At 43.4% G+C, this 72089-nt stretch overlaps 3 protein-coding genes and 2 long non-coding RNA genes across 5 annotated transcripts; all 5 read left to right on the top strand.

Annotated features, from left to right (window-relative positions):
* The first annotated feature begins 12039 nt into the window (after positions 1-12039).
* Positions 12040-14502, top strand: LOC110509869. Its single transcript, XR_002471505.2, has 3 exons — positions 12040-12439; positions 13753-13843; positions 14377-14502. It is a non-coding gene; the product is annotated as an uncharacterized LOC110509869 (long non-coding RNA).
* A 3338-nt stretch (positions 14503-17840) lies between these two features.
* On the top strand, positions 17841-22223 carry LOC110509853 (carcinoembryonic antigen-related cell adhesion molecule 1; the record flags this gene model as incomplete). Its single annotated transcript, XM_021591025.2, has 4 exons — positions 17841-18583; positions 19681-19951; positions 20757-21011; positions 22051-22223. Coding segments are annotated over exons 1-4 (735 nt in total), but the record flags the coding sequence as incomplete, so codon positions are not given.
* Positions 22224-22234: 11 nt separating this feature from the next.
* LOC118944488 lies at positions 22235-23339 on the top strand. The gene is made up of 3 exons (XR_005039829.1): positions 22235-22385; positions 22728-22760; positions 22913-23339. It is a non-coding gene; the product is annotated as an uncharacterized LOC118944488 (long non-coding RNA).
* Positions 23340-30333: 6994 nt separating this feature from the next.
* LOC118944453 (carcinoembryonic antigen-related cell adhesion molecule 1-like) lies at positions 30334-40268 on the top strand. The gene is made up of 5 exons (XM_036963875.1): positions 30334-30341; positions 30773-30963; positions 32750-33025; positions 33259-33471; positions 40114-40268. Exons 1-5 carry the CDS (start codon positions 30334-30336, stop codon positions 40266-40268), a joined length of 843 nt encoding a protein of 280 aa, XP_036819770.1.
* A 3349-nt stretch (positions 40269-43617) lies between these two features.
* Positions 43618-48957, top strand: LOC110505108 (carcinoembryonic antigen-related cell adhesion molecule 6). The gene is made up of 11 exons (XM_021584088.2): positions 43618-43741; positions 44339-44659; positions 45223-45498; positions 46323-46577; positions 46718-46829; positions 47033-47061; positions 47219-47395; positions 47514-47584; positions 47746-47781; positions 47991-48022; positions 48154-48957. Coding segments are annotated over exons 1-11 (1356 nt in total). The 5' UTR covers positions 43618-43695; the 3' UTR covers positions 48155-48957.
* Positions 48958-72089: the final 23132 nt, after the last annotated feature.

Below are 72089 nucleotides of genomic sequence, written 5' to 3'. Positions count from 1 at the left end.
GTAATCTAGTTCCCCTGCTGTGCCCAGTAGCCCGGGGATGAGGTTACCGTCGATGTAATCTAGTTCCCCTGCTGTGCCCAGTAGCCCGGGGATGAGGTTACCGTCGATGTAATCTAGTTCCCCTGCTGTGCCCAGTAGCCCGGGGATGAGGTTACCGTCACTGTAATCTAGTTCCCCTGCTGTGCCCAGTAGCCCGGGGACGAGGTTACTGTCACTGTAATCTAGTTCCCCTGCTGTGCCCAGTAGCCCGGGGATGAGGTTACTGTCACTGTAATCTAGTTCCCCTGCTGTGCCCAGTAGCTCGGGGACGAGGTTACCGTCACTGTAATCTAGTTCCCCTGCTGTGCCCAGTAGCCCGGGGACGAGGTTACCGTCACTGTAATCTAGTTCCCCTGCTGTGCCCAGTAGCCCGGGGACGAGGTTACCGTCAATGTAATCTAGTTCCCCTGCTGTGCCCAGTAGTTCGGGGATGAGGTTACCGTCACTGTGATCTAGTTCCCCTGCTGTGCCCAGTAGCCCGGGGATGAGGTTACTGTCGATGTAATCTAGTTCCCCTGCTGTGCCCAGTAGCCCGGGGATGAGGTTACCGTCACTGTAATCTAGTTCCCCTGCTGTGCCCAGTAGCCCGGGGACGAGGTTACCGTCAATGTAATCTAGTTCCCCTGCTGTGCCCAGTAGGCCGGGGACGAGGTTACCGTCACTGTAATCTAGTTCCCCTGCTGTGCCCAGTAGCCCGGGGACGAGGTTACCGTCACTGTAATCTAGTTCCCCTGCTGTGCCCAGTAGCCCGGGGACGAGGTTACCGTCACTGTAATCTAGTTCCCCTGCCGTGCCCAGTAGCCCGGGGATGAGGTTACCGTCACTGTAATCTAGTTCCCCTGCTGTGCCCAGTAGCCCGGGGATGAGGTTATCGTCAATGTAATCTAGTTCCCCTGCTGTGCCCAGTAGCCCGGGGATGAGGTTACCGTCGATGTAATCTAGTTCCCCTGCTTTGCCCAGTAGCTCGGGGATGAGGTTACCGTCACTGTAATCTAGTTCCCCTGCTGTGCCCAGTAGCCCGGGGACGAGGTTACCGTCAATGTAATCTAGTTCCCCTGCTGTGCCCAGTAGCCTGGGGACGAGGTTACCGTCACTGTAATCTAGTTCCCCTGCTGTGCCCAGTAGCCCGGGGACGATGTTACCGTCACTGTAATCTAGTTCCCCTGCCGTGCCCAGTAGCCCGGGGATGAGGTTACCGTCACTGTAATCTAGTTCCCCTGCTGTGCCCAGTAGCCCGGGGATGAGGTTATCGTCAATGTAATCTAGTTCCCCTGCTGTGCCCAGTAGCCCGGGGATGAGGTTACCGTCGATGTAATCTAGTTCCCCTGCTTTGCCCAGTAGCTCGGTGACGAGGTTACCGTCACTGTAATCTAGTTCCCCTGCTGTGCCCAGTAGCCCGGGGATGAGGTTACCGTCAATGTAATCTAGTTCCCCTGCTGTGCCCAGTAGCCCGGGGATGAGGTTACCGTCACTGTAATCTAGTTCCCCTGCTGTGCCCAGTAGCCCGGGGATGAGGTTACCGTCACTGTAATCTAGTTCCCCTGCTGTGCCCAGTAGCTCGGGGACGAGGTTACCGTCAATGTAATCTAGTTCCCCTGCTGTGCCCAGTAGCCCGGGGACGAGGTTACCGTCAATGTAATCTAGTTCCCCTGCTTTGCCCAGTAGCTCGGGGACGAGGTTACTGTCACTGTAATCTAGTTCCCCTGCTGTGCCCAGTAGCCCGGGGACGAGGTTACCGTCACTGTAATCTAGTTCCCCTGCTGTGCCCAGTAGCCGGGGGACGAGGTTACTGTCACTGTGATCTAGTTCCCCTGCTGTGTGCAGTAGCCCGGGGATGAGGTTACCGTCACTGTAATCTAGTTCCCCTGCTGTGCCCAGTAGCCCGGGGACGAGGTTACCGTCACTGTAATCTAGTTCCCCTGCTGTGCCCAGTAGCCCGGGGACGAGGTTACCGTCACTGTAATCTAGTTCCCCTGCTGTGCCCAGTAGCCGGGGGACGAGGTTACCGTCACTGTGATCTAGTTCCCCTGCTGTGCCCAGTAGCCCGGGGATGAGGTTACCGTCACTGTAATCTAGTTCCCCTGCTGTGCCCAGTAGCCCGGGGATGAGGTTACCGTCGATGTAATCTAGTTCCCCTGCTGTGCCCAGTAGCCCGGGGATGAGGTTACCGTCACTGTAATCTAGTTCCCCTGCTGTGCCCAGTAGCCCGGGGACGAGGTTACTGTCACTGTAATCTAGTTCCCCTGCTGTGCCCAGTAGCCCGGGGATGAGGTTACTGTCACTGTAATCTAGTTCCCCTGCTGTGCCCAGTAGCTCGGGGACGAGGTTACCGTCACTGTAATCTAGTTCCCCTGCTGTGCCCAGTAGCCCGGGGACGAGGTTACCGTCACTGTAATCTAGTTCCCCTGCTGTGCCCAGTAGCCCGGGGACGAGGTTACCGTCAATGTAATCTAGTTCCCCTGCTGTGCCCAGTAGTTCGGGGATGAGGTTACCGTCACTGTGATCTAGTTCCCCTGCTGTGCCCAGTAGCCCGGGGATGAGGTTACTGTCGATGTAATCTAGTTCCCCTGCTGTGCCCAGTAGCCCGGGGATGAGGTTACCGTCACTGTAATCTAGTTCCCCTGCTGTGCCCAGTAGCCCGGGGACGAGGTTACCGTCAATGTAATCTAGTTCCCCTGCTGTGCCCAGTAGCCCGGGGACGAGGTTACCGTCACTGTAATCTAGTTCCCCTGCTGTGCCCAGTAGCCCGGGGACGAGGTTACCGTCACTGTAATCTAGTTCCCCTGCCGTGCCCAGTAGCCCGGGGATGAGGTTACCGTCACTGTAATCTAGTTCCCCTGCTGTGCCCAGTAGCCCGGGGATGAGGTTATCGTCAATGTAATCTAGTTCCCCTGCTGTGCCCAGTAGCCCGGGGATGAGGTTACCGTCGATGTAATCTAGTTCCCCTGCTTTGCCCAGTAGCTCGGGGATGAGGTTACCGTCACTGTAATCTAGTTCCCCTGCTGTGCCCAGTAGCCCGGGGACGAGGTTACCGTCAATGTAATCTAGTTCCCCTGCTGTGCCCAGTAGCCTGGGGACGAGGTTACCGTCACTGTAATCTAGTTCCCCTGCTGTGCCCAGTAGCCCGGGGACGAGGTTACCGTCACTGTAATCTAGTTCCCCTGCCGTGCCCAGTAGCCCGGGGATGAGGTTACCGTCACTGTAATCTAGTTCCCCTGCTGTGCCCAGTAGCCCGGGGATGAGGTTATCGTCAATGTAATCTAGTTCCCCTGCTGTGCCCAGTAGCCCGGGGATGAGGTTACCGTCGATGTAATCTAGTTCCCCTGCTTTGCCCAGTAGCTCGGTGACGAGGTTACCGTCACTGTAATCTAGTTCCCCTGCTGTGCCCAGTAGCCCGGGGATGAGGTTACCGTCAATGTAATCTAGTTCCCCTGCTGTGCCCAGTAGCCCGGGGACGAGGTTACCGTCACTGTAATCTAGTTCCCCTGCTGTGCCCAGTAGCCGGGGGACGAGGTTACTGTCACTGTGATCTAGTTCCCCTGCTGTGTGCAGTAGCCCGGGGATGAGGTTACCGTCACTGTAATCTAGTTCCCCTGCTGTGCCCAGTAGCCCGGGGACGAGGTTACCGTCACTGTAATCTAGTTCCCCTGCTGTGTGCAGTAGCCCGGGGATGAGGTTACCGTCACTGTAATCTAGTTCCCCTGCTGTGCCCAGTAGCCCGGGGACGAGGTTACCGTCACTGTAATCTAGTTCCCCTGCTGTGCCCAGTAGCCCGGGGACGAGGTTACCGTCACTGTAATCTAGTTCCCCTGCTGTGCCCAGTAGCCGGGGGACGAGGTTACCGTCACTGTGATCTAGTTCCCCTGCTGTGCCCAGTAGCCCGGGGATGAGGTTACCGTCACTGTAATCTAGTTCCCCTGCTGTGCCCAGTAGCCCGGGGATGAGGTTACCGTCACTGTAATCTAGTTCCCCTGCTGTGCCCAGTAGCCGGGGGACGAGGTTACCGTCACTGTGATCTAGTTCCCCTGCTGTGCCCAGTAGCCCGGGGACGAGGTTACCGTCACTGTAATCTAGTTCCCCTGCTGTGCCCAGTAGCCCGGGGATGAGGTTACCGTCACTGTAATCTAGTTCCCCTGCTGTGTGCAGTAGCCCGTGGACGAGGTTACCGTCACTGTGATCTAGTTCCCCTGCTGTGCCCAGTAGCCCGGGGACGAGGTTACCGTCACTGTGATCTAGTTCCCCTGCTGTGTGCAGTAGCCCGGGGATGAGGTTACCGTCACTGTAATCTAGTTCCCATGCTGTGCCCAGTAGCCCGGGGATGAGGTTACCGTCACTGTAATCTAGTTCCCATGCTGTGCCCAGTAGCCCGGGGATGAGGTTACCGTCACTGTAATCTAGTTCCCCTGCTGTGCCCAGTAGCCCGGGGACGAGGTTACCGTCACTGTAATCTAGTTCCCATGCTGTGCCCAGTAGCCCGGGGATGAGGTTACCGTCACTGTAATCTAGTTCCCCTGCTGTGCCCAGTAGCCCGGGGACGAGGTTACCGTCACTGTAATCTAGTTCCCCTGCTGTGCTCAGTAGCCCGGGGACGAGGTTACCGTCACTGTAATCTAGTTCCCCTGCTGTGTGCAGTAGCATGGGGACGAGGTTACCGTCACTGTAATCTAGTTCCCCTGCTGTGTGCAGTAGCATGGGGATGAGGTTACTGTCAATGTAAAGTTGTGTAAGGTGTGTCTGAGCTGATGTGTTTGCGGGTGGTGTTACCAGGAGCCACCAGGGGGTGATCAGGCCTCAGTTTGTTATAAGACCTACTGTTTCACCTGACCACGGACTGCACCAATGATTTTCTATTAAATTGCCAAAATGTCACGTGTGTCCACTTTTATCAGTGCAGTCTTAACAACCTAACCATTACAAAACTTCTATTCGGTATTGTACGACTCTTTCTGTGGCCACCTAAAATATGTGGACACCTTTATAGTTGCATTAGTACAGGGGGTGTTATATTGACATACTGTAACGTCCTGGATTTCAACATCTGACTCACAAAGTTAGATTTATTCATACATTCTTGATTCTTTAGACAGGGCTCTAACTCCCCTAGCTCCACAATGAGATAGGGTGCAGAGCAGGCTGTTAGCCAGCCTGCCAGCTTAGTGGAGTCTGCCACTAGCACAGTCAGCTATCCCCATTGAGACCGTGTCTGTGCCTCGACCTAGGTTGGGCAAAACTAAACATGGCGGTGTTCGCATCAGCAATCTCACTGGAATAAAGACCTCCTCCATTCCTGCCATTATTGAAATAGATTGTGATACCTCACATCTCAAAATAGGGCTACTTAATGTTAGATCCCTCACTTCCAAGGCAGTTATAGCCAATGGACTATTCACTGATCATAATCTTGATGTGATTGGCCTGACTGAAACATGGCTTAAGCCTGATGAATTTACTGTGTTAAACGAAGCCTCACCTCCTGGTTACACGAGTGACCATATCCCCCGCACATCCCGCAAAGGCGGAGGTGTTGCTAACATTTATGATAGCAAATTTAAATTTACAAAAAAAAACTGACGTTTTCATCTTTTGAGCTTCTAGTCATGAAATCTATGCAACCTACTCAATAACTTTTTATAGCTACTGTTTACAGGCCTCCTGGGCCATATACAGCGTTCCTCACTGAGATCCCTGAATTCCTATCGGACCTTGTAGTCATGGCAGATTATATCATTTTTGGTGACTTTAATATTCACATGGAAAAGTCCACAGACCCACTCCAAAAGGCTCTCGGAGCCATCATCGACTCAGTGGGCTTTGTCCAACATGTCTCCGGACCTACTCACTGCCACAGTCAAACTCTGGACCTAGTTTTGTCCCGTGGAATAAATGTTGTGGATCTTAATGTTTTTCCTCATAATCCTGGACTATCGGACCACCATTTCATTACGTTTGCAATCGCAACAAATAATCTGCTCAGACCCCAACCAAGGATCATCAAAAGTCGTGCTATAAATTCTCGGACAACCCAAAGATTCTTAGATGCCCTTCTAGACTCCCATCGCCTACCCAAGGACATCAGAGTACAAAAATAAGTTAACCACCTAACTGAGGAACTCAATTTAACCTTGCGCAATACCCTAGATGCAGTCGCACCCCTAAAAAGAAAAATAAATGTCATGAGACTAGCTCCCTGGTATACAGAAAACAGCCGAGCTCTGAAGCAAGCTTCCAGAAAATTGGATCGGAAATGGCGCCACACCAAACTGGAAGTCTTCCGACTAGCTTGGAAAGACAGTACCATGCAGTATCGAAGAAAAGCCCTCACTGCTGCTCGATCATCCTATTTTTCCAACTTAATTGAGGAAAATAAGAACAATCCAAAATGTATTTTTGATACTGTCACAAAGCTAACTAAAAAGCAGCATTCCCCAAGAGAGGATGGCTTTCACTTCATTAGTGATAAATTCATGAACTTCTTTGAGGAAAAGATCACGATCATTAGAAAGATAATTACGGACTCCTCTTTAAATCTGCGTATTCCTCCAAAGCTCAGTTGTCCTGAGCCTGCACAACTCTGCCAGGACCTAGGATCAAGGGAGACACTCAAGTGTTTTAGTACTATATCTCTTGACACAATGATGAAAATAATCATGGCCTCTAATCCTTCAAGCTGCATTCTGGACCCTATTCCAACTAAGCTACTGAAAGAGCTGCTTCCTGTGCTTGGCCCTCCTATGTTCAACATAATAAACGGCTCTCTATCCACCGGCTGAGACTCAGGCCTTCTAACTGTCCCTAGAATTTCTAAGCAAACAGCTGGAGGCAGGGCTTTCTCCAACAGAGCTCAATTTTTATGGAATGGTCTACCTACCCATGTGAGAGACGCAGACTTGGTCTCAAACTTTAAGTCTTTATTGAAGACTCATCTCTTCAGTAGGTCCTATGATTGAGTGTAGTCTGGCCTAGGAGTGTGAAGGTGAATGGAAAGGCAATGGCGCAACGAAACGCCCTTGCTGTCTCTGCCTGGCCGGTTGCCCTCTCTCCACTGTCATTCTCTGCCACTGGTTTACTGGTGCTCTTACATGCCGTCACTAGGAGGGGTGCGTCACTTGAGTGGGTTGAGTCACTGACGTGATCTTCCTGTTTGGGTTGGTGCCCTCCCTTGGGTTGTGCCGTGGCGGAGATCTTTGTGGGCTATATTCGGCCTTGTCTCAGGATGGTAAGTTGGTGTTTGAAGATATCCCTCTAGTGGTGTGGGGGCTGTGCTTTGGCAAAGTGGGTGGGGTTATATCCTGCCTGTTTGGCCCTGTCTGGGGGTATCGTTGGATGGGGCCAGTGTCTCCCGACCCCCTCTTGTCTCAGCTTCCAGTATTTATGCTGCAGTAGTTTGTGTCGGGGGGCTAGGGTCAGTCTGTTAAATCTGGAGTATTTCTCCTGTCTTATCCGGTGTCCTGTGTGAATTTAAGTATGCACTCTCTAATTCTCTCTCTCTTTCTTTCTATCTTTCTTTCTCTCGGAGGAGGACCTGAGCCCTAGGACCATGCCTCAGGACTACCTGGCCTGATGACTCCTTGCTGACCCCAGTCCACCTGGCCTTGCTGCTGCTCCAGTTTCAACTGTTCTGCCTGCGGCTATTGAACCCTGACCTGTTCACCGGACGTGCTACCTGTCCCAGACCTGCTGTTTTCAACTCTCTAGAGACAGCAGGAGCAGTAGAGATACTCTAAATGATTGGCTATGAAAAGCCAACTGACATTTACTCCTGAGGTGCTGACCTGTTGCACCCTCGACAACCACTGTGATTATTATTATTTGACCCTGCTGGTCATCTATGAACATTTGAACATCTTGGCCATGTTCTGTTATAATCTCCACCTGGCACAGCCAGAAGAGGATTGGTCACCCCTCATAGCCTGGTTCCTCTCTAGGTTTCTTCCTAGGTTCTGGCCTTTCTAGGGAGTTTTTCCTAGCCACTGTGCTTCTACACCTGCATTGCTTGGTTTTTGTGAGTTGGGCTGTGTTTCTGTACAGCACTTTGAGATATCAGCTGATGTAAGAAGGGCTTTATAAGCCATCTTGTGCTGAGAAACATTGACTAGAGATTCCAGGTTGTTCATCGATTACGTGTTTATTACTTGTTACCTTAAAGAGTGGGCTGGTTTAAATGATGCCTCGTTACCTCAGAGAGTGGACTGGTTTAAATCATGACTTGTTACCTCAGACAGTGGGCTGGTTTAAATGATAACTTCAAAACTAGTATGTGATTTCAAATTTCAGTAAAATGCCTTCCTCTCTTGCCTCATCCCTTCATGACTGCTACTGGTTCCAAAATGTCCTGTTGCCACAAAGCAGAATGTTTCAGTTGATCAATCAGTAGTTGATGGCTCTCTGTTTATCATATATGCATAGTCACTTTAACCATATCTACATGTACATACTACTTCAATCAGCCCAACTAACCGGTGCCTGTATATAGCCTTGCTTCTGTTATTGCCTCGCTACTGTATATAGCCTCACTACTGTTATTTTTCACTGTCTTTTTACAATTGTATTTATTTCCTTACTTACCTATTGTTCACCTAATACCTTTTTTTAGAAATTCCACTGTTGGTTAAAGCTTGTAAGTAAGCATTTCACTGTAAGGTCTACACCTGCTGTATTCGGCACACAAGACAAATAAACTTTGATTTGTTTGATTATATTGAATCATGTGTGTTAGAGCTGGGCTGGAACAAAAACCTGCACACTAACCTGTAGTCAACCCCTGTGGTTTGTGTATGATATCCCTGTGGTTAACTGTGTCAAAGGCAAATTCCCTGACCTCTTAGCACAGCTGTGTGCTAAACTGACTGGAAGTTAACGTCACTGTAATCTTGTGCCCACTGCGCAATAGCCTGGGGTCAAGGTCAGCATCACTATGAAGGTGAATAAAGTGCGTCTGATCTTTTTATTTAACTAGAAAAGTCAATTAAGACCAAATTCTTATTTTCATTGACAGTCTACCCGGACGACACTGGGCCAATTGTGTGCCGCCAAATGGGACTCCCAATCAGAGCCGATTGTGATACAGCCTGGATTCAAACCAGGGTGTCTAGTGAAGCCTCAAGCACTAAGGTGCAGTGCCTTACACCACTGCACCAGTTGGGAGCCCAAGCTGATGTGATCTGATCTGGTGTTTCTGCAGGTATGGCCATCTCACCTGACTGCACCATAGACTAAAACTAAACTGGTTGCTATGCCACTCTAGTCTTTATGGAGCACATAAATATGACTCCGAAGAGTAAAGGTTCACGGTTCACATCACGATACATGTTGCAATTTACCAGCACATCGTAAATGGGCTGCAATGCTGCATTATTCCTGGCAGTGGCTGTTGTTTACACAACATTTACCTTTTATGGGCTTTGAATCCCTATTCCTCTCGCTCTCTCTCTCTCTTTTAGGATAGCATGAATACTACATGAGTTATTGAGAGAACGAGACCTTAGAATTTCTTTAGCATTTGCTGCTAATCATTTCTTAACTACACTTTCAGTAACTGCAGTCTAAGGGTCTGAAATAAAGGTAATGTGTATATTTGGTCAAGAATGTTGCTTTTGTCTCTTCTCATGAAAAGCCACAAATTGTTTCGCAAACGGTTACACACTCTGCTGAAACACATGATGCAATTTGGCCTTCTGAAAGCAGATCTGAAGCAAAAAAAAATGACAGTAATATCCTCAGGGGAGATCAACATCACATGCAATATTTACAGTGCCTTGCGAAAGTATTCGGCCCCCTTGAACTTTGCGACCTTTTGCCACATTTCAGGCTTCAAACATAAAGATATAAAACTGTATTTTTTGGTGAAGAATCAACAACAAGTGGGACACAATCATGAAGTGGAACGACATTTATTGGATATTTCAAACTTTTTTAACAAATCAAAAACTGAAAAATTGGGCGTGCAAAATTATTCAGCCCCTTTACTTTCAGTGCAGCAAACTCTCTCCAGAAGTTCAGTGAGGATCTCTGAATGATCCAGTGTTGACCTAAATGACTAATGATGATAAATACAATCCACCTGTGTGTATTCAAGTCTCCGTATAAATGCACCTGCACTGTGATAGTCTCAGAGGTCCGTTAAAAGCGCAGAGAGCATCATGAAGAACAAGGAACACACCAGGCAGGTCCGAGATACTGTTGTGAAGAAGTTTAAAGCCGGATTTGGATACAAAAAGATTTCCCAAGCTTTAAACATCCCAAGGAGCACTGTGCAAGCGATAATATTGAAATGGAAGGAGTATCAGACCACTGCAAATCTACCAAGACCTGGCCGTCCCTCTAAACTTTCAGCTCATACAAGGAGAAGACTGATCAGAGATGCAGCCAAGAGGCCCATGATCACTCTGGTTGAACTGCAGAGATCTACAGCTGTAGATAGTTCTGATCCATAGGACAACAATCAGTCGTATATTGCACAAATCTGGCCTTTATGGAAGAGTGGCAAGAAGAAAGCCATTTCTTAAAGATATCCATAAAAAGTGTCGTTTAAAGTTTGCCACAAGCCACCTGGGAGACACACCAAACATGTGGAAGAAGGTGCTCTGGTCAGATGAAACCAAAATTGAACTTTTTGGCAACAATGCAAAACGTTATGTTTGGCGTAAAAGCAACACAGCTGAACACATCATCCCCACTGTCAAACATGGTGGTGGCAGCATCATGGTTTGGGCCTGCTTTTCTTCAGCAGGGACAGGGAAGATGGTTAAAATTGATGGGAAGATGGATGGAGCCAAATACAGGACCATTCTGGAAGAAAACCTGATGGAGTCTGCAAAAGACCTGAGACTGGGACGGAGATTTGTCTTCCAACAAGACAATGATCCAAAACATAAAGCAAAATGGAATGGTTCAATAATAAACATATCCAGGTGTTAGAATGGCCAAGTCAAAGTCCAGACCTGAATCCAATCGAGAATCTGTGGAAAGAACTGAAAACTGCTGTTCACAAATGCTCTCCATCCAACCTCACTGAGCTCGAGCTGTTTTGCAAGGAGGAATGGGAAAAAATGTCAGTCTCTCGATGTGCAAAACTGATAGAGACATACCCCAAGCGACTTACAGCTGTATTCGCAGCAAAAGGTGGCGCTACAAAGTATTAACTTAAGGGGGCTGAATAATTTTGCACGCCCAATTTTTCCAGTTTTTGATTTGTTAAAAAAGTTTGAAATATCCAATAAATGTCGTTCCACTTCATGATTGTGTCCCACTTGTTGTTGATTCTTCACAAAAAAATACAGTTTTATATCTTTATGTTTGAAGCCTGAAATGTGTCAAAAGGTCGCAAAGTTCAAGGGGGCCGAATACTTTCGCAAGGCACTAAATTAATTATTAGCAAAAAAAACATCAAAATCTGTCTGATTAAGTTACAGTTATGTTTTTTTGCATGGGCTGTGTCTTCCTCATCTGCGGTGGCAGAGCTACAGCGATGTTTGTTAGACCATGAGACATCCCGAAAATCGATCTTCTCATGAAAACGTCTGCAGAGTCTGAATGGATCGGGCTAGAACAAGTTTCATGGTACTCGTCTGAAGTCGGGACCTGCTGATATGCCAACCTCTGTCTGTAGCGTCCGAACGGTTTGGGCTGCAAACTCATATGACCCCAACATAGAAAGCTGAGCTCTTCTGCATGGCACAGCTCCTGAAGTGCTCATTTCAGCTATGTTGATGAAAGATGTGTGCAAATACAGCTAAACACTATACTGTGTGGCATTGGATCAATCAACTAAGCAAATAGGAAGTAGTTATTCTGTTTTAAACACACAAGCCCGTCTCCAATGTGGTGATAATTGCCACCGCAACACATTTTGTGGAGTTTAACAGCTCTGGCAGTCTGTCCTGCTCCTCCTCTGGCTCCTCCTCTGGCTCCTCCTCTGGCTCCTCCTCTGGCTCCTCCTCTGTCTTACCGCTGGCTGAATGGCAGCTCTGAGGTCACAGCCATTGATTGAGTTCAGCTTGGTGATGACAACAGCACTCTCACCATAGTCAGAGTGACCCGGTATGACCAGGGGCAATTTAGCTGTAATGTGTTCAACCCAGGCCCCCAGTGTCTGATCTGGAGCGCAAAGTCACGAGCTCTGCAGGTCAGCTACTGCGTAGCATCCTAGCAATGACAAAAGCCATGGTCTTCCCAAGAAAGACTATGTAAATCAAGATTGCCTTTATTATTATGAAATTCGATCCCCGCGCTGAATTATTTTAAAGTTCAAATCAAGATATTTAATTAATTTGTGATCTATTCTGATGACTACATTTGTCATCACACAGGACCACGTGCTGACACAGACCAATCACTGACACAGACCAATCACGGGCTGGCAGACTACGAGGCTACAATTATCATTGTATCAGGAACCAAGGTAAGACCCAGATGCAGACTGTCAAAGTAACAATGTTTATTATAGCAACAGGGGCAGGCAACGACAGGTCAAGGCAGACAGGGGTCGATAATCCAGAGTAGAGGAGCAAAGGTACAGGACGGCAGACAGGCTCAGGGTCAGGTCAGGCAGAGTAGTCGGGCAGGCCGGCTCAGAGACAGGACAGGCAAGGGTCAAATCCAGGATCCTAATAAACTAAACTAAACCATGCATACTCAACAAAAACATAAACGCAACATGTAAAGTGTTGGTCCCATGTTTCATGAGCTGTAATAAAAGATCACAGAAATGTTATTGTTGCATAAAAAGCTTATTTCTTTCCAATTTTATGTACAAATTTGTTTACATACCTGTTAGTCTAGACAGTCGTGAAGAGGGCACGACAAAACCTATTCCCCCTCAGGAGACTGAAAAGATTTGGCAAGGGTCCTCAGATCTTCAAAAGGTTCTATAGCTGCAAATCTGTCAGACTGGATGCATCACTGCCTGGTTATGGCAACTGCTCGGTCTCCGACCGCAAGTCACTACAGAGCGTCGTGCAAATGGCCCAGTACATCACTGAGGCCAAGCTTCCTGCCATCCAGGACCTCTATACCAGGCGGTGTCAGAGGAAGGCCCTAAAAATTGTCAAAGACTCCAGGCATCCTGGTCATAGACTGTTCTCTCTGCTACCACACGGCAAGCGGCAGCGGAGCACCAAGTCTAGGACCAGAGGCTTCTAAATAGCTCCTACCCCAAGCCATACAACTCCTGAACACCTAATCAAATGGCTACCCAGACTAGTTGCATTGCCCCCCCCCCCACTCCCCCTCTTTTACACCGCTGCTACTCTCTCTTGTTATCAGATATGCATAGTCACTTTAATAACTCTACCTAGATGTACATTTTACCTCAACTAACATTCCTACAAATCTGGGTGTTGGTTCTAAGTGATCCTACAGTGATGTCAGTGTTTGAGAAGGAGTATAAAGCACAAACCTTTGTTATATATAATATATAATCTATTATCAGAAAATACCTAAAGACCAAAGTCTACTATCTTTATCAGTCAAAGCCTGCAAAACAATTGAGGGCAACAGGCTCAGTGAATGTAAAACCCCACAAAGCTTCCTTATTAGTCTTAGTGGAGTTGGATTGTAGTATTCTGAAAGTGGAGTTTGGTCATTTGTTCCTTCATGCAGCGATATAACTCATCAAAACCTTTTATCTCAATATTCCTTCCTCATATCAGGTTTTGATGTTACTGTAGACCACTTTTATTGAAGCCCTGTCTCTTATGCAATACTTATTTCTAGGTACAGAAGTAGTCTGAATCACAGACATTTGTTACATCAGAAGAGATGGTGGCATCTGTAGTCGTCTTTCTTACCATGGCAACACTCTCAGGTGAGACCTTATCTGCTGCACTCAATGAAATACAGCCACACATAGGTTAACCCTAAAAGCACTGACAAGGGACAATTTTAAACCCAAGGGGTGAAACATGTCATAATTTATAAACCCTTTTTGATCCTTCTGAAAATGTAGGACCATGATTTATGTGTCTACAAGGCACAATGGCTTCCACAGTGGCTTCCAAAATGGTCTTGATAAAATAATTATGTTATAATTAATTTTGGGGGCGGCAGGTAGCCTACTGGTTAGTTTTGAGGGTGGCAGGTAGCCTAGTGGTTAGAGCATTAGGCCAGTATCCAAAAGGTTGCTAGATCGAATCCCTGAGCTGACAAGGTAAAAATCTGTTGTTCTGCCCCTGAACTAGGCAGTTAACCCACTGTTCCTAGGCTGTCATTGTTAACAAGAATTTGTTCTTAACTGACTTGCCTAGTTAAATAAAAGTGCATAAGAACTCTAAACTGTCTGGTTACAGTATTTTTGGGGGGTTTTGGAGACATGATAATCAAGCCCTGTTGTTTCCTCAGGATATTGTGCTGGTCTAGAAGTGCTTCCTCCTGGACCTGTGAATGGAACATTGGGAGGAAATGTGTTTTTCAAAACCACCATCAATCCAACGACACTTAGTGCAATCGTCTGGACTTTTGGTGATACCCCTGTCATCATTGTTGACTTTCTCAGTTCTGAAGGTCCTGTGACCGGAGAGGGATATGTTGGCAGGATCCGTCTGGACCATCGCACTGGATCTCTGGAGCTCTTGAAACTGACCATTGCTGACAATGGAGAATACAGAGTGATCCTAAGAGAGTCTGATTTTATGTATTTGTCAAATACTTCACTGAATGTCTATGGTGAGTACCCCCTGAGTTCCAAAAGATGTCACTTCATGTTAAAGTTGAGTTGTCAACTAATGTGATTTGAATGTACTTCCATATATAAAAACAATACAAAAAAAAATAGAATGCGCTTCTTGAAATGCAGTTACTCTAGTCTTTTGATGGTGCAGTTACAATTTATGGATATCTCTTGACACTCTACTAAATACATGATCCATGGTCAGAAGCAGAGCTAGTGTGAGGGCTATGGGAGCGACCAGCGTAGGTTTCAATTCCAATTAAATTTCAGTCTATTCAAAAAGTTAACCAAACTCCAATTCAAATTTCAAATTTTACTAACTGAAAACCATACAAGATAATTGGAATTGGAAATTAAGTGTACTTCCTGAATTTACTGGAATTTAAATTGAATTTACCCCAACCCTGGTGATCACCCCAGGGACCACACACCTAGGGGCACCCTGATCCTGGAGAAAAAAACAAAATAAACAACAAAAAAACCTTTTCAACAATGTGCCAAAAACCAAAGAAAAAACATTTTTGACACTGTAAAACATGCCAATACATACAGTTGAAGTCAGAAGTTTACATGCACTTAGGTTGGAGTCATTAAAACTCGTCTTTCAACCAATCCACAAATTTCTTGTTAATTAACAAACTACAGTTTTGGCATCTACTTTGCGCAAGACACAAGTCATTTTTCCAAAAATGGTTTACAGACAGATTATTTCACTTACTTTTTTGAAAGTGGAATTGTAACACAATTCCAGTGGGTCAGAGGTTTACATACACTAAGTTTACTGTGGCATTAAACAGCTTGGAAAATTCCAGAGAATTATGTCATGGCTTTAGAAGCTTCTGATAGGCTAATTGACATAATTTGAGTCAATTGGAGGTGTACCTGTGGGTGTGTTTCAAGGCCTACCTTCAAACTCAGTGCCTCTTTGCTTGGCATCATGGGAAAATCAAAATAAATCAGCCAAGACGTCAAACAATTTTGTGTAAACCTCCACAAGTCCGGTTCAACCTTGGGAGCAATTTCCAAACGCCTGAAGGTACCACGTTCATCTGTACAAACAATAGCATGCAAGTATAAACATCAAAAGACGACGCAGCCATCATACCGCTCAGGAAGGAGACACATTTTGTCTCCTAGAGATTAATGTATTTTGGTGCAAAAAGTGCAAATCAATCCCAGAACAACAGCAGAGGACCTTGTGAAGATGCTGGAGGAAACTGGTACAAAAGTATCTATATCCACAGTAAAACGAGTCCTATATCAACATAACCTGAAAGGCCACTCAGCAAGGAAGAAGCCACGGCTCCAAAACCGCCATAAAAAAGATAGACTACAGTTTGCAACGGCCTTAGATCGTACTTTTTGGAGAAATGCCTTCTGGTCTGATGAAACAAAATTAGAACTGTTTGGCCATAATGACCATCAGGAGGAAAAAGGGGGAGGCTTGCAAGCCACAGAACACCATCCCAACCGTGAAGCACAGGGGTGGCAGCATCATGTTGTGGGGGTGCTTTGCTGCAGGAGGGACTGGTGCACTTCACAAAATAGATGGAATCATGAGGCTGGAAAATTATGTGGATATATTGAAGCAACATCTCAAGACATCAGTCAGGAAGTTAAAGCTTGGTCGCAAATGGGTCTTCCAAATAGACAATGACCCCAAGCATACTTCCAAGTTGTGGCAAAATGACTTAAGGACAACAAAGTCAAGGTAATGGATTGGCCATCACAAAGCCCTGACCTCAATCCTATAGAAAATTTGTGGGCAGAACTGAAAAAGCCGGTGTGAGCAAGGAGGCCTACCAACCTGACTCAGTTACACCAGCTCTATCAGGAGGAATGGGCCAAAATTCACCCAACTTATCGTGGGAAGCTTGTGGAAGGCTACCCGAAACGTTTGACCCAAGTTAAACATTTTATAGGCAGTGCTACCAAATACTAATTGAGTGTATGTAAACTTCTGACCCACTGGGAATGTGATGAAAGAAATAAAAGCTGAAATAAATAATCCTCTCTACTATTATTCTGACATTTCACCTTCTTAAAATAAAGTGCTGATCATAACTGATCTAAGAGAGGGAATTTTTACTAGGAATAAATGTCAGGAATTGTGAAAAACTGAGTTTAATTGCATTTGTCTAAGGTGTATGTAAACTTCCAACTTCAACTGTAAAACTTTATCATTAGATCCTGGAATTGGTCTGAGCTGGTGTTGCTTATTTTATAAAGCAATGTACAGCTGTCTGTCACTCTACTCCCTGGCTGCTGCCAGGACAGACCAGGATCTTCAAAAATGTCTTCAAAATGATTATTCATTTATTTAGTACGTTTTTTAGTTTACTACTGATAACGATTGAAAAAATAAATATGAACATTGAAATGGCTTGGCTAAACATTCTGTTTTCATTTAATATTATTGTCTAGTTATTTTCTGGAAAATTATTTTAATGTTGTATTGGTGCTGTATGAAGTAGACTATTAGTAGTGTTAAACTAACAAACTACTAATAGTCTACTTCATACAGCACCACTACATTGTTTCACAACCAAGAGACTGTAGGCCATTTTTGAACGTTCAGCTACTGTTATGAAGCAAGCAATGTATTAGGCTACATCATTTTCCAACATATTCCGACATGCAATTAGCGGGAAAACACTGTTCTAAAGGGCAGCTGATGCCAGCGGTTTCATGTGACAGGTGCAAATCTATTTTAGAAACTGACAATGAGTGGAAATCGAAAGATGCAACAACTAGAATGGGTTGCTAATATGACTAGACTTATAAAAAAAAGTGGCTATCTAAAACCTAATAGGGTTCTTCGGCTGTCCCCAAAGGAGAACCCTTTGAAGAACCATTTTTGTTTCCAGTTAGAACCCTTTTGGGTTCCATGTAGAAACCTTTCCACAGAGGGTTCTACATGGAACCCAAAAGGGTTCTACCTTGAATCAAAATGGGTTCTACCTGGAACCAAAAATGGTTCTCCTATGGGGATTGTGACTTTGGCTTCTAGACAATGAAATAAAGTTGATATAAAAATGTATAGAACAAGAGAGAAATGCTGGTTTCAATGATATATGAGGAAGAATTTTATAAATATTCCTCATATATCATTGAAACCAGCATTTCTCTCTTGTTCTAACGTTTCTATGGTCACATTTTGGCTACAGGCTACTTTGAAGCAAGGTAAAACATGTGTCATAATAGGCTATGAAGTAAAACTGTTTTCACACGCGATTGTAAATGTAGAAATGTTGCACAATGACTGGGATTATAAGAACACATGATCAATGAGCTGCGAGCTCTCGCTTTGCTCAAACTAGGCTTTGTATGCGGTGCGCAGTAATGCAAGTTATAAATAAGTTAGATGACAAAATAACTTACTCATTTGCTTTTATTATGATGGGACATATCAGCTATTAATTTTTTTTAAAGATTTGCTAAGGACCTGTCATGCCAAATATTGTCCCCTTACCAAATAGTTTCCCCCTCTAATTCATTGATGGGATTCGATGAGTTCTAGCTTCTGTTGTTAGGGCTGTTGCTAGAACGTCAGGTTGGTTTTCACAGCTGTTTCGCAAGGTGTTCATTATTGTAAATTGTAAGGTAACCATTGATGGTATTTATTTGTTCCACATTATTCATTGTTGTAGCCTAGGACCTACAATATATACATATATATTGAACCACAAGGGTGTACTAATGTGCTATGCCAGAAAAAAAATCATAATAGAGGACTACTGAAATGATCTTATTTCAGTGTAGATGAGGGAAGGAAGGGCAGGTTTAAATAAAAACATGACAGCCAGACAAGCCAGTGTAAGAATTAAATGGATTTCCATATGAATGGAGCGGAAATTAGCTGTCTTTGTGATTTGTAAGGTAAGTAACTTTAATGTGTCAAGCAGACTACACGTTTTCTTTGCCATTTCTGAAACGTAGCAATGTTTAAGACATGGATTTCATGTTGTAATGTTAACAAGGTACCCAAAACTAGTTTGAATTAATTGTTTCATTTTATTAGCTCAACCAAACTTGTTTAAACAGCGAAATTGTCGCGAAAATCTGCCTTGTTTGCATAGCGATGATGAAAAGAACGTCATTTAGAATGTAATGATCTAAAAAATTCAAATCATTCCACCGTTGATATAGCAACGGACGCTAATAGTTTAATTGAATCCCATTGTGACGTAGATGGGGACACTATTTGGCCGGGAGACACTATTTGGCATGACAGACCCTTCGAGAGCGCACTGCCCCGTCTGTGCTGATGAGCTCTACGCCTGTCCATGGTACTGTAACACCAGTGGTGTACATTTTTTAAGTACAAATACTTTAAAGTACTACTTTAAAGTTTTTGGGGTGTATCTGTACTTTACTTTACTATTTACTTTTTGAGAACTTTTAATTTCACTCCACTACATTCCTAAAGAAAATAATGTACTTTTTATTCCCTACATTTTCCCTGACACCCAAAAGTATGCGTTACATTTACAATGCTTAGCAGCACTTACCAAGAGAACATACCTAGTCATCCCTACTGCCTCTGATCTGGCAGACTCACTAAACACAAATGCTTTGTTTCCAAATATGTTTGTGTATTGGAGTGTGTCCCTGGCTATCCGTAAATTAAATTGACAACAAAATTGTGCCGTCTGGTTTGCTTAATATAAGGGCGGTGAAATTATGTACTTTTACTTTTGATACTTAAGTATATTTCAGCAATTACATCTACTTTTGATACTTAAGTATATTTAAAACCAAATACTTTTAGACTTTTACTAAAGTAGTATTTTACTGTGACTTTCACTTTTACTTGAGTCATTTTCTATTAAGGTATTTTTACTTTTACTCAAGTTTGACAGTTGGGTACTTTTTCTACCACTGTGTACCATGAACATAAAACTAACTTTTTTCTCCTTTTCTTTTTTAACAAACCACAATAATTAGTATTATCTCATCTTGTATTAATTTCACAGAACCAGTATCTGGTGCTACTATCACAATTACCCCAAACCCACCAATCATCGAGGGGGGGCTCTGTCACTTTAACCTGTGATGCAGCTGGCTTCAACATCACCAGAGAGTGGATGAAGGATGGTCATCCTGTGTCTTCTGTTGACGATATCATATTATCTGAGGATAAGAGAGTGCTGTCCATAAAGAAGAGAACAGACAGTGGCGAATACCTGTGTAGAGTCAGCAACCATGTCAGCTCTGAAAATGCCAGTGACACTGTGAATGTAATCTGTAAGTACTTCCCTATAAGCCTGGGGATAAATCAAATCAAATCCAATTTTATTGGTCGCATACACATGTTAATGTAACCGATGTGAAATGGCTAGCTAGTTAGCGGTGGTGCGCGCTAATAGCATTTCGATATGTGACGTCACTCGCTCTGAGACCTTGAAGTAGTGGTTCCCCTTGCTCTGCAAGGTCCATGGCTTTTGTGGAGCGATGGGTAACGATGCTTCGTGGGTGACTGTTGTCTATGTGTGCAGAGGGTCCCTGGTTCGAGCCCAGGTAGGGGTGAGGGGACGGACGAAAGTTAAACTGTTACATTGGTGCCGTGATCCGGATCACTGGTTGCTGCGGAAAAGGAGGAGGTCAAAAGGGGGGTGAGTGTAACCGATGTGAAATAGCTAGCTAGTTAGCGGTGGTGTGCGCAAATAGTGTTTTGATCAGTGACGTCACTCGCTCTGAGACCTTGAAGTAGTGGTTCCCCTTGCTCTGCAAGGGCTGCGGCTTTTGTGGAGCGATGGGTAACAATGCTTCGTGGGTGACTGTTGTCTATGTGTGCAGAGGGTCCCTGGTTCAAGCAGGGGCGAGGGGACGGACGAAAGTTAAACTGTTACACTAACCATGTGTATGCGACCAATAAAATTTGATTTGATTCGATAAATGTACCAGATAAATGTACCAAATGTACCATCAACACAAGAATATAACAATGACTGAACACACACTTTACACCAACCATTATGACTCCACCGTCACACTGATTACAAACTAATGAACTTGTAGCTATTACTAACTGGTGATCTCTGTGTTACAGATGGACCTGATGGTATGGAAATCAAGGGTCCAAATGAAATAGAAGTAGGACAGAAGTTTACATTGACCTGCTCTGCCTACTCCAACCCACCTACTAGTTACACCTGGATGCACAATGAGACAGAGATACCTGGACATTCCCCTGAGTTCACTAAAGAGAAGAGTGAATACTCTGACAGTGGGGAATACACCTGTACAGCAACAAATGATGTCACTGGAAACAAAACATCTGTGGTCCATAAACTGTCAGTAAAAGGTCAAGTTAGTAGAAGTTCTAAAGACAATATGAACATAGTAAGTAGATAACAGTTACATCTAGTCATTTAGCAGACCCTCTTATCCAGAGATACGTACAGTTAGTGCATTAAGTTAGCTATGTGGGACAACCAAATATCTCAGTCATAGTAAATAATATTTTCCTCAAAGTATCAGAAAAGTCAGTGCTAGTAGAAGAACAATGATACGTCTGAAGTTTTCCATTCCAAACTTGTTTTAAAATAGTGCCTTTTAGTTGTGTTTGCTGTGTTGTACTTGTCCCCTAGATGCACTGTAATGTGCAGTACTGCTTGTTCACTGGATGTACCCTCTCTCTCATCTCTGTATGGTTCTCTCTCTGGTCTCTGCAGCGGCGGGCTCTCCAACTCCAGACGGGCTGTCTGTTGTTGTCATCACTGGGACTGTGATTATAGTGTTGCTGGTTGTGGAAGTGGCAGTTAGTGTTGCAGTCTATTTCATCAAGAAAAATGGGTGAGATAAGAAACGTTTCATTCAAACAAGTGTGTTTTCTATCACTGCCGGCAATAGACAATATAGGCTCTGTTTTCACATTGATCTAAACTGGTCAGAAAAAGGGCCTGGGTATATTTCAAAGCACCATAAACTTTTAAAAACATTGTAATGTTATGTTCTTATCTTAAAACTTCACTGTAAACTGTTAAAAGCACTGTAATATCATGTTCTTATACCTTTTAATGTTTATGTATTGTTGCATATAGAAGCAATGTTGAGCCAATGCATCTGCTTATGCTTATGCATATGCTTTATCTCCAATCTTCTAATGAATCATGTTTTCAAACATTTGTTTTATCCATTTACATTAAAATCGTCATTTAGCAGTCGCTCTCATCCAGTGTGATTTGCAGTTTCCATGGAAGAAGGAAATGTATTCAGACAAATTACATGATATAATACAACACCACTATGACGATGCTTAATAATGTAAAATGCTTATGCAGACAAATGCAGACAAGATAACAGCAACTATACAACCACCTCTATTTGTGTATCTCATAAAGGCTCGCAACAACATGTATATGAGAACCCATCACCTGTGTATGAGAACCCATCACCTGTGTATGAGAACCCATCACCTGTGTATGAGAACCCATCACCTGTGTATGAGAACCCATCAGCTGTGTATGAGAACCCATCACCTGTGTATGAGAACCCATCACCTGTGTATGAGAACCCATCACCTGTGTATGAGAACCCATCACCTGTGTATGAGAACCCATCACCTGTGTATGAGAACCCATCACCTGTGTATGAGAACCCATCACCTGTGTATGAGAACCCATCAGCTGTGCGTGACAACACACAACAAAATCAATCTCCACCTCTACCCCTGACAGTAAGTAAAACATGGTCACCCCTGGGATGTGTCTGTGCACATCTGTATTCTACTACAGTCTGACTGTAATTAACAAGATTACTTTGCTTAACAGGATGTACAGTGTTGAAAATACTGTATGCAAAGACTGTTTGCCAATTATATTATATAAGTTTAGTTTTGACTTAATGACAACTATTCAGTCTCTGGCCTTTTCATGTTATTCACTAACACATGATTGCTGTAAAAGTTTGTTTAGGACTTGAGGTTATGTATTTTGTCATGGCAACTGTTGGTGTGGCTGTTGCCTTCTGTGTACTGCAGTTGTTTACTTCTGCTTTTATCCCTAATTATGAAATGTAGGACTTCAAGAGTACCTATGATACTAGGATAATGGTAAGTTTGTTCTAGACCACATGTCACCATGTGACTGTAATACTGTAACAACAACTGATTTATGTGTTATATGTTAAATGGTATTCATGCCGTATTATAGCTGATAAATGGAAGTTAATGTTCCTTTCTTTTCTCCCTTACTTTCCTACTAGCAGTAAGAGGTCAGGAAGAGATCTCCATTCAACCACCATTCTCCAGTTCCACAATCAACACAAAGAAAACCTGATAACACCCAGTGTGGATCTGAAATGTAACGTACATAATACATTTGTGCTATGTTTGTCTGCTTTCTTGTGTAATTTTTTAACATTGAAAAGAAAACCTTGTTAATAATGAAAGTGGATAATGCATTACTGTACTGTCATTTTATAAATTAGAGCATAATTAATGCCAGTTAAATAAATAACCATATTTAAATTATGTAAAAACAGAATGACTAATAAATATTGCCTGCTATTTTCCTACTACTCTGTTGTTCTTTGTGTCAGACCAGTGATTACCAGTTTATAAGATATATACTGAACAAAACTATAAAAGCAACATGTAAACTGATGGTACAATGTTTCAGAGCTTAAATAAAAGATCCCAGAAATTGTCTGTACACAAAAAAAAAAAACTCTCAAATTTTGTGCACAAATATGTTTACTTTAGTGAGCATTTCTCTTCGTTAAGGTAACCAATCAACCTGACAGGTGTGGCATATCAAGAAGCTGATTAAACAGAATGATAATTACACAGGTGCACCTTGTGCTGGGGGACAATAAAAGGCCAGGACCTCCACATCTGTCTTCTTCCCCTGCGGGATCATCTGAGACCAGCCACTCAGACAGCTGATGAAACTGTGGGTTTGCACAACAGAAGAATTTCAGCACAAACTGTCAGAAACTGTCTCAGGGAAGCTCATCAGTGTGCTTGTCATCTTCACCAGGGACTTGACCTGACTGCAGTTAGGTGTCGTAACTGACTTCAGTGGGCAAATGCTCACCTTCGATGGCCACTGGCACGCTGGAGAAGTGCGCTCTTCATGGATGAATCCCGGTTGTACGGCATTGTGTGGGCGAGTGGTTTGCTGATGTCAACGTTGTGAACAGAGTGCCCCGTGGTGGATGTGGGGTTATGGTATGGCCTGGCATAAGCTACGGACAATGAACACAATTACATTTTATCAACGGCAATTTGAATGTATGACGAGATCCTGGAGGCCCGTCCTCGTGCCATTCACACACCATCATCACCTCATGTTTCAGCATGATAATGCACTTCCTGGAAGCTGAAAATGTCCTAGTTCTTCCATGGCCTGCATACTCACCAGACATTTCACCCATTGAGCATGTTTGGGATGCTCTGGATCGATGGGTACGACAGCGTGTTCCAGTTCCAGCCAATATCCAGAAACTTTCCTTAGCCATTGAGTGGGACCACATTCCACAGGCCACAATCAACAGCCTGATCAACTCTATGTGAAGGAAATGTGTCGCGCTGCATGAGGCAAATGGTGATCACACCTACTGGTGTTTTTTGTTGTTGATCCAAGCACCTACCTTTGTTTTTATCGTATCTGTGACCAACAGATTAATGTCTGTATTCCTAGTCATGTGAAATACATAGATTAGTACCTAATGAATTTATTTTGATTGACTGATTACTTTCTATGAACTGTAACTCAGTAAAATCTTTAAAATTGTTGCTTTTTGCATTTATATTTTGTTCAGTGTACATTAGTTATACGATTCCATATTATCATAAATATGTTCTCAACACTTTATAGTCATGAATACCTACAATTCTGACAATGTAGATGCATGAGGCTGTAACGGATCTCGTCCTCCTCTTCTGAGGAGGAGTAGCGAGAAGGATCGGAGGACCAATGCGCAGCGTGGTAAGTGTCCATAATGTTTAATCAAAACACAACAGAACACTGGAACAAAACAATAAACGTGAAGAAACGAAACAGTCCCGTGTGGCAACAAGCACTGACACGGAAGACAAACACCCACAACTCAAAAGTGAAACCAGGCTACCTAAGTATGATTCTCAATCAGGGACAACGATTGACAGCTGCCTCTGATTGAGAACCATACTAGGCCGAACACAGAAATCCCAATTTATAGAAAAACGAACATAGAGATTGAATTATGACCAGACTGTCTTAAAAACTTTAGTTATCAGACCTATATACAACTCAAAGTGTTTAGCCTTTCCCCAGACACTACATATAATCCCCTTTCTCAACATTAATGTAGGTGTTATGGCCTCCTAACAGTCTAGTATTTCACACATCACTGATCTGCACTTGGAGACAGATAGAGGACCTTTGGTCCCTCCATGATGGACTAGGAGCAGATCAACCTCTAGTGGCTTCACATCTCCTCTGCACTCATGACTTAGTCTGGGGCTCTGTTCGCAGTCGCTAACTGAGTTCACGGTTTAAGAAGAGAAATAAACATTAAAATCTTACATTCAGACATACTTCAAAACTATGTAAAGGGTTTATAAGTAATTTATAAGCTATGTGTATCGACCTCATATCCCAATCAGCTACTCCCTGGGGTCCACCCAAAACACAACACAAAACAGTCCTACACAGACAGAAGCAACAGCATAGATATGCTAACATTATGACATTGACCCTCATAAACCAGATACACTTGTCCTGTAGATTATTAACTTCAATCAGGCAGCAGACAATGCCTCCTCCACTGGCCAGTAGGGAGTAAGACAGGGGTCAGTGAGGGGTGAAATAGGCATTTTGAGGTGGAACTGCCCTGGTGGAATGTACCAAGATGTGTAGTAAATCTGATGTTTCAAGCTTTATATCTTATTCAGTTCCATTATCTACACTGTTATCCCATTAATGATGTTTAAAAACAGCCACATATTAAATTCAACCCTCATAATGATGAGAATGAATAGACTGTAAATGGAACATGGCTCCACAAGCGTTGCCAGTTGTTGCCAGTTTCAGTAGATACTCTGAGGTGTGTATGTCAGGGTCGCTCTCATGGTGGCGCCAAGCTCCCACATAAACCCATGTCAGGAATTAGAGAACCAGCTAACACGGGTTACCTGGACAATTTAGACCATGTGGAATTGTGCATTCCTAGTGTATACAATTACACGTTTTGTACCTACTTTGTATTCGGAAAGTATTCAGACCCCTTCCTTGACTTTTTCCACATCTTGTTACATTACAGCCTTTTTCAAAAATGGATTAACTAAAAAAAATGTCCTCCTCAATCTACACACAATACCCCATAATGACAAATTGGAAACAGGTTTTTAGACATTTTGGCAAATGTATTAAAGATAAAAAAAAAACATTTACATAAGTATTCAGACCCTTTGCTATGAAAGTTGAAAGTATTGAAAGTTGAAAGTATTGAAAGTATTGAAGGTCTGCAGTATTGAAGGTCCCCAAGAAGATAGTGGCCTCCATCATTCTTAAATGGAAGAGGTTTGGAACCACCAAGACTCTTCCTAGAGCTGGCCTAGAGTTGACCAAGAACCCGATCTCCAGAGTTCCTCTGTGGAGATGGGAGAATCTTCCAGAAGGACAACCATCTATGCAGCACTCCACCAATCAGGCCTTTATGGTAGAGTGGCCAGACGGAAACCCCTCCTCAGTAAAAGGCACATGACAGCCCGCTTTGAGTTTTCCAAATGGCACCTAAAGGACTCTCAGACCATGAGAAACAAGATTATCTGGTCTGATGAAACCAAGATTGAACACTTTGGCCTGAATGCCAAGCGTCACGTCTGGAGGAAACCTGGCACCATCCCCACTGTTTGTCAGCGTCAGGAATTGGGAGACTAGTCAGGATCAAGGGAAACGTGAACGGAGCAAAGTACAGAGAGATCCTTGATGAAAACCTGCTCCAGAGCGCTCACAACCTCAGACTGGGGCGAATGTTCACCTTCCAACAGGACAACCACACTAAGCACACAGCTAAGACAATGCAGGAGTGGCTTCAGGACAAGATTCTGAATGTCCTTGAGTGGCCCAGCCTTTTTTTTGTGTGTTTTTTTAATACATTTACAAAAAATTCTAAAAACCTGTTTTTGCTTTGTCGTTATGGGGTATTGTGTGTAGATTGATGAGGGAAAAATAACATAACAAAATGTGGAAAAAGTCAAGGTGTCTGAATACTGTCTGAATGCACTGTATGTACAATCACACGTGTTGTAAAGGATACCTACAGTATGTACAATCATGCATGTTTTGAATGACCACAAGACAGGAGTTAAAAATCTCTTGGAACTACCCATCCCGGATCCGGGAGAATTGTCATCAACTGACACTAATTAGCATAACGCAACAGACAAAAAATATTACTAGAAAATATTCATATTCATGAAATCACAAGTGAAATATAGTGAAACACAGCTTAGCCTTTTGTTAATCACCCTGTCATCTCAGACTTTGAAATTATGCTTTACAGCCAAAGCAAGACAAGCATTTGTGTAAGTTTATCGATAGCCTAGCATAGCATTATGTCCAGCTAGCAGCAGGAAGCTTGGTCACGAAAATCAGAAAAGCAATCAAATTAACAGTTTACCTTTGATGATCTTTGAATGTTTTCACCGACGAGACTCCCAGTTAGACAGCAAATGTTCATTTTGTTCCATAAAGATTATTTTTATAGCCGAAATACCTCCGTTTGTTCTTCACGTTTGTTTGAGAAATCCACCGGAAACTGCGGTCACGACAACGCCGAAAAATATTCCAAATTAGATCCATAATATCTACAGAAACATGGCAAACGTTTTTTATAATCAATCCTCAAGGTGTTTTTCAAATATCTATTCGATAATAGATCAACCGGGTCAGTTGGTTTCTTAGTAGGAGCGAAAGAAACAATGGCCGCATTTGTCTATTACGCACATATCATTCTGAGAGCCACCAGCTGACCACTGACGCAATGTTGTCGCTCACGCTCATTTTTCAAAATAAAAGCCTGAAGCTATGTCTTGTGACACTAGATACATTAGGGAAGCCATATAAAAAGGAATCTGGTTGATATCCCTTTCACTGCTCAATAGGGACGCATAGGAACGCAGATGTTTCTAAATAAGAGTCACTTCGTGATTGGATTTTTCTCAGGCTTTCGCCTGCAATATAAGTTCTGTTATACTCACAGACAATATTTTTACAGTTTTGGAAACTTTAGAGTGTTTTCTATCCTAAGCTGTATATGCATATTCTATTATCTGGTCCTGAAAAATAGCCCGTTTAGTTTGGGAATGTTATTTTTCCAAAAATAGTGCCCCCTAGTTTCAAGAGGTTAACTTTGCATTTAAGGTTAACTTTGTCATACAGTATCTACGCTTTGTTTATTGTGTAAAAAATTCAAAATCAGTTTCAGTACTCTCTCAAGGGATCCTACCATCAACATTGTTTCCTGGTTTTCGGACATACTGACAAATTTTGCCCAAACCTGGCCTGTTTTCATGGTCCAATAGAGAGAGACAAGTGTCTCCTAAATAAATCAGTGGAATTTTTCTTGGTTGTTTGATGAAGGCTTTCATTTGTTCCGTATTGTGTCACCTGACCTCTGACCCCATGCATTACCGCTAGCCTTTGATCCTCCTCGAGTTGGATTGCATCACCTGACTGACCCTGCTCAAACACAACTCCCAAACAAAACCTTGTAAACCTGATAAACTGACCCCTTCTGTTGTATGAATCACTGATGTAGGTCAATCTTGACTGAAATGTGTTTAAAGGCCCAGGGCAAAAATGTGATGTTTCTGTGTTTTACATACACAAAGTGTCCAAAACATGACACCAGGTGAATCCAGGTGAAAGCTATGACACCCTAGTGATGTCACTTGCTAAATCCACTTCAATCAGGGTAGATGAAGGGGAGGATTTTTAAGCCTTGAGACAATTGAGACATGGATTGTGTGTGCCATTCATGATTTGGCAAAACAAAATACTTAAGTGCCTTTGAACTGGGTATGGTAGTAGGTGCCAGACTCACCAGTCAGAGTATGTTAAGAACTGCAATGCTGCTGGGTTTTTCATGCTCAGCAGTTTTCTGTGTGTTTCAAGAACGGTCCACCACCCAAAGGACATCCAGCCAACTTGACACAACTGTGGGATGCATTGAAGTCAACATGGGCAAGCATCGCTGTGGAACACTTTTGATAACTTGTAGAGTCCGTGCCCCAACAAATTGAGGCTGTTCTGTGGGCAAAAGGGGTGCAACTCATTATTAGGAAGGTGTATATTGCCACACTATGAGGTTGGAATAATACTGTGCAGAGGTGGGACCAAGTCATTGTTTTACAAGTCACAAGTAAGTCTCAAGTCTTAGCACTCAAGTCCCAAGTCAAGTCCCAAGTCAAGACCGTCAAGTATTGGGTCAAGTCTCAAGTCCTAAACTTTGAGTTTCGAGTCCTAAACAAGTCATAATGTGCTCTTCACCAAATGTAATACTATTTCATATTTTTAACAAGAGTAATAGTATATTACATTTACGCAAATCATGAATGCTTTTAAAAATATATATAGATTTATTACTTTCCAAATAAACGTTATATTTCCATTGAAATATATGGGTAGCCATGAGAAAGACCCCCCCCCCCCCCCACCCAATAGGGATCGACTATCAAGGATCACGTTTTTTTAGTCATCATATTTCGAGTCCACACCTCTGATACTGTGAAATTGTGAAAATGATGATAATGCCCTTTTAGTGTCAAAACTGTTTGAAAAGATCGCCTGAAATTTCAGCCTGTTTTGGTGGGATCGAGTTTTGGCCTGCCTGGTGACATCACTAGGCGGTAAATAAGTTAATAGACAAATTCGAAAGAGAGTTTCAAATATCTTTGCCAATAAGAGCAAGTGTTCAGTTCACCTCCCCACTAAGACCACTCCCAGACAGTCCTGACAGAATTCTTGCTTGAGACAGTACTCTTTCCTAAGAAGCAATTATCTTGTTTCTTTTCGACCATTTTAATTGAAACCATTAGAGTAAGGTCCCTAATTGTTAGCCAGAAATGATTTGATATTGAGATAAAAATGACTGCATTGGATCTTTAACCTGTATTTAAATAATGTATACTATCTCCATTATGTACCAAATATCACATTTTAGGATTCTGTTTTAAGTATCTTCTTGATATTCAACACCTCTAGTCTTTGATCATTGTATATATTGTTGGTAGGCAGTGCACTGGATCAAGAAACCGAAGGGTTAATTTCATCTAGGTCCATTTTAGGCTTTATTGAGTTAATTCAATTGTTTAAGCCTCCATTGATCACTCTGACACACCATAGCCAATAGGAAGCAGAATGAATCATCAATGGGATAGGCTATTGTCTGAATGGTAGATGGTACAGATAAAGACCTAAAGAGGAAGTCTCTACAAAGCTATTGGTTGTTATTTTTCACTCACCAACGTGACCTCCAATAACCTCTTAGAGTGGAAATGCCCTGAGGGCATTGTAATGTATGTACACAGCTATATCATGAAGCTAGTTTCTGTTCTGTGTCACTGAGTGGGGGGCCGGGCCTTGTCTTCAGAGGGGACAATCAGAGTGGTATAGGAATATAAAAGGAGTAAGGACATGGTCTGGTCAACACTACAGGTACTTCCATTAGACAGAGCCATCCTTCCCCATGGACTATACACATTTCACAGCAGCCATTGTGTTTCTAACATCAGGTATGCCTATTGCTACAAATAACAAGCAGAACATAATGGGTTTTGAAGTGTGTTATTCAAATAGGTATAGCTATAGCTGTAATAAATAAAAGTAATAAATTAAAAAGTAATAAATAAAAAATAAAAAATATTTAAACGTATTGTTTTTCTTTTCATGTATTGCTACGTCTTATGTGTATATTAATACATTTCCTTCCTCCTCCCTCTGTCCCGTCCAGGTCTGTGTGTAGGTCAGAATGTGTTACCACCAGGACCATTGACTGGAGCCATAGGAGGGAGAGTGAAGTTCACCACAACCCTCCGTCCACCAGCCAAACATTTTGTCTCTGGACCTTCAACAGGGTCAACATCATCACCTCTACTACGGTCAACATTACTAATGCTGACCACAAAGACCGGATCAGTCTGGACAGAACCACTGGCTCTCTGGAGTTGTGGAATCTGGGCCTGAGGGACCAAGGGGAATACAGAGTCAGCATCATACCAGACAGGGCTCTGGAGTTACAAGGAGCTACCACTCTGGATGTCTATGGTGGGCCACAGTTACAGTGCCTTGCGAAAGTATTCGGCCCCCTTGAACTTTGCGACCTTTTGCCACATTTCAGGCTTCAAACATAAAGATATAAAACTGTATTTTTTTGTGAAGAATCAACAACAAGTGGGACACAATCATGAAGTGGAACGACATTTATTGGATATTTCAAACTTTTTTAACAAATCAAAAACTGAAAAATTGGGCGTGCAAAATTATTCAGCCCCTTTACTTTCAGTGCAGCAAACTCTCTCCAGAAGTTCAGTGAGGATCTCTGAATGATCCAATGTTGACCTAAATGACTAATGATGATAAATACAATCCACCTGTGTGTAATCAAGTCTCCGTATAAATGCACCTGCACTGTGATAGTCTCAGAGGTCCGTTAAAATCGCAGAGAGCATCATGAAGAACAAGGAACACACCAGGCAGGTCCGAGATACTGTTGTGAAGAAGTTTAAAGCCGGATTTGGATACAAAAAGATTTCCCAAGCTTTAAACATCCCAAGGAGCACTGTGCAAGCGATAATATTGAAATGGAAGGAGTATCAGACCACTGCAAATCTACCAAGACCTGGCCGTCCCTCTAAACTTTCAGCTCATACAAGGAGAAGACTGATCAGAGATGCAGCCAAGAGGCCCATGATCACTCTGGATGAACTGCAGAGATCTACAGCTGAGGTGGGAGACTCTGTCCATAGGACAACAATCAGTCGTATATTGCACAAATCTGGCCTTTATGGAAGAGTGGCAAGAAGAAAGCCATTTCTTAAAGATATCCATAAAAAGTGTTGTTTAAAGTTTGCCACAAGCCACCTGGAGACACACCAAACATGTGGAAGAAGGTGCTCTTGTCAGATGAAACCAAAATTTAACTTTTTGGCAACAATGCAAGATGTTATGTTTGGCGTAAAAGCAACACAGCTCATCACCCTGAACACACCATCCCCACTGTCAAACATGGTGGTGGCAGCATCATGGTTTGGGCCTGCTTTTCTTCAGCAGGGACAGGGAAGATGGTTAAAATTGATGGGAAGATGGATGGAGCCAAATACAGGACCATTCTGGAAGAACACCTGATGGAGTCTGCAAAAGACCTGGGATTGGGATGGAGATTTGTCCTCCAACAAGACAATGATCCAAAACATGAAGCAAAATCTACAATGGAACGGTTCAAAAATAAACATATCCAGGTGTTAGAATGGCCAAGTCAAAGTCCAGACCTGAATCCAATCGAGAATCTGTGGAAAGAACTGAAAACTGCTGTTCACAAATGCTCTCCATCCAACCTCACTGAGCTCGAGCTGTTTTGCAAGGAGGAATGGGAAAAAATGTCAGTCTCTCGATGTGCAAAACTGATAGAGACATACCCCAAGCGACTTACAGCTGTAATCGCAGCAAAAGGTGGCGCTACAAAGTATTAACTTAAGGGGGCTGAATAATTTTGTACGCCCAATTTTCCAGTTTTTGATTTGTTAAAAAAGTTTGAAATATCCAATAAATGTCGTTCCACTTCATGATTGTGTCCCACTTGTTGTTGATTCATCACAAAAAAATACAGTTTTATATCTTTATGTTTGAAGCCTGAAATGTGGCAAAAGGTCCAAAGTTCAAGGGGGCCGAATACTTTCGCAAGGCACTGTATATTCTTGGCAGTCACATCACCATATCTTAGACTCACCAAGGCATTTTTTTCAGCAATGAATATGAAAGTTGTATACATTAAGACAGATTATTCAAATGTACTGTACCTCTTACTCTCCCCATACTGTTAACTTCTTTACAGTGTTGCTATCTGCTGCCTCCATCACCAGTACCCCAGCCACCCTGATAGCTGGCATAAGCTCCACCAACCTGACTTGTGAGGCTGCTGGCAACATCAGCTCCATACAGTGGATCAAAGATGGCCTCCCTCTGTCTCCCAGCAACAATATCACCTTCTCTTCAGACAACAGGACAGTCTATCTCAGTCCTGTTCAGGACATTGACAATGGAGAATATGAGTGTTTAGTCAGCAACCCTGTCAGCAACCGGACAGCATCCCACAACCTGACCGTCAACTGTGAGTACTGCTTACTAGATCCTAATTCCAGGAGTGATTGTGATTGGCAACCTTGTGTCAATTACCAAGTCACTGGATGTTGCCGTTGAAAAAAACGAAACAAAGTCTTGACTTTGCTTTTCAATAGTGCATAGACCCACGGAATAAGTATTTTGTGGATTTAGCATTGATCATTATTTTATTTGACCATGTTGCAGTTGGACCCCAGAAAATTTCCATATATGGACCATCAGCAGCATCAACAGGATACAGGCTAACTCTGAGCTGTTCGGCTGACTCTATCGCTCCTGCTACATTCACCTGGATATTCAACAGGACAGAGACAGGTGTTAACAACACTCTATACGCCAAAGAGAGGATGGAGGCGCTACACATTGGGAACTACACCTGCACTGCCACCAATAACATCACCGGACTGAAAGACTCTGTGGTCTACAAGCTGAGAGGTTAGTTACAGCTCGATGTTGCAGTTAGGATTCATGAAAAAATGAAGTGTATCCAAGATTAAGATCATAAGTCATATACATTAACAAAATACATTTATTGTGAAAAGGAACACAGCTAGAACTTTGTGACTTGTCATTGTACCTTTACTTTGTATTCTATAATCTGAGCCTGGATAATAAGTTACAAACCTGATATTTCAGTCACTCTAATTTGTGTAAACACAAAGTGTTTATTCGTTCCTTACACTCCTCTGGAATTTCATTGGAATTGCTGGATAAGGTTTATCCCTGAGATCACTGCACTGACCTGACACAGCTTCATACCAGAGCAGGTGATATGACTTGTTCCCCTCTACAGGCTCCTCTGCTGCCCCCATTTGGTCGTTTGCTTTGATGGTGACCAGTAGTGGGACTGCTGAAACTGTAGATGTCTGAAAGGAGAGACAGGGACAAGAAGAGGCTGGTGAAGGGTGAGGATGAATGTGATGTATGCTGTCATAAATATGATGAGTATGTTTTAATGTTTCAATATGTATTTGTTAATTATAAGATAAGTTTTACATTTATGCAATTGAATACAGAATTGTATGATATTATGTAAAATGATTTCATGAATTTATTGATAATGAAAAACAATTCTACAATAATAGCATATTTGTTGTTGTTGATATAATAATGGCCATGATTTTGTGTTGGTTACTCTGTGTAAAACATGTTTTGTTGTAAATATTTCTGTAGATTTGTCAACCCCAGAGCCTTCTTGCTGATGAAGGACAATCTTGATATGGACTCTTCTGGGCTAGAGGATGTTGTATAGAATCAAACCCGTCTTAGTTTTAATATGTAGCGATGTACTTTAGCCTGTCAAACTGTAATATTATCTGGGCTTTATTAAAATACTATGTTATATATATATATATATATATATATATCAATTAATCAAAGTAATCCATGGTACATGTCATGAAATATTCATGCAAAATTATAAATGCAACATGCAACATGTTGGTCTCATGTTACATGAGCTGAAATAAAACATCCCAGGAATTTACCATATGCACGAAAAGCTTATTTCTCCAAAGAAATTGCGCATATTTGTTTACATCCCTGTTAGTGAGCATTTCTCGGTTGCCAAGATAATCCATCCACCTGGCAGCTGTGGCTTATCAAGAAGCTGATTAAACAGCATGATTATTACAAATCAAATCAAACTTTATTTGTCACATGCGCCAAATACAACATGTACAACAGGTACAAATACAACCTTTTCTTGAAATGATTACTTACAAGCCCTTAAGACTTCTTATGACTTAGATCCCGATAACGGGACCGATATGACAACAGTCAGTGAAAGTGCAGGGCGCCAAATTCAAAACAACAGAAATCTCATAATTAAAATTCCTCAAACATAGAAGTATTTTACACCCTTTTAAAGATAAACTTGTTGTTAATCCCACCACAGTGTGGCGGGCTTTACGACGAAAGCACACCAAACGATTATGTTAGGTCTGCACCTAGTCACAGAAAAACACAGCATTTTTCCAGCCAAAGAGAGGAGTCACAAAAAGCATAAATAGAGATAAAATTAATCACTAACCTTTGATGATCTTCATCAGATGACACTCATAGGACTTCATGTTACACAATACATATATGTTTTGTTCGATAAAGTTCATTATTATATCCAAAAATCTCAGTTTACATTGACGAGTTACGTTCAGTAATGTTTTGCTTCCAAAACATCCGATGATTTTGCAGAGCCACATCAATTTACAAAAATACTCATTAAACATTGATAAAAGATAAAACTGTTATGTATGGAACTTAAGATAAACTTCTCCTTAAGAACTTCTCTAGGATAGGGGGCAGCATTTGGAATTTTGAATGAAAAGCATGGCCAATTTCAACTGCCTGCTACTCATCCCCAGAAGATAAGATATGCATATTATTAGTAGATTTGGATAGAAAATATTCTGAAGTTTCTAAAACTGTTTGAATGATGTCTGTGTATAACAGAACTTATGTAACAGGCGAAACCCAGATAATAGCATTGTTTGCTTTTGCCGAAAAGCCTCTGACATGTTGGCTGGATTCACAACACGTGTAGCTTTAATTTGGTATCCTACATGTGTGATTTCATGAAAGTTGGATTTTTATAGGAATTTATTATAATTTGGCGCTCTGCATTTTCTCTGGCTTTTGGCCAAGTATATCCCAGGGAGGTTTTAATGCAACTGCTGTGTCAGATTTAAAATAAGCTTTACCGAAAAAGAACACCATGCAATAATCTGAGTACAGCACTCAGACAACAAAACAAGCCATACAGATAGCCGCCATGTTGTGGAGTCAACAAAGCCAGAAGTAGCATTATAAATATTCACTTACCTTTGATGATCGTCATCAGAATGCACTCCCGGGAAGCCCAGTTCCACAATAAATGTTTGATTTGTTCGATAAAGTCCATCATTTATGTCCACATACCTCCTTTTTGTTTGCGCGTTTAGTATACAATCCAAACTCGCAACGCGCGGGCAAGTCCAGGCGAAATTTCAGACGAAAAGCCATATTACAGTTCGCAGAAACATGTCAAACGAAGTATAGAATCAATCTTTAGGATGTTTTTATCATAAATCTTCAATAATGTTCCAACCGGAGAATTCCTTTGTAGAAATGCAATGGAACGCAAGCTAACTCTCACGTGAGCGCGCGTGATCAGCTCATGGCACTCTGCCAGACCTCTGACTCATTCCGCTCCCATTTCCCCCTCCTTCACAGTAGAAGCATCAAACAAGGTTCTAAATATTGTTGACATCTAGTGGAAGCCTTGGGAAGTGCAATATGACCCCATAGACACTGTATATTCGATAGGCAATGACTTGAAAAACTACAAACCTCAGATTTCCCACTTCCTGGTTGGATTTCTTCTCAGGTTTTTGCCTGCCATATGAGTTCTGTTATACTCACAGACATAATTCAAACAGTTTTAGAAACTTCGGAGTGTTTCTATCCAAATCTACTAATAATATGCATATATTAGCAACTGGGCCTGAGAAGCAGGCAGTTTACTCTGGGCACCTTAAATAAACTAAAGTAAAAAAATATGTAAAAAGTAACACAATAAAATAACAATAACGAGGTTCTATACAGGGGGTACCGGTACCGAGTCAATGTGTGGGGATACAGGTTAGTCGAGATAATTTATACATGTAGGTAGGGGTAAAGTGACTATGCATAGATAATAAACAGTGAGTAGTGTAGGTGAAAATTCATGACCATGGTTGATTTGGGAGAAGGTCATGTGGTCTGATGAGACAAAAATAGAGCTTTTTGGTCTAAACTCCACTCACCGTGTTTGGAGGAAGAAGAAGGATGAGTACAACCACTAGAACACCATCCCAACTGTGAAGCATGGAGGTGGAAACACACAGCCAGGGCAACTAAGGAGCTGCTCCATAAGAAGCATCTCAAGTTCCTGGAGTGGCCTAGCCAGTCTCCAGACCTGAACCCAATAGAAAATCTTTGGAGGGAGCTGAAAGTTCGTATTGCCCAGCGACAGCCCCGAAACCTGAAGGATCTGGAGAAAGTCTGTATGGAGGAGTGGGCCAAAATCCCTGCTGCAGTGTGTGCAAACCTGGTCAAGAACTACAGGAAACGTGTGGTCTCTGTAATTGCAAACAAAGGTTTCTGTACCAAATATTAAGTTCTGCTTTTCTGATGCATCAAATACTTTTGTCATGCAATAAAATGCAAATTAATTACTGAAAATTGTACACTGTGATTTTCTGCATTTTTGTTTTAGATTCCGTCTCACAATGTTGAGGTGTACCTATGATAAAAATTACAGACCTCTACATGCTTTGTAAGTGGGAAAACCTGCAAAATCGGCAGTGTATCAAATACTTGTTCTCCCCACTGTATGTACAATACAAAATCCATTTGAATGTGTATGTATAGTGCATTTGTTATCATAAGTGTGTATGCATGTGTCTGTGCCTATGTTTGTGTTACTTCACAGTCCCAGAGTTTTCATAAGGTGTATTTTTACCTGCTTTTTAAATCTGAATCTACTGCTTGCATCAGTTACCCAAGTGGAATAGACTTCCATGTAGTTATGGCTCTATGTAGTACTGTGCGCCTCCCATAGTCTGTTCTGTACTTGGGGACTGTGAAGAGACTTCTGGTGGCATGTCTTGTGGGGTATGCATGGGTGTCTAAGCTGTGTGCTAGTATTTTAAACAGACAGCTCTTACAAAAACAAGTAATGATGAAGTCAATCTCTTTTCCACTTTGAGCCATGAGAGTTTGACATGCATGTAATTAATGATAGCTCTCCATATACTTTTAAGGGCCAGCTGTGCTGCCCTGTTCTGAGCCAACTGCAATTATCCCAAGTCCCTCTTTGTGGCACCTGACCACGCGACTGAACAGTAGTCCAGGTGCGACAAAACCAGGGTCTGTAGGACCTGCCTTTTTGATAGTGTCGTTAAGAAGGCAGAGTCACGCTTTATTATGGACAGACTTCTCCCCATCTTAGCTACTGTTGTATCAATATGTTTTGACCATGACAGTTTCTAATCCAGGGTTACGCCAAACATGCTCAATTTCCACATTCAATACGAGATGTAGTTGAGGTTGAGGGTTTAGTGAATGACTTGTCCCAAATTCAATGCTTTTAGTTTTGGAAATATTTAGGACTAACTTATTCCTTGCTACCCATTCCGAAACTAACTGCAACACCTTGTTAAGTGTTGCAGTTATTTCAGTCACTGTAGTTGCTGACTTGTATAGTGTTAAGTTAACCGCATACATAGACACACTGGCCTTACTCAAAGCCAGTGGCATGTCGTTAGTAAAGATTGAAAAAAGCAAGATGCTTAAACAGCTACCCTGGGGAATTCCTGCTTCTGCCTGGATTATGTTTGAGAGGCTTCCATTAAAGAACACCCTCTGCCTTCTGTTAGTCAAGTAACTCTTTATCCACATTATAGCAGGGGGTGTAAAGCCATATTACATACGTTTTTCCAGCAGCAGACTATGATCAATAATGTCAAAAGCTGCACTGAAATATAACAAGACAGACCCCACAATCATTTTATCATCAATTTCTCTCAGCCAATCATAAGTCATTTGTGTAAGTGCTGTGCTTGTTGAGTGTCCTTCCCTATATGCGTGCTGAAAGTCTGTTGTCAATTTGTTTACTGTGAAATAGCAACGTATCTGGTCAAACACGATTTTTTCCAGAGGTTAACTAAGGGTTGGCAACAGACTGATTGGTCGGCTATTTCAGCCAGTAAAGGGGGTTTTAATATTCTTGGGTAGCGGAATGACTTTAGCTTCCCTCCAGGCCCGAGGGCATACACTGAGGGCAAATATTGAGGATTTGGCAAATAGGAGTGGCAGTATCGTCCCCTATGGTTCTCAGTAATTTTCCATCTAGATTGTCAGATCCTGGTGGTTTGTCATTGTTAATAGACAACAATAATTTTTTCACCTCTTCCACTCTGACTTTACAGAATTCAAAAGTACAATTCCTGTCCTTCATAATTTGGTCACATATACTTTTTAAATTCCTCATCAATCCAAGGGGATTTAAGTTTTTTTCAGTAATTTTCTTAATGGGCCCGTGCTTATTAGTAACTGGAATAAGCAATTTCATTAATGTGTCAAGTGCAGCGTCTGGTTGCTCCTCATTACACACCACAGACCAGCAAATATTCTTCACATCATCAACATATGAATCACTACAAACGTCTTGTATGACATCTTATGCACTATATTACGCCCAGCCTTTGGAACTTTGGTTTTCCTAGATATGGCTATTATATTGTGATCACTATATCCTATGGATTTGGATACTGCTTTTAAGCACATTTCTGTAGCATTAGTAAAGATGTGATTAATACATGTTGATGATTTCATTCCTGTGCTGTTTGTAACTACCCTGGTATTTTGACTGACAACCTGAACCAGGTTGCAGGCATTGTTTACTGTCACGGCTGATGAAAGGAGAGGACCAAGGTATAGTGTGATGAGCGTACATACTTCTTCATTATAAGATGTCACCAACAAAACAATAAACATCAAACGAAACCGTGAAGCCAACGTAGTGCTCACAGGCAACTAACTATACATGGAAAACTACCCACAAATACAGGTGGGAAAAAGGCTACCTAAGTATGGTTCTCAATCAGAGACAACAATGGACAGCTGCCTCTGATTGAGAACCACACCTGGCCAAACACACAAAAATACAAATCATAGAAAAAAGGGACATAGAATGCCCACCCAAATCACACCCTGACCAAACCAAAATAGAGACATATAAAGCTCTCTACGGTCAGGGCGTGACAGTACCCCCCCCCCCCCCCCCCCCTCGCCCAGGACGTAGACCCCGCTCCACCTCTGGTTTGGCCCACTTGGGAGGCGCCTCTAGGACGGGGACCCTCGCTGCCGACCCCAGACTGGGGACCCTCGTTGTTGGGGCCGGACTGGGCACCCTTGTAGCGGGCCCCGGACTGGCGATCCTTGTTGGGAGCTCCGGACTGAAGGGCGCCTTTGGAAGCTCCGGACTGGAGGGTGACGCTGGAGGCTCCGGACTGAAGGGCGCCTCTGGAAGCTCTAGACTGGAGGTTGACGCTGGAGGCTCCGGACTGGAGGGCGACGCCGGAGGGTCCGGATTGGAGGGTGTCGCTGGAGGGTCCGGACTGGAGGGCGACGCTGGCACCACCCGTTCTGGCTGGATGCCCACTTCCTCCCGGCAAATGCGGGATGCTGGCACCGAGCACACCAACCTGTGAATGCTCACCCGAGACACAGTGCGCATCACCACATAGCCTGGGGCCTGACCAGTCACATGCTCGCCACGGTAAGCACGGGGAGTGGGCTCAGGTCTCCAACCTGACTCAAAACATTTGGGGGGTTGACTCTCGGGCTTCCTTGCCAGCCGTGTTTCCTCATAACGCTGGTTCCCTTTTCCTGCTGCCTCTTCTCTCCTGCCTGCTTCCACCTGTTCCCATGGGAGGTGATCCTCTCCAGCCAGGATCTCCTCCCATGTGTAGGATCCCTTGCCTTCCAGGATGTCCTCCCATGTCCAGTCCTCTCTTCCACGCTGCTTGGTCCTTTGGTGGTGGGTAGTTCTGTCATGGCTGATGAAAGGAGAGGACCAAGGTGCAGCGTGGTGAGCGTACATACTTCTTCATTATAAGATGTTGCCAAAAAAACTATAAACATGAAACGAAACCGTGAAGCCAATGTAATGCTCACAAGTATGGTTCTCAATCAGAGACAACGATAGACAGCTGCCTCTGATTGAGAACCACACCCGGCCAAACACACAGAAATACAAATCATAGAAAAAGGGACATAGAATGCCCACCCAAATCACACCCTGACCAAACCAAAATAGAGACATATAAAGCTCTCTACGGTCAGGGAGTGACATTTACAGTTTGGATTTCTTTCTTGAGTGGGTAGCTTGATGAGAGCCAGTCAATATTTAAATTACCCAGAAAATATACTTCCCTGTTGATATCACATATATTATCAAGCATTTCACACATATTATTCAGAAACTGACTGTTAGCACTTGGTGGTCTATAGCAGCTTCCCACAATAATGGGCTTTAGGTGAGGCAGATGAATGTAGCATTATTACTAAAATCAGTATTTAACATTAGATTTACATGAATGTGGTTCTTTATATAGACCGCAACACCAGCCCCGTTGGCATTTTAGTATTTTTGGTAAATGTTATAACTGTGTATTGCTACCACTGTATCATCAAAGGTAGTAAGAATATGAACATAATCTGTTACAAGCAAGTTATTGACTTCATGGACCTTCTTTCTCACGCTGCAAATGTTAATATGGGTTATTTTTAGCACTTTTCTGGGTTGCTTGATTGTTTTTAATGCTTTACCAGGAGCCTATCAGAAGTAGACTTGATAGTGCAGGGTGAGCTGCACAAAGTGGTCTTCCTACTAGGGCACATGGCCTCAGTGCTAATAGTGTAACTCTGGTTCATAGGCTCATGATTACTGCATCTAATGGCTAATTAACAAAGGTATTCAGGGCAATCAGGGGGACATACATTAAGTTACTTAGATTGTGTCCCTAGGATAACGTACATTTGATGCAGCATTATGATGACTCATTATCACAATGGTAGGGATTAACTGAGCTGGTCTTGGGTCATTGATAAGTCATTGTTTCAATGCAGCCTTGAAATGCGAGGACAGAGTCCAGGAGCCAAGATGATTTGGATGGACTCCTGTAGAGCATCTTCTGTTTCCAGATGGTGTCAACGTTATCTATAAAAGTGACTCCAGCAACAATAATAATTTAGCCAGATGTGTAATGCCAGCAGCCTGCGGTATCTATCACACCCGTGGCCCAACGATTGGTCGTTTTTTGGAGTCTTTTAATGCTAAAATCAGTTTTTTTAAATACATTTTCAGATGTTCTGAGCTAGCCCTCCTGATGTCATTTGACCCCACATGGACTACGTCAGTCTCAGCTCCCAGCATCTGTCGTAAAACAGTCGGAAACAGCCTTGTGATGTCCTCTACTCGTGCTTCTGGCCATACATGTCTCAAGTTGAGGGAGCCTGCAATTGGTATATTGCCTGCAGTGATGGCCACCAGAATTGTTGCCAGAGAATCTAATGTGCATTTCTCTACCGTAAGCTGCTTTAGAGAATTTTTGAGAACTTGGCAGTATGTCCAACAGGCCTCACAACCGCAAACCACGTGTTACCATGCCAGCCCAGGACGAAACTGCCAGAAACTGTTTTAGGGAAGCTCATCTGCATGCTCGTTGTCCTCAAAAGGGTTTGACCTGACTGCAGTTTGGCATTGTAACCGGCTTCAGTGGGCATATTCTCAACTTAGATGACCACTGGCACGCTGGAGAAGTGTGCTCTCCCAAATGAATCCCGGTTTAACTGTTCTGAGCAGATGGCAAACAGCGTGTATGGCGTCGTGTGGGCGAGCGGTTTGCTGATGTCAACATTGTGAACAGAGTGCCCCATGGTGGCAGTGGGGTAATGGTATGGGCATAAATAAGTTACAGACAACAAACACAATTGCATTTTATCGATCGTAATTTGAATGCATAGAGAGATCGTGACGAGATCCTGAGGCCTATTGTCGTGTCATTCCCCCACCGCCATCCTCTCATATTTCAGCATGATAATGCACGCCCCATGTCGCAAGGATCTGTACACAATCCCAGACATGTCACCCATTGTGCATGTTTGGGATGCTCTGGATTGATGTGTATGACAACGTGTTCCTGTTCCCGTCCTGTTCCCGTCAATATCCAGCAAATTCGTCATTGAAGAGGAGTGGGAAAACATTCCACAGTAAACAGCCTGATCCACTCTTTGCAAAGGAGATGTGGGCGCTGCATGCGGCAAACGGTGGTCACACCAGATACTGACTGGTTTTCTGATCTACATTTTTTTAAGGTTTCTGTGACCAACAGATGCATATCTTTATTCCCAATCACGTTAAATCCATAGATTAGGGCCTAATGAATTTATTTCAATTGACTGAATTCCTTATATGAACTATAACTCAGTAAAATCTTTGTTTGTTGCATGTTGCGTTAATAATTTTGTTTAGTTGTATTTATAATAAAGGGAAATGTTACCAAAAACATAATATTGTCTAACAAATGTGAGTAATTGCCTAATTTAGGGTGTGGCTGTCCAGGTAAAGACTGAATAAAGTTATAAGATCCACAACTTGCTTGTAGTTCAAGTTCATGTTTGGGTTGACGACTAAACTAAAGCTTGTTTATTGGATTCATTAAAAGCTGTAGTTTTGGTCCTCATCCTTGTCTCTTTGAGTGTTTGTGTCCTAACTTCATTCCGGATCATGGTCCACAGCAAGGCCCAATCCTGAATGGGGGATCACATTAATGAATGACGATGTTAGGAAAAGGTGTGTGTTTATCTGCCATGCAGATCATTATCCAGTTTACCGAATTCCTGTCCTTCATGTACAATAAACCATAAATATCTGTATCACAATAACATTACAGGGCCATTACCTAAACAGATGCAAAGGTCACTGCAATGTGGCTTACAGTAAATGGGGAACTTCCTTGTCACCTGGCTGGCAGCTCTAAAAGATAGTAACCTCAGCCTATTCTATAGCATCATACTGTGAGTGTACTAGAAGCACTTTCTAAATCTGGAACAGAACAAAGTATTCCAACAACAATGGAAACTGCAGTAGCCATCTCTCTCACTCTGTTCATACTCACAGGTAAAGCAGATATCTTCTTTGTCTCTTTAAACCGCTTGTTGTTACCTAGGCCATGCTTTACAGATATTTGAGTTGTAAATTTACATTGTAGTTACAATGTAATTGCACGTAGCCCTAACTGCACAATAACTACACTCGTTGCTAATTTCACACAGCTACAGTTTCTTTTAATTAAAATTGAATTATTGTACTATAGATGACTGTGTACAGTAGAGTACAGTAATTACACTCTGATTACCTAAGTAGGGGAGAAAACTCTCTGTCAGAGAACATGCCTTATTCAGTTTATTGATTCATGTATTTGTCAGATACCACGTGAAATTAGTAAAATGTTGATTCCACATCCTATTCTCCTGTGTTTGAACTACAAATGTTGGCTACACCCCTTTTTGTGCAAGACAGTCTGTCTGTGTTGTGTGTACGTATAGCTAGCTATGTCTGACTATTAGTGCTGTGTGATTGTTACTGGGCCTGTTCTCTGAGTCAGTCATTTAGAATGGTCCTGAATGATGGAATGTTTTAGTGTACAGTGTGTACCACCATGTACAGCATGTTGTCTGAGCCCAGGCTCTCTGCCGTCCTGTATTCCCTCTCCAGGTCTCTGTGCTGGTCAGGGTCTGTTTCCACAAGGTTCTGTGAATGGAGCAGAAGGAGGGACAGCGATGTTCATCACAAATCTAATCCCACCAGCCCAGCCGTTCATAAAAATATCCTGGACTGTTGGTGGAGCCAACATTATAACCTCTCCTGGTGATGACTCTATAGGGCCTGGATACGGAGACAGGATCACTCTGAACAAAACTACTGGATCTCTGGAGCTCAGGAATCTGACCCTGGCTGACAGTGGAGAATACAGAGTGTCTATAACAACAGCTACAGCAGAAACAATCAATGGATCAACTGAACTGGTTGTGTATGGTAAGTCCAAGTGCCGTGTCAAAGAGAGTTAAAGCTCAAATCCTTAAATGAAAAAATAACAAAGTAGTCGTCCCACTTCAGTTTTGGTAAAAAGCTGAGTTATGGGCCTGGTGAAATTAAACAATTCTCCAATTCATAGACAGAGCTATGGATATCAACATGATAGTTTTAACCATCTTTTGAGGCTATACAGTGTTTGTTTACATTTTTATTATTTACAAACATTGGATATGACTGTTGAACTTAGATTAGGAGGCACATACGTCAATTCAACCTCTATTCCACGTCAATTCAACATAATTTCAGGTGGAAACAACATTAATTCAACCAGCGTGTGCCCAGTGGGAAGTCACATTCAATAATCAATGGGTATATGTCATCAATTTAGAAGTGGAAAAATACATGTGCCAATAAGGATTAAGAGTTTAGTAAACAATGGGGAAAGTTTGAAATGGATATCACTTGACCTTATCCTCATCATCATCATCAAAACCATACAAATCATCATCATCTTGGTGTCTTCGATATTCCTCAGTCTTTGACTATGTCCTCTTGTTTTACAGAGAATATATCTGATGCCAACATCACAGGACCATCAAACAATCTGTTTGCAGATTGGAGCTCCGCCAACTTAACCTGTGAGGCTGCTGGTAACATCACTACTATACAATGGACGAAGGAAGGTCAGCCTCTGTCTGCTGGTGGCAATATATTATTCTCAGAGGAAAACAGGAAAGTATCCATCAGTCCTGTGAAGAGACACGACAACGGTGAATATGTGTGTAAACTCACCAACCCTGCCAGCTCTGCTACTGCCTCCTATAGAATGATAGTGAACTGTGAGTAAAGGTCTATAACTAATCTAATAATCTATGGGTCGGATTCTCAGACACAAATTAAGCCTAGTCCTGAACTAACAAGCATGCTTCCAAGTATTTTAAATCCAGGACTAGGCTTAAAGCTGCAATATTTTAATTATTGGGCGACTCGACCAAATTCACATAGAAGTGTGAGTTATAGATCTGCCATTCATTGAAAGCAAGTCTAAAAAGCAATACACCTGTTCTATGTGCGCTATTTCTATGTTTCCACATCTTAAATTTAATTTTACTTTCGGCTTTGTACACCAGCTTAAAACAGATGAAAATACAATATTCTGGGTTATGGAAAATATGTATAAAAGTAATTTAGATGGTTCAATGATACTTGCTTGTTTTAGGCAAACTCCTTGAATTTTAGCAACCAGGAAATGGTGGACCGATTTCTGCATAGTGCACCTTTAATCTGTGTCTGGGAAACCTGCCCTATGAGATGTTACACTCATAATGCCCAGTTCTTAGAGCCCACTTTATTTCTGTTCAGGTCATGTGGTCAGGAAAAATTCCTGGCCCTCATCATACAGCTGCAGGATCTTAATTTAATTACCCTGTTGCTTTCCTGCATTTCCTGCACTTTCACATTTCGAGGTTTTAAAAAGCTTCTGAAGTTTGTAATTTTCATTTTGAAATTATGTAGCAACCCCTACAAAGATGTCCATTAATTATAAAACATTAATAATTCATAATTTTTCTGCTGTAACATACTGGCTCAAATTAAGACACGACATCTGTGCGTGTTGTATTTACGACTACAGTCTGAGGGTCTTCTGCTCTTGGGCTTACAGATGGACCAGAGTCCATGACCATCCTGGGCCGACATATCGCTGAGGTGGAGTCATTCACCCTTATTTACTGCTCTGTTCAGTCTGTACCGCCTGCTACGTTCACCTGGTTGTTCAATGGGCAGAAGACAGGTGTACATGAAGCTGGATACATCATAAGGAGCGTCAGCTACAACAACAGTGGGGACTACAGATGTGATGCTAGGAATGATCTCACTGAAAATGTTGTCTCTATGGGCCATAGTCTGTCAGTTAAAGGTACTGGTCTCTGATACATTCACCATTAGATGTAGACCATCAAAGCTAACTAATGGCAAAAACGATCAACATCCAATCAGCATCAGTTCTATAGGATGTGTTTTGTTTATTGATTACGTTCCTGTGTTGGTGCAATGCAGATAAAACCCCTCCACCCCTAAGCCCAGAGGGAGCAGCAGGTATAGCAGTCGCTGTGATGTTGGTAGTGGTTGCTGTAGCTCTTGGTCTCTATTTCGGCATAACTCATCATCGGTGAGTCTATGAAACCAATGTGATTGGTTACACCAATAAGTCATTTTTCTTCTGGTGTAACAAAAACTGGAAACCATTGATTTCAATAGAAAAAATGTCTTCCATCAATTGTGGGGAAATAACAATACATTTCACGAAGACAATTGAGGTTTTGTGCATAAATATTTTGCAGACCATTTTGGAAGTAATGGTATGTTGTTTAGGAACAAGAAAGGGAACAATGAAGAGAAAGGTAAGAGAAAAACATGATCATTTTAGTCTAGTACACTTTTTTCAATTACTGTATGGTAATTGTACAGTACATGCAAGTATTGAGATGAAAGTGGAGAGCCTTTCTGTGCTGCAGCTGATGACCACAGTTGTCCTTTATCATCTTTGATGTCCATCAGATACAGACGCACTGAGCAGATCATCCCAGACAGAGGATATGTCCATGTCCAGCACTGACAAAGGACGTGAGGGGCACGAACTGACTACCCAAATCCAGGACAGAACCCATGATCGCAAGCAACCACAACCAGGCACCAGCCATACTATAGCCACCAGCCATTCACCAGGAACTAAAGGTCAGAGAGAGGTTTGCGTATAGAGTGTAGCAAATATTTGCGAGCTGACAACAATCTGTCTCGTTATCAACTTCATCAGCTGCAATTTTGTTTTTCTCTCTCTCCACCCACCACACAGCTTCTACAGGTGTACACGATTATGAGTGCATAGCAATTAAGAAAACTGGAGCTCCAACACCACCTTCAAGAGTGAGTTTCCACCACAAAGTTAAATTAAACACTTATGATATTGTATACCTATGGTTCCCAACATGTCCTGTATGAGTTAGTTACAGCGATAGCAGCATTGTGACAGACTGTGGGTCTGTTAGTATACTGTAGTGACTGAGTCCTTTACTGTTCTCTGTCAGGGAAAGCTTCCTGCCAGACAAACCAACACTGACACTGTAAGTAGTACTGCACCTCTGGCACCTTGCTGGCACCTTACTGCATTGAAGCATTTTGTTATAGCTGTAATGAAAAGGAGCACTCTCCAATACACAATCTTTGATGTACCACATCATCCCTAAATAACCTTCCTAGGTATAGGTATAGATGATTTACACAAACGTACTCAGTGTGTCTCGTTCTGTCTTTACTAACCCGGGAAATCCAGGGCTCCACCATGTACTGTAAAAGTATAAATTGGTAAGTTAACTGTTTATTGGATCCTCGTTATGATATTACCTTTGATTATACTTGTTTTATAGCTTTATAGTTGCCTAGTTGTCTCAATCTCTCTCTCTCTCTCTCTCTCTCTCTCGCTCTCCCTGACTCAGAGAGCAGCTGATCTCAACTACATATCTTCAGTTGGCTCTGGACTTCACCCATCAGGTTTTACACCTTAATCAAGTAAACATGGACACAACAAACGACTGGATGACCAGCCAAGAAGACTAGACACTACTGTACTCCACCTCTGATGAGACACTGGTCTTTGTCTAATTGCTCAATGTAATATAGACCAGGTAACAGTACACTGAGACACAAGGACAAATTGTATCCCCTTAAATTACACACACCAGTTGAAGTCCTACTCATTTGAATTGACTTTCCCTGGTCAAACTGCCATCCCTCAGACCATAATGACCTGTGTTACATTAAATGCCATCAGGGGAGTTTTCATAGAAACTTCCTACACTGAACCACATTACACATGTAACAGATGTAACATCGGGTTTTTTCCTCTGAAAGGAGGAAGTTTGAGTGCTCCTGCTATGCTTGCTAGTGCACTATATAGGATGCAGAAGATTCACTGAAATTCCAATAAAATAATGGAATTAATGTTTTATTCGTCTCATGCACTGAACGATGCAACATGTATGGATTTTGTTAATGACTCTGGAATTGGGTGTAATACAAATAATCTTGACCCTCACACTTTATTTAGAATAATATTATACACCTATTATACACATCTCATGCATTGTGAGTGTTAAATGAGTAGAGTTGGAGTGGATGAAAATATCATAAACGAGTACATCAACAACTTTTTATTTATCATAGGTCTCTGATCACTATAGGGTCTTGTAAATATTTCTTATTTTGTCTCACAGGATTAACTGAATAATAAAGAAATTAATCCCAATGTGAAATGTCTTGGAACGTACAATCTCTGTGTTGCTTTTCATTCATATAGCTAGTTTTTTGAGTAGGAAGAGAGATGAAGGCAGCAAAAGTTCTCTTTGATATCGGCAGCACTGATCGGTCAAAAAATCTGTAGGGATGCAAAGAGAATCTAATTATTCCTAGTTTCTGTTTCTCTCTCTGTCTCTATTTCTGTCTGTCTCTCCAATAATCTCTGTTTCTCTATCTCTCACTCTCTCCCCCTTCTCTGCATCTCCAGTAGTTTTGACAGCCCAGGTCAGTGTTGACCAACAGATGATGGCGTACTTGGCTAATGATGTCACACTACTTAGTCAGTTGCTCCAGGACAATCTCACTCAGGTTATGTGGCGGTAAGAGCAAACAGATAGAAAAGAGGTTGGCATAGCTCACTTTAGCCCTACCTTTGGGAAACACATGATGATTTGAGCCTAAAAGGGAGAGTGGAGTTCTCTGGTGCTTCCACAGAAAATACTTGTACTTTTACTTTTGATACTTAGGCTGACATATTTGAATTACTGTTTAGCGGATGGCCAGCCACACTTTTTTCCACACCCCGGAAAAAAATAAATATCAGATGTGTTATTTTTCGGCCAATATATGGCGCTCTTCGTTTATAATGCATTGTTTGCTCTGCCTTGAGGCTTTCCCAAGTTGATGCCTAAGAGACCAAACAGCTTCAGATCACGCGCTCAGATCATGTTCAAACCTGGGATTGGACAGTGAAACACACACCTGCAGGCGACGTGCAGATTTTTAATTTCTCTCTCATGCCATCATGGCTGAAGCCAGTGCAAATTCCTGCTATTTATGTGTCCAGGTTAAACGTGGGACGTCCCTCATTATAAACAAACAGTGGGTTAAATTCATGGTTATTGCATCATGTTCAGATCTATTAGAATCGATTAATATATGTGAGGATTCTGTGTTATGCACTATAGCCCGTTACCATATATGTGATTGAATATTATCTGCTGTTGGCTTGTGTGGATGTATGTGTTATGCAACATAGCTGACTTGAGACAATGTTAACAGTTTCAGGGCCATGGGCCTTTCTCATGATGGAAAAATACAGAATAACATGAAGACAGGAACTGTGCAATGAGTTGGGGGGAGGCACATTCAGAACGTAGTGTTGCGAGAACAAACTGTCTTTTGTTAGATAACAGGAGCCAGGTGCCTGATAACTGCATATTCTACACAGCTACAACGAATAACCGCTGAGCGCTTAGGGGGCTGGGACTAGCTTCTGCGCCAACAATCAACGATAGGCTGGGTGAGTCTAAACCACGCCCAGTCTCTACTCTGACAGGCCGTATATTTATAATATCTTTGTCAAGAACAAGTCAGTTCTCTGGTTTGCCCTGCGAGGTGGGACAGAGAGCCCGTATATACGAAAATTGCATTTACCACTTATTGCTTAGCTAATAAAAAATACATAGTATACAATCGGTGACTCAATGTCATATTTATCCTGATACCAGATTCGAATTAATGCAACTCTAACATAGACGAAACAACAATGTAATGTAACCAATTGACTGGCCAGAGATCAGGGCATTCATCAGCAAAGACGCAGTGCTGATAGTATTTTGGACAACCAAATTGATGTGAAAATGATTGATGAAATAGAAGTGTCAGCTGTGTCAGTGTCATGAACTGATAAAACATTCATACATTATGTTTTTTTCAAGAATTTTCGAATATGATAGGATGTATAATATAATGCAATATTCTATGTGAATAATGTTCATTGATATGAATTTGTAACGGTCGTCGTATGAAGAAGGTGTGGACCAAAGCGCAGCGTGGTACGTGTTCATGATTTTGATTAAACTGAACACTAAACCACAAAACAACAACGTGAATTAATGAAAACGAAACAGTTCTGTCTGGTGCAGACACAAAAACAGAAAACAACTACCAACAAAAACCCTGTGGGGAAAAGCTACCTAAGTATGGTTCTCAATCAGAGACAACGATAGAAAGCTATCCCTGATTGAGAACCGGCTCTGGTGAGGGACGTGGACCCCACTCCACCTCTGGCTCGGCCCACTTAGGTAACGCCTCTAGAGCGGGGACCCTCACCGCCGACCCCGGACTGAAAGGCCCTCGTAGAGAGCCCCGGACTGGAGGGTGCCACTGGAACGGAGGGCGCCACTGGAACGAAGGGCGACACTGGAACAAAGGGCATCTCCGGACAGGAGGGCAGCTCCGGACAGGAGGGCAGCTCCGGACAGGAGGGCAGCTCTGGACAGGAGGGCAGCTCCTGACAGGAGGGCGAACCTGGAGGGAGGAGACGCAGAGATGGCCTGGTGCGTGGGGATGCCACAGGGCCCACCAGGCTGGGGAGACCTACAGGAGGCCTGGTGCGTGGAGGAGGCACCGGATGAACCGGGCTGTGGGGGAGCACTGGAGCCCTAGTGCGCTGCCTAGGCACCACTCCTCCAGACGAATGCCCACTTTGGCCTGGCCCCTCCAGAGTGCAGGCACAGGTCATACCGGTCTGTGGGGGAGCACTGGAGATCTGGTGCTTACCACTCCCACCTTTCCATTAGGCTCAATGCCCACTTTCGCCCGGCACGGGCAGAGCGCAGGCATAGATCGAACTGAACCCTTCCAGCGCCCTGGAGACACAGTACGCAGAGCCAGCGCAGGATACCCTGGGCAGAAACGGCGTACCGGAGACCAAACGCGCTGAGCTGGCACAATCCGCCCTGGCTGGATAACCACACATGTAATATGTTATTTTAATTCTGTGGATAATTATATAAATGCCTAGTAAGTGATGTAATAGGCATTGAGGTTAATAGGCACTGTGCCTGTGTTGACTTATGGAACATGAACTCAATCCCCATCAGAATTATTGACCTCTCATACTCACTTACAGTCAACAGTGAGGAAGACTCAGTGGAGGCAGGACAGGGTGGTACAGTATGTTCTGGATGGAGGAAGAGAGTGGAGGCAGGACAGAGTGGTACAGTATGTTCTGGATGGAGGAAAACTCAGTGGAGGAGCAGGACAGAGTGGTGCAGTATGTTCTGGATGGAAGAGGACTCAGTAGAGGCAGGACAGAGTGGTGCAGTATGTTCTGGATGGGGGATTGGGATTGGACAGTGAAACACACACCTGCAGGCGACGTGCAGATTTTTAATTTCTCTCTCATGCCATCATGGCTGAAGCCAGTGCAAATTCCTGCTATTTATGTGTCCAGGTTAAACGTGGGACGTCCCTCATTATAAACAAACAGTGGGTTAAATTCATGGTTATTGCATCATGTTCAGATCTATTAGAATCGATTAATAGATATGAGGATTCTGTGTTATGCACTATAGCCCGTTACCATATATGTGATTGAATATTATCTGCTGTTGGCTTGTGTGGATGTATGTGTTATGCAACATAGCTGACTTGAGACAATGTTAACAGTTTCAGGGCCATGGGCCTTTCTCATGATGGAAAAATACAGAATAACATGAAGACAGGAACTGTGCAATGAGTTGGGGGGAGGCACATTCAGAACGTAGTGTTGCGAGAACAAACTGTCTTTTGTTAGATAACAGGAGCCAGGTGCCTGATAACTGCATATTCTACACAGCTACAACGAATAACCGCTGAGCGCTTAGGGGGCTGGGACTAGCTTCTGCGCCAACAATCAACGATAGACTGGGTGAGTCTAAACCACGCCCAGTCTCTACTCTGACAGGCCGTATATTTATAATATCTTTGTCAAGAACAAGTCAGTTCTCTGGTTTGCCCTGCGAGGTGGGACAGAGAGCCCGTATATACGAAAATTGCATTTACCACTTATTGCTTAGCTAATAAAAAATACATAGTATACAATCGGTGACTCAATGTCATATTTATCCTGATACCAGATTCGAATTAATGCAACTCTAACATAGACGAAACAACAATGTAATGTAACCAATTGACTGGCCAGAGATCAGGGCATTCATCAGCAAAGACGCAGTGCTGATAGTATTTTGGACAACCAAATTGATGTGAAAATGATTGATGAAATAGAAGTGTCAGCTGTATGGTGAATTGCAATTCATAACTTACATTTTACCGGTACTACCAGTAGTAGTAGGCTAACGGATAACAACACGACAGAATGCGTTTGAAATGATACGCCGCCAAGAAAAGCTAGCATGTCCAGGAAAGTACATCGTCAGTGGCACACACACACACTTTGCGCAGATCAGCAGGGCTTTTCATGGAAGCCAGACGAGACAATCGAAGGATGATGCGGTGATCAAAGTTACTGGGCTGGAATTTAGTTACTCTTGCTCTATATAAATTGATGCTTCAAATTGTGCATGTTATAAACACATTTTATTTTTATTTTGATGATGATAGGTTATACTTTATGGCTGGATTTATAATTTTTTTCCAATGCAACATTAATTTGTCAGACCTAACTAGACCTAACTAACCCTCTTTCTACAAGGCCATGTCTATGAGAGGCCTAATCATATTTGTATGAATATTTTGTTAATGCCTAGGCTATAGAGATCCATTCAGGTAATGAACTCATTATTATGCATCAACATTTTAATTTGATTACAATTATTTATTTTCAATAATTCTTGAATTTGTTAGGCTATACAATTAAGTAGATTCATGAACTGATAAAACATTCATACATTATGTTTTTTTCAAGAATTTTCGAATATGATAGGATGTATAATATAATGCAATATTCTATGTGAATAATGTTCATTGATATTAATTTGTGTATTAAAAATAATAATCAGTCTGAAATTGAATATTTCTCCTATTGTTCATGTCCATATAGCCTAGGACAATGTGGTAAAGTATTGTTATTCCTTATCCACTTAATGTAGAGTGGGCAGAACTAGTATTTGATACACTGCTGATTTTGTCTGGCCTAAATTAAATTATCACAGGATGTTGGTGGCACTTTAATTGGGGAGAACGGGCTCATGTTAATGACTGGAGTGGAATCAGTGGAACGGTATCAAATACTGTAGATGGTTTCCATGTGTTTGATGCTATTCAAATTTGTATAAGCTGTTCTCCCCTCAGCATCCTCCTGTGCTGTATATTCTGCTCAATACAGGTAATACAGTACTTCCTGTACTCCATATGACTCTTCCTGTACTCCATATGACTTATGCAGCGATGTCCAAGGCGCTGCAACTCCCTGGTACTCCAACGTAGAAGAATAATCCACACGCTGGGTTGTTGGGATGCAACCCCACCTGGTGCTGAGTAGTATCCCACAGGGGACATAAGGTCCAAGCTGCACCATCAGCAGGCGTGGAGCTCCCATAGACTCCAGAGAGGGGGTATAAAACATCTGGTAGTAGTCCACTGGATACCCCGGAGCCATACTCCACTGGACCGCCGGTGGGTAGTGTGGAAAGCACCCTGTGTGGTCTCTCTGGACCTCCATACCGTAGTGATGTCAGCAAAGTCACATATCCAGAGAGATAAAGAACAATGAAAGAGAGTGACCTGGCTCTACGTATTTAACTGGTTTGTGACTCCGCCCACAGTTAGAGGGGAATTAAGCAGCGCAAGAGTTAACACGCGCAGGAACCCAAGAGTTAACACGCACAGGAACCCAGGAGTTAACACGCACAGGAACCCAAGAGTTAACACGCACAGGAACCCAAGAGTTAACACGCACAGGAACCCAAGAGTTAACACGCACAGGAACCCAAGAGTTAACACGCACAGGAACCCAGGAGTTAACACGCACAGGAACCCAAGAGTTAACACGCACAGGAACCCAAGAGTTAACACACACAGGAACCCAAGAGTTAACACGCACAGGAACCCAGGAGTTAACACGCACAGGAACCCAAGAGTTAACACGCACAGGAACCCAAGAGTTAACACACGCAGGAACCCAGGAGTTAACACGCACAGGAACCCAGGAGTTAACACGCACAGGAACCCAGGAGTTAACACGCACAGGAACCCAAGAGTTAACACGCACAGGAACCCAAGAGTTAACACGCACAGGAACCCAGGAGTTAACACGCACAGGAACCCAGGAGTTAACACGCACAGGAATCCAAGAGTTAACACGCACAGGAACCCAAGAGTTAACACGCACAGGAACCCAAGAGTTAACACGCACAGGAACCCAAGAGGAATTGTATTTAAACACACTGAGGATGATTAACATGGGGATGCACATGGGGATGAATAGTGGGAATTGCACTGGTTCTGTAACGGACAGATGCAGATGTAATGAATTCACACATACCCAATGAATACACCAGGGCACAAATGTACAAATTCAGAATCTTACATAATATAAGTAAGGACTGTATAGATTCCATGTCTTCTGTTTGCTTAAAATGAGTGCTATTCAACAGTGGTGTTTTTAGCATCTAAATCTTGGTGGGGCAAAAAAAAACTAAGTGGGATGCATGCCAGCAAAACCTCTACACAACACAACACTAAACAATACATTATTTGCACCATAACAGAGACAAACAGCGCCCACACCCTGTTAGGGCCTACATAAATCTGTTCCAACAGCAGTCCAAACATCTTACCACTGCTACACCTGACTATTAGCGGAGCCTTGCCTGGCACCGAATTCAGACTCATTTACTGCTTTTAAAAAAAAATTGACTGACTTGTGCTTAAACAAATGTGGTTTCTTATGGAAATTGAGATGTAACGGTCGTCGTATGAAGAAGGTGTGGACCAAAGCGCAGCGTGGTACGTGTTCATGATTTTGATTAAACTGAACACTAAAACACAAAACAACAACGTGAATTAATGAAAACGAAACAGTTCTGTCTGGTGCAGACACAAAAACAGAAAACAACTACCAACAAAAACCCTGTGGGGAAAAGCTACCTAAGTATGGTTCTCAATCAGAGACAACGATAGAAAGCTATCCCTGATTGAGAACCGGCTCTGGTGAGGGACGTGGACCCCACTCCACCTCTGGCTCGGCCCACTTAGGTAACGCCTCTAGAGCGGGGACCCTCACCGCCGACCCCGGACTGAAAGGCCCTCGTAGAGAGCCCCGGACTGGAGGGTGCCACTGGAACGGAGGGCGCCACTGGAACGAAGGGCGACACTGGAACAAAGGGCATCTCCGGACAGGAGGGCAGCTCCGGACAGGAGGGCAGCTCCGGACAGGAGGGCAGCTCTGGACAGGAGGGCAGCTCCTGACAGGAGGGCGAACCTGGAGGGAGGAGACGCAGAGATGGCCTGGTGCGTGGGGATGCCACAGGGCCCACCAGGCTGGGGAGACCTACAGGAGGCCTGGTGCGTGGAGGAGGCACCGGATGAACCGGGCTGTGGGGGAGCACTGGAGCCCTAGTGCGCTGCCTAGGCACCACTCCTCCAGACAAATGCCCACTTTGGCCTGGCCCCTCCAGAGTGCAGGCACAGGTCATACCGGTCTGTGGGGGAGCACTGGAGATCTGGTGCTTACCACTCCCACCTTTCCATTAGGCTCAATGCCCACTTTCGCCCGGCACGGGCAGAGCGCAGGCATAGATCGAACTGAACCCTTCCAGCGCCCTGGAGACACAGTACGCAGAGCCAGCGCAGGATACCCTGGGCAGAAACGGCGTACCGGAGACCAAACGCGCTGAGCTGGCACAATCCGCCCTGGCTGGATAACCACACATGTAATATGTTATTTTAATTCTGTGGATAATTATATAAATGCCTAGTAAGTGATGTAATAGGCATTGAGGTTAATAGGCACTGTGCCTGTGTTGACTTATGGAACATGAACTCAATCCCCATCAGAATTATTGACCTCTCATACTCACTTACAGTCAACAGTGAGGAAGACTCAGTGGAGGCAGGACAGGGTGGTACAGTATGTTCTGGATGGAGGAAGAGAGTGGAGGCAGGACAGAGTGGTACAGTATGTTCTGGATGGAGGAAAACTCAGTGGAGGAGCAGGACAGAGTGGTGCAGTATGTTCTGGATGGAAGAGGACTCAGTGGAGGCAGGACAGAGTGGTGCAGTATGTTCTGGATGGGGGAAGACTCAGTGGAGGCAGGACAGAGTGGTGCAGTATGTTCTGGATGGAGGAAGGCAGTGGAGGAGCAGGACAGAGTGGTGCAGTATGTTCTGGATGGAGGAAGACAGTGGAGGAGCAGGACAGTGGTGCAGTGTGTTCTGGATGGAGGAAGACAGTGGAGGAGCAGGACAGAGTGGTGCAGTATGTTCTGGATGGAGGAAGACAGTGGAGGAGCAGGACAGAGTGGTACAGTATGTTCTGGATGGAGGAAGACAGTGGAGGAGCAGGACAGAGTGGTACAGTATGTTCTGGATGGAGGAAGACAGTGGAGGAGCAGGACAGTGGTGCAGTGTGTTCTGGATGGAAGAGGACTCAGTGGAGGCAGGACAGAGTGGTGCAGTATGTTCTGGATGGGGGAAGACTCAGTGGAGGCAGGACAGAGTGGTGCAGTATGTTCTGGATGGAGGAAGACAGTGGAGGAGCAGGACAGTGGTGCAGTGTGTTCTGGATGGAGGAAGACAGTGGAGGAGCAGGACAGAGTGGTGCAGTATGTTCTGGATGGAGGAAGACAGTGGAGGAGCAGGACAGAGTGGTACAGTATGTTCTGGATGGAGGAAGACAGTGGAGGAGCAGGACAGAGTGGTACAGTATGTTCTGGACGGAGAAAGACAGTGGAGGAGCAGGACAGAGTGGTGCAGTATGTTCTGGATGGAGGAAGACAGTGGAGGAGCAGGACAGAGTGGTGCAGTATGTTCTGGATGGAGGAAGACAGTGGAGGAGCAGGACAGTGGTGCAGTGTGTTCTGGATGGAGGAAGACAGTGGAGGAGCAGGACAGAGTGGTGCAGTATGTTCTGGATGGAGGAAGACAGTGGAGGAGCAGGACAGAGTGGTACAGTAATTCTGGATGGAGGAAGACAGTAGAGGAGCAGGACAGAGTGGTGCAGTATGTTCTGGATAGAGGAAGACAGGGGAGGAGCAGGACAGAGGGGTGCAGTGTGTTCTGGATAGAGGAAGACAATGGAGGAGCAGGACAGAGTGGTGCAGTATGTTCTGGATGGAGGAAGACAGTGGAGGAGCAGGACAGAGTGGTGCAGTATGTTCTGGATGGAGGAAGACAGTGGAGGAGCAGGACAGAGTGGTGCAGTATGTTCTGGATGGAGGAAGACAGTGGAGGAGCAGGACAGAGTTGTGCAGTATGTTCTGGATGGAGGAAGACAGTGGAGGAGCAGGACAAAGTGGTGAAGTATGTTCTGGATGGAAGAAGACAGTGGAGGAGCAGGACAGAGGGGTGCAGTATGTTCTGGATGGAGGAAGACAGTGGAGGAGCAGGACAAAGTGGTGCAGTATGTTCTGGATGGAAGAAGACAGTGGAGGAGCAGGACAGAGGGGTGCAGTATGTTCTGGATGGAGGAAGACAGTGGAGGAGCAGGACAGAGTTCTGGATGGGCTGAGGTTGTTCAGTGCATCACATTTACTTTGTGGTGGAAGGGAGCCGCAAATAAAATTCAGTCTGAAATGATTTTTGTGAATCAACCTATAATAACATTTATGACACTTTGGTGTAAAATAATACAACTGTGACTACATAAGGCTGTCTGATACCCCAGGTTCTGAGTGAAATCCACTAAAAGCTTTTTCCATAACCAACTACATAGACATACTGTATTATCAATAACGAGTTATGTTGACAAATCAGCAGCAGCCATATTGACCATAGTCTAAAAAAAAATCCTGATAACCAATAATAGTTTAACATACATTCTTAGAAAAAGAGGTTCCTTATAGAACCAAAAAGAGTTTAATCACTTGCTTCATATATGGAACCCATGGGATAAACTGCCACCTGCAGTTATGTCATGTTAGCAAGTCCAATCCAGCAGACTACTTCAAAATAGTGAAAGCCCTCAATAATTTTGACTTGCTAAAACAGGTTTTGGTCCAAGTGTCTATATACCTCTCTGGTTATAAAGGACATCTGAATGCTCATCAAACAAACAGCTTTAAATAACAGCTTCGTAATGTATTTATCCTATACATAGCTTCCTTAGACAAGTCTTAGTCGCCCCTAAAAGGGAGCGTGGAGTTGGCTAATGCTTTCACCGTCCGACAATACCGTCCGACAATACCCCCGGACAGGACCAAACAGGCAGGAGAGAACCCACGTTGCCAAAACACAGCCTCCACACCACTAGAGGGATATCTTAAACCACCGACTTGTAAGTCGATTGTAATCCAACAATCCAACAATACAAGGCTGAATATAGCCCACGAAGATCTCCCCCACGGCACAAACCCAAGGGGGGCGCCAACCTGGACAGGAAGACCACGGCAGTGACTCAAACCACTCAAGTGTCCCTCCTAGGGACAGCATGGTAGAACACCAGTAAGGCAGTGACTCAGCCCCCTAATAGGGTTTGAGGCAGAGAATCCCAGTGGAGAGAGGCGAACCGGCCAGGCAGAGACAGCAAGGGTGGTTTGTTGCTCCAGTGCCTTTATTTTTTATTTATTTTTTGAATTTCTCCCCAATTTCGTAGTATCCAATTGTTGTCTCATTGCTACAACTTCCCGTACGGGCTCGGGAGAGGCTACACCGTGCACCTGGCAACCTTGGCTAGAGCGCACTGCGCCCAGGCCGCCACAGGAGTCGCTGGTGCGCGATGAGACAAGGAGATCCCTACCGATCAATCCCTCCCTAACCCGGACGACGCTAGGCCAATTGTGCGTCGCCCCACGGACCTCCCGTCGCGGCCGGTTACGACAGAGCCTGGGTGCGAACCCAGGGACTCTGATGGCACAGCTGGCGCTGCAGTACAGCGCCCTTAACCACTGCGCCACCCGGGAGGCCCTGCTCCAGTGTATTTCGATTCACTTTCACACTCCTGGGCCAGACTACACTCAATAAAAGGACCTACTGAAGAGATAAGTCTTCAATAAAGACTTAAAGATTGAGACCGAGTCTTTGTCTCTCACATGGATAGGCAGACCATTCCATAAAAATGGAGCTCTATAGGAGAAAGCCCTGCATCCAGCTGTTTGCTGACAAATTCTAGGGACCGTAAGGAGGCCTGAGTATTGTGACCGTAGCGTACGTGTAGGTATGTATGGCAGGACCAAATCGAAAAGATAGGTAGGAGCAAGCCCGTGTAATGCTTTGTAGGTTTAGCAGTAAAGCCTTGAAATCAGCCCTTTCCTTAACAGGAAACCAGTGTAGAGAGGCCAGCACTGGAGTAATGTGATCAAATGTTTTGGTTCTAGTCAAGATTCTAGCAGCCGTGTTTAAAAAGAATCTATCGTTGACACAGTCTTGATATGTTCGTCAAAAGAGAGATCAGAGTCCAGAGTAACGCCGAGGTCCTTCACAGTTTTATTTGAGATGACTGTACAACTATCAAGATTAATTGTCAGATTCAACAGAAGATCTCTTTGTTTATTGGGACCTAGAACTAGCATCTCTGTTTTGTCCGAGTTTAAAAGTAGAACATTTGCTGCCATCCACTTCCTTATGTCTGAAACACAGGCTTCCAGGAAGGGCAATTTTGGGGCTTCACCATGTTTCATTGAAATGTAAAGCTGTGTGTTGTCCGCATAGCAGTAAAAGTTGGCATTGTGTTTCCCAATGACATCACCAAGAGGTAAAATATATAGTGAAAACAATAGTGGTCCTAAAACGGAGCCTTGAGGAACACTGAAATGTACAGTTGATTTGGACAAACCATCTACAGAGACAAACTGATATCTTTCCCGACAGATAAAATCTAAACCAGGCCAGAACTTGTCCGTGTAGACCAATTTGTGTTTCCCAATCTCTCCAAAAGAATGTGGTGATCGATGGTATCAAAAGCAGCAATAAGGCCTAGGAGCACGAGGGCAGATGCAGTTTATTACGTTTATTTTTTTATTTTTTTATTTCACCTTTATTTAACAAGGTAGGCAAGTTGAGAACAAGTTCTCATTTACAATTGCGACCTGGCCAAGATACAGCAAAGCAGTTCGACACATACAACGACACAGAGTTACACATGGAGTAAAACAAACATACAGTCAATAATACAGTATAAACAAGTCTATATACGATGTGAGCAAATGAGGTGAGATAAGGGAGGTAAAGGCAAAAAGGCCATGGTGGCAAAGTAAATACAATATAGCAAGTAAAACACTGGAATGGTAGATTTGCAATGGGAGAATGTGCAAAGTAGAAATACAAATAATGGGGTGCAAAGGAGCAAAATAAATAAATAAATAAAATACAGTAGGGAAAGAGGTAGTTGTTTGGGCTAAATTATAGGTGGGCTATGTACAGGTGCAGTAATCTGTGAGCTGCTCTGACAGTTGGTGCTTAAAGCTAGTGAGGGAGATAAGTGTTTCCAGTTTCAGAGATTTTTGTAGTTCGTTCCAGTCATTGGCAGCAGAGAACTGGAAGGAGAGGCGGCCAAAGAAAGAATTGGTTTTGGGGGTGACTAGAGAGATATACCTGCTGGAGCGTGTGCTACAGGTGGGAGATGCAATGGTGACCAGCGAGCTGAGATTTTACCTAGCAGGGTCTTGTAGATGACATGGAGCCAGTGGGTTTGGCGACGAGTATGAAGCGAGGGCCAGCCAACGAGAGCGTACAGGTCGCAATGGTGGGTAGTATATGGGGCTTTGGTGACAAAACGGATTGCACTGTGATAGACTGCATCCAATTTGTTGAGTAGGGTATTGGAGGCTAGTTTGTAAATGACATCGCCAAAGTCGAGGATTGGTAGGATGGTCAGTTTTACAAGGGTATGTTTGGCAGCATGAGTGAAGGATGCTTTGTTGCGAAATAGGAAGCCAATTCTAGATTTAACTTTGGATTGTCTTTGTTGTTACTATGTTCAACATAGGAGGGCCAAGCACAGAAAGCAACTCTTTCAGTAGTTTAGTTGGAATAGGGTCCAGTATGCAGCTTGAAGGTTTAGGTGCCATGACTATTTTCATCAAAGTGTCAAGAGATATAGTATTAAAAAACTTGAGTGTCTCCCTTGATCCTTGGTCCTGACAGTGTTGTGCAGACTCAGGACAACTGAGCATTGGAGAAATATGCAGATTTAAAGAGGAGTCTGTAGTTTGTTTTCTAATAATCATGATCTTTTCGTCAAAGAAGTTCATGAATTTATCACTGCTGAAGTGAAAGCCATCTTCTCTTGGGGAAGGCTGCTTTTTAGTTAGCTTTGCAACAGTATCAAAAATAAATGTTGGATTGTTCTTATTTTCCTCAATTAAGTTGGAAAAATAGAAGGATCGAGCAGGCGTGAGGGCTCTTCGATACTGCACGGTACTGTCTTTCAAAGCTAGTCAAAGACCGTTCCAATTTTCTCAAAGCTTACTTCAGGGCTCAGGTCTTTTCCGTATACCAGGGAGCTGTCACGGCTGTTTGAAGGAGAGGACCAAGGTGCAGCGTGGTGAGCGCACATTATCTTTTATTAATAATAAAAAATGACGCAGACAAAACAATAAACAATACAAAAACAAACCGTGAAGCTCAAAGGCAAAGTGCCATAAAGAAAGTAAACCTCCCACAAACACAGATGGAAAAAAGGGCACCTAAGTATGGTTCCCAATCAGAGACAACAATAGACAGCTGTCCCTGGTTGAGAACCATACCCGGCCAAACACAAAGAAATAGAAAACATAGAACACAAAACATAGAATGCCCACCCCAACTCACGCCCTGACCAAACCAAAATAGAGACATAAAAAGGATCTCTAAGGTCAGGACGTGAAAGGAGAGAGTTTCTTATGACAATTTGTTTTCGTTTTTAGGGGTTCGACTGCATCTAGGGTATAACGCAAGGTTAAAGGAGGAAATCTGGAAGGGCATCTAGAGATCTTTGGGTTATCCGAGAATTTATAGCACGGCTTTTGATGCTCCTTGGCAGGGGTCAGAGCATATTTGTTGTTGCGATTGCAAACGTAATAAAATGGTGGTCCGATAGTCTAGGATTATGAGGAAAAACATTAAGATCCACAACATTTACTCCACGGGACAAAACTAGGTCCAGAGTATGACTGTGGCATTGAGTAGGTCCAGAGACATGTTGGACAAAACCCATTGAGTCGATGATGGCTCCGAAAGCCTTTTGGAATGGATCTGTGGACTTTTCCATGTGAATATAAGTCACCAAAAATGTGAATATTATCTGCCATGACTACATGATCCGATAGGAATTCAGGGATCTCAGTGAGGAATGCTGAATATGGCCCAGGAGGCCTGTAAACATTAGCTATAAAAAGTGATTGAGTAGGCTGCATAGATTTAACGACTACAAACTCAAATGATGAATACACAGTCGTTTTTGTTTTTTGTTGAAATTTGCTAACGTAAATTTTAGCAACACCTCCGCCTCTGCGGGATGAGTGGAGGATATGGTCACTAGTGTAACCAGGAGGAGAGGCCTCATTTAACACCGTAAATTCATCAGGCTTAAGCCATTCAGTCAGGCCAATCACATCAAGATTATTATCAGTGATTCGTAAATTGACTATAACTGCCTTGGAAGTGAGGGATCTAATATTAAGTTGCCCTATTTTGAGATGTGAGATATCACAATCTCTTTCAATAATGACAGGAATGGAGGAGGTCTTTATTCCAGTGAGATTGCTAAGGCGAACACCGCCATGTTTAGTTTTGCCCAACCTAGATCGAGGCACAGACACAGTCTCAATTTGAGCTGACTACACTGACTGTGCTAGTGGCAGACTCCACTAAGCTGGCAGGCTGGCTAACAGCCTGCTGCCTGGCCTGCACCCTATCTCATTGTGGAGCTAGGGGAGTTAGAGCCCTGTCTATGTTCGTAGATAAGATGAGAGCACCCATCCAACTAGGATAGTCTGTCACTCCTCAACAGGCCAGGCTTGGTCCTGTTTGTGGGTGAGTCCCAGAGAAAGAGCAAATTATCTACAAATTCTATCTTTTGGTAGGGGCAGAAAACAGTTTTCAACCAGCGATTGAGTTGTGAGACTCTACTGTAGAGCTCATTATTAACCCTAACTGGGAGAGGGCGAGAGACAATTACTCGATGCCGACACATCTTTCTAGCTAATTTACACGCTGAAGCTATGTTGCACTTGGTGACCTCTGACTGTTTCATCCTAACATCGCTTGTGCCGATGTGGATAACAATATCCCTATACGCTCTACACTCGCCAGTTTTAGCCTAAGCCAGCACCATCTTCAGATTAGCCTTAACATCGGTAGCCCTGCCCCCTGGTAAACAGTGTATGATTGCAAGATGATTCGTATTAAATCTAATACTACGGGTAATGGAGTCGCCAATGACTAGGGTTTTCAATTTGTCCGAGATTATGGTGGGAGGCTTCAGCGTCTCAGACCCCGTAACGGGAGGAGGAGAGACCATACTGACCACAGTCTAAAAAAAAGGTCTAGATAACCAGAAACAGTTTCAAACAGTCTACCACACTCATGGGAGGAAGTACGAAATATGCTTCCTATATTTTCACTTCTCTATCTGTAGCGATTTGTTAAAACCCACATTAGACAAGTAGTCCAAAGAGACTTTTCCACCGTCTATGCTCAGTTCCTGGTTGATCAAATGATTAAATTAATTTAATGTCATTTTTCTTATGACAAGTTGAGAGTGTTTTGACTGCGTGTAGGCCAAAGATCACACAGATTACGTTTGAGTCTTTTGTGTAGCAGGAGTGCTATGGAAACAGACGTTTTTCTGCTGGCATACATTTACCTCTCTTTTTTATTATTTTTTTATTTCAACTTTATTTAACCAGGTAGGCCACAAGTTCTCATTCACAACTATGATCTGACCAAGATAAAGCCAAGCAGTGAGACAAAAAACAACAAAGAGTTACACATGGGATAAACAAAGTATGTGTGCAAATGGAGTAATGAGGTAAGGCAATAAATAGGCCATAGTAGGGAAGTAATTACAATTTAGCAAATTAACACTGGAGTGATAGATGTGCAGATGATGATGTGCAAGTAGAAATACTGGTGTGCAAAAGAGCAAAAAATATAAATAAAAACAATAAAAATATAAATAAAAACAATATGGGATGAGGTAGGTAATTGGATGGGCTATTTACAGATGGGCTGTGTACAGCTGCAGCAATCGGTAAGCTGCTCAGATAGCTGATGCTTAAAGTTGGTGAGGGAGATATAAGTCTCCAACTTCAGCTATTTTTGCAATTTGTTCCAGTCATTGGCAGCAGAGAACTGGAAGGAAAGGCGGCCAAAGGGGGTGTTGGCTTTGGGGATGACCAGTGAGATATACCTGCTGGAGCGTGTGCTACGAATGGGTGTTGTTATGGTGACCAGTGAGCTGAGATAAGGCAGAGCTTTACCTAGAAAAGACTTATAGATGACCTGGAGCCAGTGGGTCTGACAACGAATATGTAGCGAGGGCCAGCCGACGAGAACATACAGGTCACAGTGGTAGATGGTATACGGGGCATTGGTGACAAAACAGATGGCACTGTGATAGACTGCATCCAGTTTTCTGAGTAGAGTGTTGGAGGCTATTTTGTAAATGACATTGCCGAAGTCGAGGATCGGTAGGATAGTCAGTTTTACGAGGGTATGTTTAGCAGTGTGAGTGAAGGAGGTTTTGTTGCGAAATAGGAAGCAGATTCTAGATTTCATTTTGGATTGGAGATGCTTAATATGAGTCTGGAATGAGAGTTAACAGTCTAGCCAGACACCTAGGTATTTGTAGTTGTCCACATATTCTAAGTCAGAACCGTCCAGAGTAGTGGGCGAATGCGGGCAGAGATCGGTTGAAGAGCATGCATTTAGTTTTACTAGCGTTTAAGATCAGTTGGAGGCCACGGAAGCAGTGTTGTATGACATTGAAGCTCATTTGGAGGTGTGTTAACCGAAGAAGGGCCAGAAGTATACAGAATGGTGTTGTCTGCATAGAGGTGGATCAAGGAAACACCCGCAGCAAGAGCGACGTCATTGATATATACAGAGAAAAGAGTCCGCCCGAGAGTTGAACCCTGTGGCACCCCCATAGAGACTGCCAGAAGTCCGGACAACAGGCCCTCCGATTTGACACACTGAACTCTATCTGAGAAGTAGTTGGTGAACCAGGCGAGGCAGTCATTTGAGAAACCAAGGCTGTTGAGTCTGCCGATAAGAATGCAGTGATTGACAGAGTCGAAAGCCTTGGCCAGGTCTGTAAGTTTGGGTCTAGAGTGTCACCCCCTTTGAAGAGGGGGATGACCGCGACAGCTTTCCAATCTTTAGGAATCTTGGACGATACGAAAGAGATGTTGAACAGACTAGTAATAGGGGTTGCAACAATGGCGGCGGAAAATTTTAGAAAGAGAGGGTCCAGATTGTCTAGCCCAGCTGAATTGTACGAGTCCAGCTCTTCAGAACATCTGCTATCTGGATTTGGGTGAAGGAGAAGCTGGGGAGGCTTGGGCAAGTAGTTGCGGGGGGTGCAGAGCTGTTGGCTGGGGTAGGGGTAGCCAGGAGGAAAGCATGGTCAGCCGTAGAGAAATGCTTATTGAAATTCTCGATTATTGTGGATTTATCGGTGGTGACAGCGTTTCCTAGCCTCAGTGCAATGGGCAGCTGGGAGGAGGTGCTTTTATTCTCCATGGACTTTACAGTGTCCAATAACTTTTTGGAGTTATTGGAGGATGCAAATTATCTGCAGGATGCACATTTCTGTTTGAAAAAGCTAACCTTTGCTTTCCTAAATGACTGTGTGTATTGGTTACTGACTTACTTGAAAAGTTGTTAGGTTAAGTTGTCGAGGTTAGTCAGGTCTAGAGTGAACCAAGGGCTATATCTGTTCTTAGTTATTTATTTTTTGAAAGGGGCATGCTTATTTTTAAGATGGTGAGGAAATTACTTTTAAAGAACAACCAGGCATCCTCTACTGACGGGATGAGGTCAATATCCTTCCAGGATACCCGGGGCAGGTCGATTAGAAACGCCCGTTCAAAGAAGTTTTTAAGGGTGCTTTTGACAGTGATGAGGGGTGGTTGTTTGACAGGAGACCCATAACGGATGCATGCAATGAGGCAGTGATCGCTGAGATCCTGATTGAAAACAGCAGAGGTGTATTTACAGGGCAAGTTGGTCAGGATAAGACATATTTTTATTTATAATTTCATCCTCTTGTAGAGAAGGTCCTGTTAACCTGGAGGGAAAATAGTGAAGGTCCTGTTAACCTAGAGTTAGGTTAACAGAGATGGCTGCCTCACTTTGCGTTCTTAGGAAACTATGCAGTTTTTCAATGTATTATTTCTTGCACTGTTACCCCAGGAAATCTTAAGTCTTATTACATACAGCCGGGAGGAACTATTGAATATAAGAGCAATGTCAACTTACCAACATTATGACCAGGATTACGACTTTCCCGAAGCGGATCCTCTGTTTGGTCCACCACCCAGGACAATGGATCGGATCCCAGCCTGTGACCCAAAACAACTGCACCGCAGAAGGGGCAGACGGAGCGGTCTTCTGGTCAGGCTCCGTAGACGGGCACATCGCCCACCACTCCCAAGTATACTACTCGCCAATGTCCAGTTTCTTGACAACAAGGTTGACGAAAACCGGGCAAGGGTTGCCTTCCAGAGAGACATCCGAGATTGTAACATTCTCTGCTTCACGGAAATATGTCTCACTCTGGATACGTTTTCAGAGTCGGTACAGCCACCTGGTTTCGTCACACATTGCGCCGACAGAAACAAACATCTCTCTGGTAAGAAGAAGAGCGGGGGTGTGTGCCTTATGATTAACGAGTCAACAACATACATAACAACATACAGTGACTCAAGTCCTTTTGTTCACCTGACCTAGAATTCCTTACAATCAAATGCCGACCGCACTATCTACCAAGAGAATTCTCTTCGATTATAATCACAGTCGTGTATATCCCTTCCCAAGTAGACACCTTGACGGCCCTGAAAGAACTTCATTGAAATCTATTTAAACTGGAAACCACACATCATGTGGCTGCATTTATTGTAGCTGGGGACTTTAACAAGGCTAATCTGAAAACAAGGTTCCCTGAATTTTATCAGCATATCGAATGCGCGACCCGGGCTGGCAAAATTTTGGATCATTGTTACTCTAACTTGCGTGACGCATACAAAGCCTTCCCTCGCCCTCCTTTCGGCAAATCTGACCACGACTACATTTTGTTTCTCCCTGCCTATAGACAGAAACTAAAACAGGAAACGCCTGTGCTCTGGTCTGTTCATCGCTGGTCCGACCAACCTGATTCCACGCTTCAAGATTGCTTCGATTACATGGACTGGGATGTGTTCCGGATAGCGTCGAACAACAACATTGATGTATATGCTGATTCGGTGAGCGAGTTCATTAGCAAATGCATCGGTGATGTGGTACCCATGGCGACTAATTAAAACGTTCCCCAGCCAGAAACCGTGGATTGATGGCAGCATTCGCGCAAAACTGAAAGCGCAAACCATTACTTTTAATCAGGGCAATGTGACCTGAAACACGACCGAATACAAACAGAGTAGCTATTCCCTCCGCAAGGCAATCAAACAAGGTAAGCGTCAGTATAGAGACAAAGTAGATTCGCAAATCAATTACTCGGACACGAGAGGTATGTGGCAGGGTCAACAGTCAGTCACGGACTACAAAAAGAAAACCAGACCCCAATGTCTTGCTCCCAGACAAACTAAACAACTTCTTTGCTCGCTTGGAGGACAATACAGTGCCACCGACATGGCCTCCTATCAAAATCTGCGGGTTCTTCTTCATCGCAGCCAACGTGAGTAAAACATTTAAACGTATTAACCCTAGCAAAGGCTGCCTGCCCAGATGGCATCCCTAGCCGTGTCCTCAGAGCATGCGCAGACCAGCTGGCTGGTGTGTTTACGAACATATTCAATCAATCCCTATCCCAGTCTGTTGTTCCCACATTATTCAAGAGGGCCACCATTGTTCCTGTTCCCAAGAAATCTAAGGTAACTGAGCTAAACAACTATCACCCGTAGCACTCACTTCCGTCATCATGAAGTGCTTTGAGAGACTAGTCAAGGATCATATCACTTTCTCCCCAGCTGACACCCTAGACCCACTACAATTTGCTTACCGCCTCAATAGGTCCACAGACAACGCAATTGCCATCACACTGCCCTAACCCATCTGGACAAGAGAGGTACCTATGTAAGAATGCTGTTCATTGACTACAGATCAGCATTTAACACCATAGTACCCTCCAAACTCGTCATGGGTCTCGACCTCGCCCTGTGCAACTGGGTCCTGGACTTTCTCCACCCCGCTGATCCTCAACACTAGGGCCCCACAAGGGTGCATTCTCAGCCCTCTCCTGTACTCCCTGTTCACCCATGACTGCGTGGCCATGCACGCCTCCAACTCAATCATCAAGTTTGCAGACAACACTACAGTGGTGTGCTTGATTACCAACAACGATGAGACGGCCTACAGGGAGAAGGTGAGGGCCCTCCTCCCTGTAGGTGTCAGGAAAATAACCTCACACTCAACATCAACAAAACAAAGAAGATGATTGTGGACTTCAGGAAATAGCAGAGGGAGCACCCCCATATCCGCATCGATGGGAAGGTAGTGGAGAAGGTGGAAAGTTTTAAGTTCCTCGGCATACACATCACGGACAAACTGAATTGGTCCACTCACACAGACAGTGTGGTGAAGAAGGCGCAACAGCGCCTCTTCAACCTCAGGAGGCTGAAAAAATTTGGCATGTCACCAAAAACACTCCCAAAGTTTTACAGATGCACAATCGAGAACATCCTGTCGGGCTGTATCACCGCCAGAGGGTGGTGATGTCTGCACAACGCATCACCGGGGGTAAACTACCTGCCCTCCAGGACACCTACACCCCCCTGATATCACAGGAAGGCCAAAAAGATCATCATCAAGGACAACAACCACCCGAGCCACTGCCTGTTCACCCCGCTATCATCCAGAGTGCGAGGTCAGTACAGGTGCATCAAAACTGGGTTCGAGAGACTGAAAAACAGCTTCTATCTCAAGGCCATCAGACTGTTAAACAGCCATCACTAACATTGAGTAGCTGCTGCCAACGTACTGACTCAAATCTCTAACCACTTTAATAATTACAAATTGGATGTAGTGAATAGTATCACTAGTCACTTTAAACAATGCCACGTTATATAATGCTTACAAATCCTACATTACTCATCTCATATGTATATACTGTACTCTATATCATCTACTGCATCTTGCCTGTGCCGTACAGCCATCACTCATCCGTATATTTATATGTACATATTCTTATTAATTCCTTTGTTGTTGTGAAGATTACTTGTTGTACTTATTGTTAGATTACTTGTTAAATATTACTGCATGGTCAGAACTAGAAGCACAAGCATTTCACTACACTCGCATTAACATCTGCTAACCATGTGCATGTGGCCAATGAAATTAGATTTTAATTGAGTTGTGTTCAGTGGACAAGAAGAAAACAGGGCATTTTAGTTCACAGTTGCAAAACATTTGAGTATGTAGGGTCCAAATTAACACGACCCAGACTAGAGGGGAAAACAGAATCCAAGAACCAATAATATAAAACTACTGTATGATTCTGAGTGAAAAAATAATAACAACGGTTCGTAATCCCTCTCTCTTTCTCTCTATCTCGCTACTGTTTGGTCTTCTTCTCACAATCTCCAGTAGTGTTGGAAGCTCAAGTCAGTGTTGAACCACAGGTGACAGGGTACCTGGGGAATGATGTCACACTGCAGTGTGAGTTGCTCCAGGGCAATCTCATTCAGGCTGAGTGGCAGTGGGACAAATCAGATACTAAAACATTTACCATAGCTGTCTTTAGCCCTAATTTAGGGCAAAACATTTTTGGGAGGCTGGAGTTCGCTGGAGCTTCAGATGACTGATGCAGGGAAATACATCTGTCTCCTGACAGTCTTCCCTAGTGGCTCATTTGAGATAACAACCATCCTCACTGTACTGGGTGAGTCTGGAACTCTTAACATAAGCAAGAAAAGAAAGGATCTCATTAAATGATTGAAATATTAACATTGATTAGTGACAATAGTTTTCCTGTAGATACTGTAGGATTTAATCTGACATGCAGCTGTATCAGAGGTCAAAGAGGTTACAGGGGTTCTGTTTCCTTCCCAGATCAGATTCCACCTCCATCATCTGGCGAGGTTGTGGGAATTGTTACCGCAGCCCTCCTGGTAACAGTTGTCGTGACAGCCACAGCTTACCTCATCATTGTCAGGAAGAGGTGTGTACTCTATCTGTAATTAAAGAGAACATATGCTGTATGTATCTCAATGGCATGTAATGTATCATCAGACATCTACAGTCATATGATATCATCAAATATGTGCATGTGTTAGTTAGACGTTAGTGAATAATTTTCAGAGCATGGCATTTTTCATGTATGCAACTTGATGTTTGATCAAAAGTATTTTGTTATTTTTCAGTAGATCCATATACTCATGGTCTTGAAGGTCATTAGAAGCGCAGAGAAATGTATATTATTCTCTTTAACTAGGCGTGAGGCTTTATTCAACCCCTCTGTCAGCATTGGTGAGTAGGAACCATATTTTTTACCAAGCACACAACTCAAATTCCCCTTCAGCTCAGTCAGCCCTGACCTGCATTTCTGCTTTCTGTAAAACCCTCTGTGGTTGTTTTCCAGATGCAAGCAGCCTGGCGGTGCAGACAGGACAGGGACAGGAATAGAAGAGGTGAGGTTGTTTAGTTTCAGCTTGTGTCTAAATAAGGCGGAACAGTGCACTAATGAAAACATGTTTTTTCTTTGTGTGTTTGACTGAATTCCAGCCTAAGATTTCAAATAATCACATTAAATTAATAATCATTCTTCTCTCTCACCCTCTCCCTCTCTTTGTCTTTCCCCAGGATCTGGTTTATTCGGAGATTATCAGATTCAACATTGACAAGAGGAAAGCACACGACCCATCTGGAGAAGACCAGAAAGATGCAGACGTCAAGCCAGCTGAGGATGTCACCTACTCTGCAGTGGCAGTGGGAAACCAGCATTCTTTAAGGGAAGACACAGTTTACTCTCAGGTGGTGAGAAAGGACTGGGACATAGATGATGTATGGACTGTCTAAGCACAATAACAGTAAAGGGATAACCAGACATCCTTTA

This window comes from Oncorhynchus mykiss, chromosome 3 (assembly GCF_013265735.2).
Source record: "Oncorhynchus mykiss isolate Arlee chromosome 3, USDA_OmykA_1.1, whole genome shotgun sequence".
NCBI lineage: Eukaryota > Metazoa > Chordata > Actinopteri > Salmoniformes > Salmonidae > Oncorhynchus > Oncorhynchus mykiss.
The sequence above is the reverse complement of the archived record's forward strand: the minus strand, read 5'-3'. Positions and strand labels throughout refer to the sequence as shown.

What these genes read in the sequence shown, in the direction of transcription:
- LOC118944453 (XM_036963875.1), top strand. An exon ending in TACCACTCTGGATGTCTATG is followed by an intron (nt 30,964 to 32,749) that starts GTGGGCCACAGT and finishes ACTTCTTTACAG; the next exon opens with TGTTGCTATCTGCTGCCTCC. An exon ending in TGTGGTCTACAAGCTGAGAG is followed by an intron (nt 33,472 to 40,113) that starts GTTAGTTACAGC and finishes TTGACGCTGGAG; the next exon opens with GCTCCGGACTGGAGGGCGAC.
- LOC110505108 (XM_021584088.2), top strand. Translation starts at nt 43,696, where the DNA reads ATGGAAACTGCAGTAGCCATCTCTCTCACTCTGTTCATACTCACAG. An exon ending in CACTCTGTTCATACTCACAG is followed by an intron (nt 43,742 to 44,338) that starts GTAAAGCAGATA and finishes TTCCCTCTCCAG; the next exon opens with GTCTCTGTGCTGGTCAGGGT. An exon ending in AACTGAACTGGTTGTGTATG is followed by an intron (nt 44,660 to 45,222) that starts GTAAGTCCAAGT and finishes CTTGTTTTACAG; the next exon opens with AGAATATATCTGATGCCAAC.